Below are 57,746 nucleotides of genomic sequence, written 5' to 3' on the forward strand. Positions count from 1 at the left end.
TGGATCTGTGTGTGTGTGTATTTTTAAAGAATTTGATAAAGTTTAAATGTTTTTATACAGAGATTTTTGTTCATTAAAATCAACCTTCAAAAGAAAAAAAAACGGCAGGTGACTTAGGATACACTGTGTTAAGGTAGAGGGGTTACAGGAACAGCTAAGCCAGCCTGGAGGTGGGCAAGAATCTTCCAGAAGAGATGACATGGGCACTGAGTCCTTTAAAATGAGAGAGGGAGGATGGGGTGGTAGTGGTCTTTTGGTTTTGTTTTGTTTTGTTTTGTTTTTTATTTATTTTATTTCTGGCTGCGTTGGGTCTTCGTTGCTGCACGCGGGCTTTTCTTTGGTTGCGGAGAGAGAGGACTACTCTGTTGCAGTGCACTGGCTTCTCATTGTGGTGGCTCCTCTTGTTGTGGAGCACAGGCTCTAGGCAAACAGGCTTCAGTAGCTGTGGTTCGTGGGCTCAGTAGTTGTGGCTAGTGGGCTCAGTAGTTGTGGCACACGGGCTCAGTAGTTGTGGCTCACAGGCTTAGTTGCTCTGCAGCATGTGGGATCTTCCAGGACCAGGGCTCAAACCCGTGTCCCCTGCATTGGCAGGCAGATTCTTAACCACTGCATCACCAGGGAAGCCCCGGTAGTGGTTATTTTAAGTCATTTGAAGCCCAGTGGGATTGTGAGAAAACCTAATATGTTCTGGGGACTGTCAGCAGTTTGCACAGGGCTGGAGAAATGGGCAGGGACAGACCACGAAGAGCTTTGTCTGCCAGGACACAGAGGCAGACTTTATCCCAAGAGCCTGAGGAGCCCTTGAAAGGTGCTAAGCAAAGAGAAGAGTGAAGTAGTCAGTCTGGGGTCCTTGTGGCCTCAGAGCACCCAGCAGGCAGGGGCATGATTGGGCCCAGGCTCAGGCTGGAGAAAGAGAACAGATGTCAGCCCCTGGGCATCTGCCACAGGAGTCAATGGGCTCGCCAGGAAGCATGAGGGTGTGGGGCAAGGGATGGGGGCAGGATTCTGGGGACAGGAGGGTGACTGAGAAGGAGCAGGTGAGGAGGGAGATAGAAACCCAGACACCAGGCTGCCAAGAGGACACTGGAAGCTCCGGGAGGCTGTGGCCCCAGAGGTGCGTGCTGAGGAGAGGCTAGCCTTGGTGAACTGGCGGGATGGAGGACGGTCACAGCACTGAAGAAGTGGAGGCTGAGGCGGCAGAAAGTTCAACCATGGAGAGAAGACAGGCAGCAAGAGGGTCAGCGAGGCTGGGCACTAGGGTCAGAGGTGGGTCTAGACAGAGCCTGGGGGGATCTCCAGGGCCAAGGGGGATGGTGCAGGCAGACAGGGAATACCCGGGGTCCTGTCTGCACAGGGTGGGCTCTGAGTAGGGCCGCCAAATAAAACGCAAGACGTTCAATTTTGAATTTGAATTTCAGAGAAACAATATATGCAATATTTGGGACATACTTATGCTAAAAAATTACCCATTGTTTACAAACAAAAAAGGAAAAACAAACAAAAAATTACCCATAGTTTCTCTGAAATTCAAATTTAACCAAGTATCCTAGCTCTGGCTTCAGTGAAGACCCCGCCAGATGCCTTGCACATTTACTTGGGTTTGAGTCCCAGCTGGGCATCAGATTCACTGCCCAACCCTGGCTCAGTTCCTGCCCCTGAGCCTCTGTTTCCCTACCTGTGAAATGGTGTTGGAGGGTATGCAGTCCTCTCACCCCACTACTTTTGGCCTCTAGAAAGGATCCAGGAAAAGGTTTACTAAGGCAGCAGCAGACCATTAACTCAAAAACTAATTTGGTTGAAATGATAAATCAGTTGAAATGAATTGGTAATATTAGTGTGCTACAGGGCAATTTTTGCAGACTCTGATGTATCTTTAGGCATTTGGTCCCTCTTTCAGAAGTCATTCAGTTTTCTTATTTTAATTTTGCCTGCAATACACTTCTTTTGCTAGTAAATAGGTTGGAAAAAACCCAGTGCTCATCAACCTCCCCTTTCTTACTCACTACACTAAAAATCTTTTAATGTGATCTAGTGATTGGGGACATTAATGTTCAACCTAACTGAAAATTTAAATGTTTATGAACACATAGCCAAACAAGTCAAGCAGATATAATTGTCCATCATAGGAGTGGAAAGTTTTTAAAAATGGAAAAAAAACTCAGATTCTTTTCTTTTACTTCTTCTATTACCTAAAACAGAAATAAGCGAAAAGAGCATTTTCCCTCCATGACAACAACTACAAAAATTCTGGTAAGTTTCTTTCTAATCCTTTTTTTTATGTATACACATACACACGTTCTCCTCCCCCGCCCCACACTTTGTCAACAATAAGTAGAAGGAAACTTCTATAAAGTTTTGTAAAGTACTTTTTTCACTCAAACATTAACATCTTTTCCATGCCAGTAGGTCCACATCCATGTCATATATGTGGCTGTACAGCACAGAACTGTCTCCAATTTTAAATGTATCCAACTCTTTTCTATTATGAATAGACACAATTGGCTGAAACCCAGTTAGAAATAAAAATGCAAATAGAAATTTAAAAAAATCAGATTAAAGAAAAATGCCCAGATACCCTAAAACTTCTCTGAACTTCCCTCAAATGCCCCCCAAAGTATCAATGTGTAAAAAATGAATCATTTCAACTATTTATTTCCACTAACATGCCATTTGATTAACTTATTTATCATGTAAACTGGCTTTCAGTCAAATTGTTTTCCACTTGGGATTTTCCAGACTTTTTTTTTTTGGAGAACTTTTTTTTGGGCCCCACCATGCAACCTATGGGATCTTAGTTCCCCAGCCAGGGATCGAACCCATGCCCCCTGCAGTGGAAGCATGGAGCCACAGAGTCCACATAAGTCAGGCACTGTGGTATCAATCAGTAAGAAATGAGCAGCTCTGGTTGAAGGAGCGGGGTGGGAGAGCAGTGCCTGTACCTGGACAAACCCTGGTCTCTCTGAAATCACCTGACGTCTTGAAAATTCTCAGGCTGCTCAAAAAAGAAAAGACCCTTAATCCTCACCCAGGTAAGTGTCCCCTTTCAAACTCAAGTAGGGAACCTGAGATTCAGAGCAAGGTAGCAACTTACCCAAGATGACCCAGAACTAGAACATCCAGATCTGCCCAGGAGGCCAGGGACCCAAGCTAGGAGAACTGGGGGCTAGGTGGCTGGGCTGGCGAGGGCTGGGGGCACAGTCAGGACCCAGGATGGTCCTTAACCCTGACATTCTCCAATGACCAGACCCTCCCCCAAGCCCAGGCTCTCATCCTTCCTTCTCAGAGTCATACGTGGGCCTCCAGGGAAGAGTGGACAGAGACTGAGGCAGACAGGGTCAGGAGGCACCACCACTTGCCCAAGGACAAACATCCTATAAATCATGGAACCAGAATTCAAACCCCGTCTGCTCCTCTCTAAAGTCCTCATCGGGCTACCTAATTTGGCATCAGAAACCAGGCATAGAGCTCAGGCCTGTCACTTTCTAGTATGAGCTGGAGCTATCAGGGAAGGCTTCCTAGAGGAGGGGGTCTCATTGACAGAAGAAGTTGGGAGATCACACTGAAGAAATTTGCATGTGTGAGAAGCATTTGTATCTTTGTATATATCTGTATGTGAACATATGTGTGAATGAGTAGGTGTGTGTGTATATGTACGTGTCTATGTCTGGTCTTGAATGTGAAAACCTCTCTGTGGACTCACTGTCTCTCTCTCACACACACACACACAAACACACAGAGTCGTGCACACACGAGCATGCGCCCATTCCTCTGGGTTAATATTTTCCTGCCTGCGTCAGCACGGTGCCCGTCAGCAGGCCACTCACTGCAGAAACGTGCCCTATCTGATCTGGAACAGGGGGCTGAGTGTGGGCAGAGAGCTTATCTCAGCAACCCCAGGCAAGCTACTCTCTCTCCACTGTCCTGCTCAGCCTGAAAAAGGAGGCATGCCCAGAGGGCCTGGCTACCGGGGTGTGATGTGACCACGCCATCGCCCCAATCACACTGGCGGCTCCCCGAGTGGAGCGGTCTCCCTACCTCCTTCCAGGTGGGCAAGGTTGGCTGCTCCCTGAGATACCTTCCCTACCTGTCATCTCTGCCCAAATCTGGAGGCCTCTCCACACATATATATGTTCCATTGAGGACAAAGAGAGAATAGAGACCCCGAGGAAATGCTGACAAGGTGCCCCCCTTCAGCAGGAAAGCAACTCTGAAATGACCGTGCTAGCCTGCAGGAAGGTGGGATTTGACTTACAGCTTTCCAGGAACAGAGTGATTGCCCAGGGGGCTGTTCAGAGGTCTGTGTGGGCAGGGACTTGGGCCCAGGCACCCACAGGCATTGAGCCCAGGAAGGCTTGATGGAACACAGGGACCCAAGGCGAGATGGGGCCTTCCCAGTTCCCGGGTCTCTCCCTGTATCAATGGAGGTTCCTCTCACGCCCAGGCTGGTCCCCTGCAGTACCAGCTGAGCCAGATTGGACTGAGCAGGTAGACACAGTCTCTTCTGCTCTCGGTATACTCAAAGGTCCAGCGTGAGTCAAGCCCAGGTGTCCTGGCTCCTAGCCCGGCCTGAGGATGCCCTAATGCATCTCTGCATGGGAGAGACAAGGATGGAGCGTACAGCGAGGAGGACCACCCCAGCAGTGTTGTTCCCCACAGTGCAGAATTAGCAGCAGTGACTGCAGAAGGGGTGGTTTAATATGACGGTGGTTGACATTGTAATTGGATGGAATTGCAGGAAGGAAATGAGGACATGTTGCTGAGTGAATTTAGAAGAGTCAGCAGAGGTTGGGGGAGAGACCCTCCCGAGACAGAGTACAACTTGTTCAGCTCTGGTGATGGTCTAGGTGCCTCCATTGCCCTGTCCCACACCAAGGAGGGTATCCAGAGAGCTGGTCTTGTCTTCTGGGCTTCCCATCTCGTCTGGCTGGGGGCACTAGATCGACCCTCATCTCCCCCGCCCCACCCTCCGTAACAGGGCCAGAGGCCTTCCTCTGCCTACAGCTCTGAGCTCTCCTCTTGATGTCCCTCAGCCCAAAGACTGGGCATCTTTGGTCATGTTTCCATGGCAGGAGAGACAAGGATGGAGGGCAGGAAGGCTTGACTGATTACAGAGTGAGTGGAGTTGGAAGAAGGGCTGCCTATGTCTGCCTAGGCTGACCCAGAGAGCCTGCCCCGTCTTGGGGACAATGCGCTATGTTTCAGTTCCAAACAAGGATTCCCACCAGCTACGTGGATGTCAGAGGAGCTGAGATGGAGGCGGTGGACTGGACAGAGATGAGTTCCCAGCAGTCAGGCCAGCTCAGATGCCCAAGCCTAACGCCTGGAAGCAGGCTCCATACCCCTTTACAGCATTTTTAAATGAAAATTTCTAACATGCACCAAAGTAGTGTATGAACCTCCACATAACCTTCACCCAATAAAATCATCAACCTTTTGGCACTCTGGTGTCACAGATGTTTTGGGGTTTTTTTCCTTTTATGAAGTATTTTAAAACAAATTCCAGCTATTATGGCATTTCACTCCTGCATTCTTCAGTATTCATCTCTAAAATCTATGAACATTTACTTACATAATGACTATCCCATGCCTAACAAAATGAACAATTCCATGGAATTACCAAGTACTCACATTGTTTCCAAATATCTTAATTTGTTGGTTTGTTCCAGTCAGGATCCAAACACATTGCACTGGGTTAAATGTTTTCTTAAACATGACCCGTTCCCCTTTCTGTTCTGTTCACATTCTGTTCCTGTCACTGTCACTATTGAGTAAATGTGGTTCCATAGGAAGTCATAGTTCTGGGTTTGTGTTTGCTTCCTTGTGGTATCATTTAACTTTTCCTCCATCCCCTGTATTTCTTAGAAGATATAGGAAGTTAGCTCTAATCATGTAATTTTATTTAGGATCAATTTGGGGGGTAGGAATCCTTTGTGGACAGTCCTGTGTGCTTCCTACTGTACTTCATCCAGAGACACATAATGTCTAGTTGCCCCAAGCTTAGTGATGCTGACCCGTCAGTGGGTTCAGAGGGTGGCAGCCTGATCCCACCACTGTCAAGTTCCCCATCAGCCATTCACCTTCTGGTTTCATCCTTTGATTTCTGCCTAAATCAATATCAAAAATCCTTCTACAGTAAAACATTTTAAAGGAGAAGCTCTGAGCAGCAATTTCTTAACCCACAAGTAAACAAGAGTCAGGGCTTCCCTGGTGGCGCAGTGGTTAAGAATCCACCTGCCAATGCAGGGGACACGGGTTCGAGCCCTGGTCTGGGAAGATCCCACATGCCGCGGAGCAAGTAAGCCCGTGCGCTGCAACTACTGAGCCTGCGCTCTAGAGCGCATGAGCCACAAGTACTGAGCCTGTATGCCACAACTACTGAAGCCTGCACACCTACAGCCCGTGCTCCACAACAAGAGAAGCCACCGCAACGAGAAGCCCGCGCACTGCAACGAAGAGTAGCCCCTGCTCGCCACAACTGTAGAAAGCCCGCGTGCAGCAACGAAGACCCAACATCGCCAAAAATAAATAAATTTATTTAAAAAAAAAGAGTCTAATAATGGTGGCATCTCAGGTACTGAGTTAATCAGAGCAAAGAGGGAGTCCAGATCAGGGATGCTTCATGAGAAGAAGAAAGAGTGCGGTGGTAGCAGAAAGGAGCAGTGAAAACCCCAGGAACCTCCTGGCTGGGAGCCTGAGTGTGGGGCTGTTTTGGGGTTTGGCTGTTCAGGGATGGTTCCCCCCATCCAGGTAGTGAGCTGTGGTTCCTAACTCAGACTTTATAGACAGCAGACCTGAGCTTGAATCCAGTTTGGCTTCTTAATTGGTGCTGGGTGCCTTTGAGCAAGATATTCAATTGGGTGTCTTCATCTGTATGATGGAAATACTAATCCTCACCTCGCAGTGTTTTGGGAGAATGAGTTGGTGGGGAGTAAACACTCTGTGGTGGAGAGGACGCCTCTTTTTTTTTTTCTTATTCGTTATCCATTTGATACATATTAGTGTATATATGTCAGTCCAATCTCCCAAGAAGATGCCTCTTCGAGGAAAGAAACCCTGCACCCCGTCCCTTCTGCCCTGATTGACTCTTGCCTGACTCCAGGACCAAAGCTAGAAGTGCTGCGGGGCCTGGGGATGGGGTAGGAAAGGATACCATGCTCATTCCACAGGCAGACAGCAAAACCAAAGCCCACGGACTTCCGCCCAGATCTCAAGATGCTCCAGCCAGCTGGGTGCATCTGGTCTCCAGCGCTTCCCATTACAGCTCGGCCGCTCAGCTCTTGGACTTGACTTCCCGGTTGCCGCCCCCCAACCCAGGGTCTGGGGGCGGGGCTTGCCCCAGGCACCGGACAATCGCCAGCTCAGTCAACAGGCAGTCAGGTCCAGGGGTGACAGGGCCTTGAGCAGGCAGCCTCCTGGGGATGCCCCGGCCTGCACAGGATGTTGTGCAGAGCAGGTGCACAATAAATGTATGTTAAGAGAACTGAGCTCCGCCTGCCCCGAGTGGGAGAGAAATAGGCTGTCAGGGAGGGCAACTAGGCCTATGGGTGGGATGGGGTGAGGGGAAGTCTTGGGCATCCCCAGGAATTCATGACTCGGAGACCCTGAGCCCTGGGGCGAACAGCCGGGAAGGGAGTACAGCCGGGAGGTCCTCACTCCGGCTCTAGTTCCAGGCTGTTCCTTTCCTGCTCCACCTGCAGCCCTGGCCCCCAGTTAGCCTCTCAAATGCTTTCCACAGCAGCTGAGACAACTTAGCCTAGGCTTCAGGGGGGCGGTTGAAGGAGGGGGGATGTTGAATCCCATCCCCCTCCCAATCACACCCTTTTTGCAAGACTCATGAGACAGCGCTAGCGACCGCTGATGGCGGCCTAAGCTGACGCCTTCGGCCAGAGTCCATAGGAGGCACCCCCCAGGAGCCCCCTCCTGCCCCGCCCCATGAGGGACTGGCTGGGCCAGCCTTAGTCCCAGGGTCCTGCTCTTAGGAGGGACGCACGGCTCCATCCAGCTCAACCCACACACCTTCGCTGTGGCCTCCAAGTTTTCTGTTCCACGTCACCTGTGCTGCTTCCTTTCTTGTTTTGTTGACTTTTTGCTGTCTGTTTGCTCTGGCTAAGCCTACAGCCCCAGGATGAGAAGTCTGAACCCAGGGCATTTGAGCCTGAAAGACAGCAAGCTGGGAGTGGGGCGGGAGGGAATGAGAGAGGGAGAGCTGTGTGCTGGTTCTCAACCTCGGTCTGAGGGAATCTGCTGTTCACCCCCCTACAGGCAAGCTGGGTTGGGAGGGGCAAGGATGGGTGGACAGACTTTCCCAGCCTCACTGCAGGCAGGTCTTGGCTTGTAACGTCAAGTTGTTTTGAAGTTCAGCCCCAGAACTCTAAACACCTCATTTCTCCAGGAGGTTTGAACACCCCTTGTAGAGAGGAGGGCAGGTTCTCTGGAAGTTGTTCCCTGCTTTCAACCCCTCGCCCTTCAACCAAACATTCCCCTTGTGAAGCCCCCAGAACCAAGCCTTCCTGACTTTTCAACACCTCCATGAGACTCTGTTACCCAACAGCCTGTGAGGTGGCACCACAGGGATTGCTGCCCCTCCACATTTTACAAAGGGAAACTGGAGCCTCAGAGAGGGTAAAGGGACCTCTCCAAAGTCAATAAAAGAGCTTGGGGTAGAACTCAGGCTTCCTGGCTCCCAGCCCAAGCTCTTTGCCCCACTTCAAGCATCTCTCAGATCATGGAGCACGATGGGAAGGCGGCACCAAGCCCCGGGTGCTGCGTCAGGGGCCAGCACACCCAGACGCGGCTACACACGCACACTGCATGCCAGCACACATACCAGGGGCATAGGCAACCTGGGGACGCCATGCTCTCCCCATATCCCAGCAGACCAGACACCACTCGGACCCTTATGTCCTTCCCACCCACAGAGGGAGTGAGAGGAAGCTCTGGCTGGATGCTCACACTCACTGCTCCTGGCCTGCCTGTGGTCTGTGGAGCATGCCTGCCCTCTCAGGGTTAGGGTGGGGGAGCCATCCTGGCCTGTAGCCAGGGGCTTAAGGGATAAGCTCAGGGAAGCCGCTGCCATCAGCACGGGCTTAGAGTGCCTGGCATTGTCAGCTGGTCCAGCCAAGCCTTCCTTGGGGAGAATGAGCATCATCAGGGAGATTCCTCACCTGCCTCCCACCCAGGCTTCCTTCTCTGATGGCTCACCACGCTCCAAAGCCGCATCCCTCTTTCAGGGAGACACCTGAACCCGTGCACACGTGCCCTCAGAAGAGCTATGTGTTCACCGCCCCCCCAGTCTTCGTGGGACACCCTCCACACCTGTGGCCCACATCTTTGGACATCCCACATGGCCTGTAGGCACAGTGAGACATGAGCACACATCTCAGACTCAGGCACGTAACACAGCGTGTACCCCCATATGGAAGAATACACAGTTCCATTCTACATACACCTGCTGCCCCTACCTGGACCATGGCCACGTGAAGGTGAGGGGTGGGTCACCTGCCAACCCGTGGGACCTGCTGAGCCAGCAGGATGGGAAGCCCTAAGCTGAAGGCTGTGGCCTTGAGGGACCAACACCCCATGTGGGGCCCGCCCTGCCACCAACCCACAGTACCCCAGTAACACTCCACTTCCACCCTTATTATCTCCTGCCCACACCCTCAGCCAGAACTCATGCCAGAAAGGCACCTCTAGTCCTTTCAAATATGTATATATATATATATATATCTGCAGCTGAGCTAGCTGTCTGTCACTGTGTTGCCTCAAGGGCTCCCACCAAACTTCTGCTGTTAAATACAGATGCCCAAGGAGAAAAACCATGAATCCAGCAGGACCCATCCTCTTTCCTCTCCCCATCCAAACCCAAGCCTCCTATCTATGCCTCCTCCATGGAAGCCCTTCCTATTGATGATCATTCACATCTCTTTCTCCTCTTAACTTGCGTACACTTGAGTCAAGAGCCCCACTCTGGGCCCAGACAGGGTCTGTCCCACCTGTATATGCCTGTTCAGGAGGCTGTCCCTGAGACGGGGAGCTCGCTGAGGGCAGAGGGAGAACCAGGTGGCCAGAGTAGCCCAGGTGAGTGTACTGTCCACCAGATGAAGGAAGCTGGTAAAGCTCCTCATACAGCATTATCAGCAAGTCGAGTCTTGCTGGGTCTGAAGAATGTCCTCAAGCTCCTACCATCTGCCAAGCATATCTGTAAACATTGATCCACTTTGTACATGCATTAATATTAAGAAACATCACTCCGGGTCTCGTTATCTTTCACGTCTGAAAATATGTCGTGGTTAAGAGTGTTGCCTCTGAAGCCAGACTCCTGGGTTCACATCCCAACTCTGCCGCTTACTAGTTATTTAATCTCTCTGGGCCTCAGTTTCCTCATCAGTAAAAGGGAGGCAATAACACATATGAAGTGCTTGGGAGAGGGCCTGGCCTAGGGAAAGTGCTGAGTTTGCTGCGACTGTTCTCCCTCCCTCCACTGATCTAGTGCCTCATAAGGTGTCCCTAGCAATCCAGTCTTCGCACAACTTGCCAACATGATCTAAACACAGATCCAGTGGGGTCTCTCCTGTACTCAAAATCCTTTTGTGGCTCCTCATAGCCCTCAGGATGGTATCTGGCTCCTGAGCCCTGCTCACAAGGCCCTTCACACCTGTTCCAGTGCTCCAGCCTCACCATCTCCCCTCTCACTCTGCCCTGAATACCTGGACTCCCCTGGACCCTTTCTGCCTGAACCCTCTGTTCCACGGTGTGCTGGTGAATGCTTAACACCTGGCTTTCTAGAAATAATGTGTACTTCTATATATGTACACAAATTTATCGTAAGTTTTATTGGTACAAAGCTGTGAAATAGCACACAATTTACAAATACTACTAAAATATACAGGGTTCTTTATTGTAAATCCTACAGCATCAATTGCTCTGTAGAATTCTCTCTTCGATTTTTGCCAACCCTTAACATCTGTAGCCAATTTGTGGGTGCAGTTCATCCAAGATCTGACAAAATCAGATCGTGAACAAATGCTTGATTACTATTCAATTCTGCAAAAAGTCATTCACATCATTGACTAACGAGCATAGTCCTGACCTTAATGTTGGCTGATATTTTCATTTACATTAAAGAGTAAGACAAAAGTAAAAGAACAAAGACACGTATTTGAAACATCAGTCATTCACCAAAGATACGTGACCTTTTTTGCTGAATTGGATGCCGGTCTTCAAATATTGGAAGAATGTTTCCTCAAGGTTTTGTGCTATTCACAACGTAATGGCCGTAGACATGACAAACTTTTATGTTTCATCTGTGTTAATGTTTTCTCCATCGCTTTCTTAAGTCTAGACCAGAGGTCAATAAACATTTTTGTTAAGGGTCAAATGGTAAGTATTTTAGGTTTCGTAGGGCATACAGTCCCTGTTCAACTACTCAGCTCTGCCGTGGCCACATGAAAGCAGCCACAGACAGTACGTAAACAAATGCACGAGACTGTGTTCCAATACAACTTCATTTGCGATAGCTGAATTTTGAATTCCCTCCTGTCACAAAATATCTTAACTATTAAATAATATAAAAACCATTATTAGCTCACAGGCTGGATTTGACCTGCAAGCTGTAGTTTGTTAACCCCTGGTCCATGCAATCAACAAAACCATAAATTAAGCCCTGATGTGTAGTGTTAGTTTATTTCAATGATGCAGGGAATGCCCTGGCGGTCCAGTGGTTAGGACTCTGTACTCTCACTACCGAGGGCCCAGGTTCAGTCCCTGGTCGGGGAACTAAGATCCCGCAAGCTGCGTGGTGCGGCCAGGAAAAAAAAAAAATTTTTTTTTTCAATGATGCAAATACTACCACCATGACTGTTTATAAACTACCAACGTAGAGCTAAGCAGCCATACACCGTTAGGTAGTTCCTCCACCCAAAGATTCAGTAGATATAAATAACTTCAAGAGCATAAAATGTAATAACAATTAGGAAGTAATGTTTCATTAATTATTACCTTTGTTTTAAAAATAATGTCTGTGATTATACATTTATACAATTTAATTTTTCATAATGTCTGTGTTTAACAAGTGGTTTGCCAAATTCCTGAAAATGTAACAATTGGCCCTTGTAAGCTTATTGGAGTGGCTTCAGAACCTCTGCCTCTGTCTCTGAACCAGGCTTTCCCCCATGGCCTCCCTGGCAAACTCCCACTGACCCTTCCAGGCTCAAGGGTCTACATTACCTTGGCCCTGACCTCCCCTGGGCTTCTCTGAGCTCCCACAGCCATGTGGCCCTCTCACGTAGCCAGTAAAGGCAAAGCTACCTCACTTATTTTCCTGCCTGTTTTCCCCTGAGGGGGGACTGAGCACAAGGACCAACAATCTTGTTCACCTCTGAATCCCTAGAGCTTAGAAAATACCTGGCAAATAACAGGTGCTGGACAAATATTTATGGAATGAAGCAAGGAAGGGCCGAGGAGTCTTGAGGAAGGACCCTGCAGCAAAGAAACAGGATTAGGGAAGTGGGCTGATGAGAGAGGCTTAATCCAGGAGTTCAGAATGTCTGGGAAGGCAGGGTCAGAATGTTGCCTAGTTGCTGTGGGCACCTTTGGGTGGGGATATCTGGTCAGGCTACTTATATCCTAAAGCATCACTCTGCCCCCAACACGTCCAGGGTTTCCACTCTCCACCTCACTCAGCCCAAATTTCAACGGAGTTTTCTCTTAGCTCCCCAACACTTCAGAAGGAATTTATAAGGGAGACTCCCTGGTCTTTGGTGACCAGATCAGGAAACACTTTGTCTTTGGTAGACGAGGACCAAGGAGATTCTCCCCATTTCACAGAGAAACAACCGCAGTCCAGGGCTGGCAGGTGCCTGAACCAAGGCTTAGATATCCCAGGGCTTCCTCTTCAACTGTGAATCCCCTAAACCCTGGCTCAGAGCTACAGGCTACTTTGTTCCCCGGGTCATCCTATCTCCCTTGCCTTCGAACAAAACAGCTCTCTCCCACTGGGGCTGGGTGGAATGACTTTTCCCCACCCTCCTGGGAAGCAGTCCAAGAAGAGGCACCTCATCTTCCCTGATCCACCATCATCTGCCCCCGCTGCAGTCTCACCTAAATCCTTCCTGCTTTCATGACACCGCCTTTCCTTCCCAGAAAGGAACCTTGGCTCCCACCTTAGAAGTGACCTCACCAAGGGGTAGCTCTCCACCCCCGGCCCTTCCCCAACCCCAGGGCAGAGCCAGGACCTAGCCCAACCCAGCTTGTATCTCTGCATTTCCTGAGGGCCGTAACCAGGCCAGGTCAGCTGACCTGCTGGAACCACCTCTCCCATCTTTGACCTTTGCCTGGGATCCACCCTCGCCTACCCCCTCTCCACGACACATACACACACACCCCATCCTGGGGCCCAGGCTCCACTGTCCACCTGTCCAGACTCGCCTTCTGTCCTGCTGGCTGGCACACCCAACCTAGCTAGTGCCCTGTGGTATAGACTGTCTCACTCAGGTCAGTGAGAGGAGAGGTCACCAAAAGCCCCAGTGTTATGAGTGGGCAAAATGAGGCCCCCAGAGGGCCTTGAGAGTGTGGACCCTGAGAGCCGGCCCAAGGCCTCAGGGTGGGTTAGTGGTAGGGACAAGACTAGATCCAGGGCTGGATCCTATGCACAGTCTCCCATCCCTGCACAGGATGGTCTCCTTGCCATGGACAGCCACTAGCCAGGAGACTCAGAGGGTTCCCCGGAGGAAGCTGGGGGTACCCGAGGAGTCAGAGGCCAGCGTCAATTCTAGCAGAGGACAACCTTGCCCTGCAGAATTTTGAGAAGTTAGATACCTTTGACATCACTCCCAGCTCAGTGCTGAGGGGTAGAAAACAGACCAGCTCACCCAGTAATCAGTGTTCCTTACCAGTGGCATACTACACAGGGGTGGGGTGGGAGCAGTCCTCCCTGGGGACAAGCAATAGGGGGTGCGTGACCTGCAGAGAACTGAAAAACAACTAAAAGTCAGTCTGCTTATTAGCAGCAGCAGCAGCAATTCTAAACAAGGTCAATAATAAAATACTTCTTTCAGAAAGATTGGATCACTCACGTTGCCCCTCACTTAGTACACCACTGTTCCTAACTACACATTCACTCCCAAATTCTTGCCTATCAAATTCACATTATTTCTTAGATCATAAGACGATTTCATCCCCTTTGGAGAATTTATGGATCCTTCAAGGGCATCTTTTTTCTGAATGTCTGCTTCTGAGCATGTTAAGAAGTATTAATCAGTTCCTACAAGGGTACTTGATTCATTAATTACTCATTCATTCATTCATTCACTCATTCAACAGTCTTGGAAGACCTACCAAGTGCTGGATGCCGGACGTGCCATGAAGAATAAGTCATAGGCCCAGCACTGGAGAGCTTACAAGTCCTGTAGGGAAGGTGGTGAGCAAATAAGAAGTCACAATGCAGAGATCAGAGATAAAAAGCACAAGGGCCTGTAGGAGTTGAGAGGAGGGGCACCTAACCAAGCTGGGCAGAGGGGGACACCAGGGAAGTTTTCCTGGAGGAAGGGACATTCACTTTATAATTTTTCTTTTTTCTTGCGGTATGCGGGCCTCTCACTGTTGTGGCCTCTCCCGTTGCGGAGCACAGATTCCGGACGCACAGTCTCAGCGGCCATGGCTCACGGGCCCAGCTGCTCCGCGGCACGTGGGATCTTCCCGGACCGGGACACGAACCCGTGTCCCCTGCATCGGCAGGCGGACTCTCAACCACTGCGCCACCAGGAAGCCTGAATGGTGGCTTTTGAATGGCTCTGTACAATCCTGCAATTAGAACTATGCTGTGATTAAAATTTAAAAAGGAAGATTAGAGTGAGGATTTGTTGCTTTACTGGCTGAGATGGCTGTCCCAGGCACTCTGGCCGCTATGCCAAGATATCCACTCCTTCCACAGCCTCCCATTCCTATACCCAATTCCTAACACTGGGGCTCAGGAAGTGGTCAGACTGACTCCCCATCCTTATAGGCATCAATTAGAAAATCCTACGGGGGAACTTCCCTGGTTATGCAGTGGTTAAGAATCCACCTGCTAATGCAGGGGACATGGGTTCGAGCCCTGGTCCGGGAAGATCCCACATGCCGCGGAGCAACTAAGCCCTTGCTCCACAACTACTGATCCTGTGCTCTAGAGCCCGTGGGCCACAACTACTGAGCCCGTGCACCACAACTACTGAGGCCCACGTGCCACAACTACTGAGGCCCATGTGCCTAGAGCCCATGATCCACAATAAGAGAAGCCACCACAATGAGAAGCCCGTGCACCACAACAAAGAGTAACCGCCGCTTGCCACAACTAGAGAAAGCCCGTGGGCAGCAACGAACACCCAACACAGGCAAAAATAAATAAATAAAATTAAATTTAAGAAGAGAAAGAATAGGGACTACCCCGGTGGTGCAGTGGTTAAGAATCCGCCTGCCAATGCAGGGGACACAGGTTTGATCCCTGGTCGGGGAAGATACCATATGCTGCGGAACAACTGAGCCCGTGCGCCACAACTACTGAAGCCCGCATGCCTAGAGCCCGTGCTCCGCAACAAGAGAAGCCACCACAATGAGAAGCCCGCACACCGCAACAAAGACCCAACACAGCTAATAAATTAATTAATTAATTAAAACAAAACAAAACAAAAAAACAGAAAGAAAGAATATCCTGTGAGAACTTCCCTGGCGGTCCAGTGGTTAAGGCTCTGTGCTTCCAATGCAGGGGGCCTGGGTTTGATCTTTGGTCAGGGAACAAGATCCTGCATGCCGCAACTAAAGATCTCGTGTGCCACAACTAAAACTTGACACAGCCAAATAAATAAATAATAAATAAATAAATATTTGAAAAAAAAAAGAAAAAGAAAGAGAAAATCTTGTGTTTGTTCCTGAGGCACATGGACCTGGTCTGGTATTGTCCATCTAAACCTGACAGGGCACCCAGTTAGGGCCAGGAGCCACTCCCAGGGCAGGGCAATTTCCCTTACGCAGTTATCCTGTAGGAAGTCTAAATGCAAATGGCCAGCTGGCTGGGTTTCTCCACCTCAGACTTGTTTAATGAGAAAGATCACAACCTTCCTTATAGGGAGGATCCTCACTTCTATTTTTGCTACCTACCACCCTTCATGGGCAGACATGCACATTCTTCTCAATATAATGTTTACAGGAGATGAAAGGAGAATGGTCATTGATAAGGCCAGGGAAGAAGCGTACTAGCTCCACCTAACAGACCCAAATGGTACACCTGAAGCGCTTGACAGTACCCACAGCTGAACCAGACTGGGACCCCACTGAGGGAGGAATGCCCTTATCAGAGCACTGCCGTAAGTGCATCTTGGCAGAGCTTCCCTTCAAAAAGTGGTACCAACGCAAAAGAATCTGAACAAAATTCAAGAAATTCAGCAATAACTGGAAAGTTTAGGTCTCGCCTGGGTGGAAGAACTGCCAGATGTCATAGGTATAGGCAGAGAAGGTTCAGGGCTTCCTGGTAAGGCCTCTACCTAGTACTCTTTCAATACTCTGGGAATAAGTGCATGGCCCCAGGGTCCAGACAACATGGTGAAATGAAGCACCCCTGGCCAGAGCAGAGAGCAAAGGTAAAGAGCTTGGCAATTCCAGATACGGAAACCCAGAGGAGGCCAGAGGCTGGAAAGGCAGGAGCAAAGGCTCAGAGGTGGGGCCATGCTGAGAATGTCTACCCCAGAGGGGAAAGCCCATTTCGAGACCTAGGTGAGGGGCTGGAGACAGGAAGATGTTGATGACAGTGATGGGGGTGGCGGAGATGGGCGGTGCTGGTGAACTAACCTGGGAAAGGTGGTGACGGTGCAGAGGACCTAGAGGTGATAGAGACTGGGACAGGTGGTAAGGGCTGTAGTGACTAGGATGACGAGGATGACAGGCACAGGTGGTAACAGTGAAAGTGACAGGGAGACGGGAATGGAACTAGCCAGTGGCAGGGTTGGGTAAAGGCCTTTAATAAAGAAGACAGAGTGGGTTCAGATAGCAACAGCCTTGGGCATGGGGCTGGGGCAGGGATGGTGGCAATCTGGAGGCGGTAACACGGTGATGGAAACTGGGTCGGGTGACAGCATGGTTAAGAAAGTGGCAGTGGTTGTGATGCAGGGATGCTGATGAGGGTGGCAAATGAGTGACAGGATGGGAGATGAGTGATGACAATAAAGGTGACCCGGGGTTGACACGAGATGTGGGAGGTGAAGATGTCTGTGCTGTAGAGACACCCACCCTGCCCCCTCCCCTGGGCCTGTTTCAACATCAGAACTGTTTTCTAGGTTGCAGGTCCCATGACTCAGGACCATCCATCAGCTGCCCCCAGATAAGATCTCTGGGTGCAGCCACAGCCAGAGGGGCTGGCTGGGTGCCTTTCTTGGCTACGTCCAGGCTCATCAAGAAACCTTAGTGTTCCAGAGCCTGTGTTCCGCAACGGGAGAGGCCACAACAGTGAGAGGTCCGCGTACCACAAAAAAAAAGAAAGAAACCTTAGTGTTGCCTCTGCCTCCTCTGTCCTGGGCACACATCCACCCCAATCTGAGGTCCACCAAGAGCCCCTAAACTCCCTCTCCTTGGAGACTACAGCTTCCACAGCTGTCCTAGCCGGGGATTTGTCTATTCCACCAGCTTCTTCCAAAGCTGATTCTTCTAATGCTTTGTCATAACCATTCCCTGGAAGGAGAGAGAAAAAACGTGGGCTTCGAGGGGAGATCTGAATAATCCCATCCATTCATTCGGCAAATATTTACTGAACCCCTTGCATCATATGAGGCGCTAGCTTTTACAATCAGACCTGTTTCCCTGTCTCCATGAAGCTCAGTCTCGGGGACAGACAGGTAAATGGCAGTCACCATGGAGAGAGAGTTCTATTCCCTTAAAGGAGGAGGGCAGACTGCTTTTTAAAACCTGAGGAGAGTGGGTCCCATTAAAGAAAATCTCAGGACCTGTGTTAGTGACCCTTTGCTCAGCTGAATACTTTACCAAAAACGTTTAGAGTATAGTGAGCAATCCAGGGGGAGAAAGTGAGGAGGGAAAGTAAGAAGAGAAAAAAAACCTGTGATGTGGCCAGAGGCTAGGATGCTAAGTAGGATAAAGGGCCAGTGAGAAATCACCACCAGCCTGATTTCCAAGAACAGGAGTGCCTGATACTCAACTTGAACGTGTTAGGTTTGTGCAGAGTAAACTCCCTCCATCTCCCCAAGCCTTCAGCAGTTTGTTACTAACATAAGACCTGCTATAAAAAGGGAATTTCTTTCTCTTTCTTTTTCTTTCTCTCCTCCCTTCCCTCCTTCCTTCCTTCCTCCTTCCCTCCCTCCCTCCTCTGTCCCTCCCTCCTTTCCTTCCTTCCTTCCATCATCTGAATCTAAGACTGTTAGGAACCCCAGAAGAGAATCATAGAACTTCTGTGCTGGAACTTGCTTTGGGTCTCAGAGCAGCCTGGTGCTCTTGACACCCAGGCCTCTCATCATACTCCACTTACTTCCCTGATCATCTGATCTCCTTCCAAGGCAGGGTCTGGCCCCCAGCTGGCTCCTCCCTGCCCGTTAGCTTGGTGATGGATGGGCTCACGGGGCCACTAAACAGGAGACTTAGGAAGCTTCAGTTTCCCAGATACTCCATGACCGGTATCCTACCCGACATGGCCACACCCACTTTCCAGTCTCATCTAGTACTCTAAGCTCCAGCCGCAACTGAATTCCCTCCAGCTTTTCCAGGGAACCTGATCTCCTGCCACCAGGCTTTTGCACAAACTGTTACTGCTACCTGGAGTACCCCATCTGGCTGATTCCTTCTCCTTCTTCAGGTCTCAATGAAGAGGTACAGGGCTGGCTTTATGGACAGGTGACCTGGGCCTTAAAAGGGCCCTACACTTGATTTAATACTGTTGCTGTCTTGAAATTCTAAATAATTTTTGAATAAAGGGCATTTTCATTTTACACTAGGCCCCACAAATTATGTATCCAGTCCTGTAGAAATGTTTTGTTCTGGTAAAATGTCCCAATTCCCAATTTCACCTGTTTGATTGTATTTGTAGTCTCCTCCACTAATTCATCTTTAAGTTCCATGAAGACAGGAACTATTTGGTAGGCTCTGGTTTCCCTTTTCCTAACAGTCCTCATTTCCATTTGGTAATCCATTTTGTTTGGGTGCAGCTGACATCTCTCTTGGGGCCAGAGATGGAACATGTGACTTAAGCTAATCCAATTAATTGGGCCATGCTTGTGACACAGGGCTGGGCATGAAGCCAAGCTGGTCCAATCAGAGTGTGCCTCTGGGTATTTTCTGGAACTGTGGTGACAATGATGTTCCCTCTTCCCTGCTGGACATTAACAAGAAGCATGTAGCCTGGAGTCAGGTGTCTTGGAACCATAAGAGAATCCAGGTTTAGGATGAGGCTGACGCCTCATGGAAGGAGGAGAGGAAAAACAGAATGGAAATGAGTGCTGGATCAAGCCTCACCTGAAGTTTTCCTCTGATTTTTCAGTTTTCTGAGCCAATGAATTACCACTGCTGCCCAAATCAGATCGAGTCAGATTTTTGTGCACCCAGGTGCACCCTATATGATCTTGTATATATCTTGTTCATTATAGTAATCCTGGTATCTACCGCAACCTGGCATGAAAAAGATCCTCAATAAATATTTGATGAAATAATAAGGAAACAAATGAATTAAACCCAAGCCCTCTGGCAGAAAGACCAGAGGTACAAATTTATATATGAGACTTTTCCAGGAGTTTTTCTGCAGAGTTTCTGCTGGTCTTCTTGATCCTGTATACCTTAAGGGACCCCAACAGGTCCCCATCTTTCCTGGCTAGGGCCCAAATCCCTGGGACAGGCCAGAGCTTAGTCACTTTCTGTTCATCCCCAAGCAGCTAGGCCTGCTGTGGCTTCTGTCTTCACTCAAGTGTCACTGGGCTTCGAAGCTTCCCCTGAGACTGGGACCTAGGTCTGGACTGGCACTGCCTGACCTAGTAGCTTCATGTAAGTCACCTGTATTTATTTATTTATTTATTCATTTATTTATTGGCTTAAACAATAAACATTTATTTCTCACAGTTCTGAAGGCTGGGGAATACAAGATTTTTAAAAAATTCTTTTCCATTATGGTTTATCATAAGATACTGAATATGGTTCCCTGTGCTATACAGTAGGATCTTGTTGTTTATCCATCCTATATATAATAGTTTGCATCTGTTAATCCCAAACTCCCACTCCATCCCTTCCCCACCTCCCTCCCCCTTGGAAACCAGAAGCCTGTTCTCTATGTCTGAAGTCACCTGCATCTAAGACTCAGCCTCCTGCTCTGGGGGATGGCAGTGAGGATGGAGAGCCGTTGACTTCAGAGGGTGAGATGGCCCTGACTCTTTGGTTGCCTAGGATTCTAAACTTCTGTGACACAGACAGGCAGCTCTACCAACTGGAAATGGGGAGTTTTAGTCAATTCTGCTGTTCTCTTATTCAGCAAGTATTTGTCAACAGTTACTATGTGCCCTGCCCAGGCACTGGGACTCTCATCCACATTCTCTAAACCTCCTGCTTCCTGACCCCTTGCCCTGAAAATCTGGGTTGTGACCTCAACACCTAAAGGCTTCCCAAGCCCACATCCTGACCCCTGTGATGCCCACCTCTTTACCTCCTGTCTCTGCACTCACCCACACACACACATCAGACTCATTGCACAGATGTGTGGCTTCTGGCGACCTGCAAGGAGGAGTGCCTTCGAGCTGGGTAAGTGTGTATTCAACTGTGAGTGGGTGTGTTGACGTGTACTTAAGCGTGCATGGCTGTAAGAGTATGTGTGAAAAAAAAAAAGAGTATGTGTGTGTGAGGCCATGGAGTGAAGGTGCGTGTCAGAGTTTGAACGTGGAAGTACTGGGTGTACAGGAATGTATCTAAGTGTGTTTGAGCACCAGAGTGTGGGTGTGAGTCACTGTCAGAGTATGAGTGTGCATGTATGAATATAGGTGGGTTGAATGTGAAGTGAGTGTGCCTGGGTGTGTTGGTGAGTGAGTGAGTGAGTGAGCGTGTAAATGCACTTGTGTGAATAGGCACACACACCCCCAGCCCCCAGAATTCCCTGGCAGTCCAGTGGTTAGAACTCCGAGCTTTCACTGCTGAAGGTGCCGGTTCAATCCTTGGTTGGGGAACTAAGAAAAAATGCACAACCCCTCCAGTCCTTCACCAGTTACAGCAGACACACCCTCACATGTATGTGGGCATACTCGCACCTCTTAGGGCCAAAGGTGGCTCAAGCTATAAACCTTCAGTCCAATAAAGGGGAGACTTTGTCCACAGGCCGGGATCAGTTTCCCTTCTCCACCCCTGACTTGGAACTGGGGAGCTGACTTCCCTGGGTAGCTAAAGGCTACCTCTCCTAGGAAGGAGCTCCCTCAGACCAGAGCCTGCAGCCTGCCTCCCCGCTTAAGCCAGTCCCCTCCCTACTCCCCCCATCTCATCTGTTTCCGGCCAGGCCCTGGCAGTGACCCTGAGCAGAGAGGCAAAGGATGAGGGTGGGAAGCAGGATATTCCAGGTACTTCCTTGGCTATGGGGTGGGGGTGGGGTGTCTCCATGGAGATGAGCGGTGGACCATGTCCAGGTGGTTATCAGAATTCCCAGAGTCCTCCCTTCCGTCACCCAGTCAGGCCTCCTTGGCTCTGAGTACAGTGAGGAAGCCTGGCAAAAGTCCATCATTCCTCAAAGGGGCTTCCAGAGAAGAGACAGGAGCTAGAGGTTCCTGGGAGTGGGCCAAGAAGACTTCCCAGAGCAAGGATCAGAGAAGCTGGTTGAGATGACTGCATCTGGTTTAAGCCTTTATCCCCAAAGAGCTCTGGAGACAGAGAAGAGTAACACCCACCCCTTCTCCACACCACATCACATCTGACTTGAAGCTATGACCAAGGCAATCCAGGGAGGTGTCAGATTATTAGTCAGTTTTCAGCCTCTTCATAACCTCACCCCACTGGCAACCTCAGCTGTCCATAAGACCCCCCCATTAGTGACCCCCAGACCTCCTCTCCTTCGGTCATATGCAGGATTGGGTAGGGGCACACAGACCCTCTTTCTCCTCCCAAAGCTACTGGAACTCCCGGTGCATTGGTGAGAGCTGGAAAAGACCCCCGGTGTCATGGTAATTGTCCTGGGAGCTGAAGCAGGATGGCAGTGAGCCCTGAGGAAGGATTTCCTGAGTAGCAAAGAACCAAGGTTTGGAAACACAGACTGGGATTTTTGCTTCCGCCTTCAGCCACCCTGGGATCAACCCTCTCCCTCTAAACCCCTAATGCATCACTGCAACCATTCTCAACCTCTACCAGATCCCCAGAGCCCCACAAAATGGTGGGGTGCCTACCTCTCCATCACTCAGGAACCTGAGTTTTCTGGAGAAGAACCAGGATGGGAAAGGGGCTCTGGTTTCATCTCCCCTGACTCCAGTCTTCCTAGGGAAAGTTGGTTCCACTTGAGTTGGAGGGATTGGGGCTAAACAACCAGGCTGAAGCCCTTTATTTTTTTAATTGAAGTACAGTTGATGTACATTATATAAGTTACAGGTGTACAGTATAGTAATTCACAATTTTTTTTTTAAAGATTTATTTTATTTATTTTTGGCTGAGTTGGGTCTTTGTTGCTGCATGCGGGCTTTCTCTAGTTGCAGCGAGCGGGGGCTACTCTTCGTTGCTGAGCCAGGGCTTCTCATTGCGGTGGCTTCTCTTGCTGCGGAGCACGTGGGCTTCAGCAAGCCCACTGAAGCGTGGGCTTCAGTAGTTGTGGCTCACGGGCTCTATAGCGCAGGCTCAGAAGTTGTGGCGCACGGGCTTAGCTGCTCCGCGGCATGTGGGATCTTCCCGGACAAGGGCTCGAACCCGTGTCCCCTGCATTGGCAGGCGGAGTAATTCACAATTTTTAAAGGTTATACTCCATTTATAGTTACTATAAAATATTGACTATAGGGCTTCCCTGGGGGCGCAGTGGTTGAGAGTCTGCCTGCCGATGCACGGACGCGGGTTCGTGCCCCAGTCCGGGAGGATCCCACATGCCGCGGAGCAGCTGGGCCCGTGAGCCATGGCTGCTGAGCCTGCGCGTCCGGAGCCTGTGCTCCGCAGCGGGAGAGGCCACAACAGTGAGAGGCCCGCGTACTGCAAAATAATAATAATAATATTGGCTATATTCCCTGTGCTCTTTTTGTGTGTGTGTGTGTTTTTTTTTTTTTTTTCTGGCCACACCATGCAGCAGGTGGGATCTTAGTTCCCCGACCAGGGATCAAACCTGTGCCCCCTGCATTGGGAGCGTGAAGTCTTAACTACTGGACCAACAGGGAAGTCCCTCCTTGGTTTGTACAGTATATCCTTGTAGCTTATTTTATATATAGTAGTTTGTACCTCTTAATCCCCTACCCCTATATTACCCCTCCCCCACCTTCCATATCCCATCTGATAACCACCAGTTTGTTCTCTGTATCTATGAGTCAGTTTCTTTTTTGTTATATTCACTAGTTTGTTATATTTTTTAGATTCCACATATAAATGATATCATACAGGCTTTTGCCATCTTTCCAGCCCTCTGTCAGACAGGCGTGGAGACGCTTCTAGAAGTAACATCACGATGGCTGCCCAATGAGAACCCCAAGTTCAGTTCAAACTTGTATTGGTTGGTGATGGTGGTACTGGAAAAACTACATTTGTGAAACGTCATCTGGTGAATTTGAGAAGTATGTAGCTACCTTGGGTGTTGAGGTCCATCGCCTTGTGTTCCATATCAACAGAGGACGTATTAAGTTCAATGTATGGGATACAGCTGGTCAGGAGAAATTTGGTGGACTGAGAGATGGCTATTATATCCAAGCTCAGTGTGCCATTTGATGTAACATTGAGAGTTACTTACAAGAACGTGCCTAACTGGCATAGAGATCTTGTACAAGTGTGTGAGAACATCCCCATCGTGTTGTGTGGCAACAAAGTGGGTATTAAGGACAGAAAGGTTAAGGCACAGTCAATTGTCTTCCACCGAAAGAAGAATCTTCAGTACTATGACATTTCTGCCAAAAGTAACTACAACTTTGAAAAGCCCTTCCTCTGGCTTGCTAGAAAACTGATGGGAGACCCTAACTTGGAGTTCATCTCCATGCCTGCTCTCGCCCCACCAGAGGTGGTCATGGACTCAGCGTTGGCAGCACAGTACAGGCAGGATCTAGAGGTTCCTCAGACAACTGCCCTCCCAGATGAAGAGAAAGTGAAGCTGGACCCCAGCGTCAGAAGTCTAGTTTTATAGGCAACTGTCCTGTGATGTCAGTGGTGCAGCGTGTTTGCCACTTTACTATATAGCTACGCAGAACATGTGCTTAATCTTTGGGATGCTGAAGGAGATGAATGGGCTTCGGAGTGAATGTGGCAGTTAAAAAAAAAAAGCCTTCATTTTTTGGACCTGCTTATTTAGGTGTTTTGGAACACAGTTGTTTCCTCCTTGAGTTTCAAATATAAGACTGCTACAGTCACATCACACACACACACACAAAGTGATGTCATACAGTATTTTTCTGTCTGACTTATTTCACTTAGCATAATACCCTCCAAGTCTATCCATTTTGTTGCAAAGGACAAATTTTCATTCTTTTTTATGGCTGAATAGTATTCCATTGTGTATATATATACATATATGTAGTATACATATAGTATAAGCAGTATTCCATTATATGTATATAATGGAATATTATTCAGCAGATGAATGAATTAAGATTAACAGATGAATGGATAATATATATACCACATCTTAATCCATTCATCTGTTGATGGACATTTAGGTTGTTTCCATATCATTTTCCATATCAATTGTAAACAATGCTACTATGAACATTGGAGTGCATGTATCTTTTAGAATGAGTGTTTTTGGTTTTTTCAGATATATATCCAGGAGTGGTATTTCTGGGTCATATAATAGTTCTATTTTTAGTTTTTTGAGAAACCTCCATACTGTTTCCACAGTGGCTGCACCAATTTATATTCCCACCAACAGTGTATGAGGGTTCCCTTTCGTTTTGGAAAAAACATATTTATTTATTTATTTAGGCTGTGCTGGGCCTCAGTTGCAGCATGCGGGATATTTAGTTGCAGCATGCGAACTCTTAGTTGCAGCATGCACGTGGGATCTAGTTCCCTGACCAGGGATTGAACCCGGCCCGCCCCCTGCATTGGGAGCTCGGAGTCTTAGCCACTGGACCACCAGTCCCAAGGGTTCCCTTTTCTCCACATCCTCACCAATGTTTGTTACTTGTGTTATTTTTGATGATAGCCATTCTGACAGGTATGAGTTGATAGCTCATTGTGGTTTTGATTTGCATTTCCCTGATGATTAGTGATGTTGAGCATCTTTTCACGTGCTGCTTGGCCATCTGCATGTTCTCTTTGGAGAAATGTCTATCCAAGTCTTCTGACCATTTTTTAATCGGGTTGTTTATTTTTTTGATGTTGAGTTTTATGAGCTGTTTATATATGTTGGGTATTAACTCCTTATCAGTCATATCATTTGCAAATATTTTCTCCCATTCAGTAGGTGTCTTTTCGTTTTGTCAGTGGTTTCCTTTGCTGTGCAAAAGCTCTTAAGTTTAATTAGATCCCATTTGCTCATTTTTGTTTTATTTCCTTTGCTTTAGGAGACTGATCCAAAAAAAAATATTGCTACTATTTATGTCAAAGAGTGTTCTGCCTGTATTCCTCTAGGAGTTTTACTGTCTCTGGACTTTTTTTTTTTTGGCTGTGTTGGGTCTTCGTTGCTTCGTTGCTTTGTTGCTGGGCTTTCTCTAGTTGTGGCGAGCGGGGGCTACTCTTCGTTGCGGTGCTCAGGCTTCTCATTGCAGTGGCTCCTCTTATTGTGGAGCATGGGCTCTAGGTGCATGGGCTTCAGTAGTTGTGGCATGTGGGCTCAGTAGTTGTGGCTCGCGGACTTAGCTGCTCTGCGGCATGTGGGATCTTCCCGGATCAGGGCTTGAACCCGTGTCCCCTGCATTGGCAGGTGGATTGTTAGCCACTGTGCCACCAGGGAAGCCCATGGTCTCTGGTCTTACATTTAGGTCTTTAATCCATTTTTAGTTTATTTTTGTATATAGTGTTAGAGAGTGTTCTAATTTCATTAGTTTACATGTAGTTGTCCAGTTTTCCCAGCACCACTTATTGAAGAGACTATCTTTTCTCCATTGTATATTCTTGCGTCCTTTGTCATAGATTAATTGACAAAAAGTGCATGAGTTTATTTCTGGGCTCTCTATTCTGTTCCATCGATCTATGTGTCTGTTTTTGTGCCAGTACCGTAGTGTTCTGATTACTGTAGTATAGTCTGAAAGTCAGGTGGGACGATTCCTCCAGCTCTGTTCTTCTTTCTCAAGATTGTTTTGCCTACTTAGGGTCCATACAAATTTTAAGATTATTTGTTCTGGTTCTGTGAAAAATATCCTCGCTATTTTGATAAGGATTGCATTGAATCTGTAGATGGCCTCAGGTAGTATAGCCATTTTAACAATGTTAATTCTTCCAGTTCAAGAACACAGTATATCTCTCCATCTGTTTGTGCTGTCTGCAATTTCTTTCATCGGTGTCTTATAGTTTTCCAAGTACAGGTCTTTGCCCTCCTTAGGTATGCTTTTTCCTAGGTATCTTATTCTTTTTGATGCGATGGTAAATAGGATTGTTCCCTTAGTTTCTCTTTCTGTTAGTTCATTGTTAGTCTATAGAAATGCAACAGATTTCTGTATATTAATTTTGTATCCTGCAGCTTTACCAAATTCATTGATGAATGAATTGATGAATTCGGTAAAGTTGCAGGTGAAGGAGGCTCCCCACCTGACTTTCTCCTTCCTTTGCACTGCCAGCATTCCCAGGTGCACAACTCAGTGTCCCCACCTCAGGACAGGCTCCCTCCTCCCAATGAGGAGGCCAGTACCTGCACAGACCCTCCTGTGGGGGACCAAGGGCGTCTCTGGCCTCTGGGGTCTCTGTTCAGGGTGGAGTAGTCCCTCCTTTCCCCTTCCCACCCCACCCAATTCTACCCCACCCATGCTTCCCCAAGCCTGGGGGGGCCACACCCAGGCTTTTAGACAAACAAAATCAAGGGGAAAGAGTTAGCAAGAAGGAGGGAGCTCATTACTAGGAATTAAGGAGGAGATATGCCCTGGGGTAAGATGAACGGGACTGGTCACTCAGACCCTCTTAAGTACATGACATGTTGACTTAGAAGTACACATAGAAAGACCCAGACACAAAGAGTCAGGCAGGGACAGAGACACAGAAAGAGACAGAGGCATGGTCAGCCAGGGGCACAGACCCAGAGCCATACCAGACAGACTGAGAGAAAGATAGGTACACCCAGCAGCACTGAGGGGTGCACAGCTGCATGTGCACACACACAAGCAGGCACACAAGGAAACGGAAACCCAGCTCAGGTTTCAGGGAGGTGGATTTCAATGCCAGCAAGTCAGAGCTTTAAGGAACCATGAGCTCCTCCAAAGATGGCTGTGGAGAGGACTAGCTCAGGAAGAAGGGACAGAGATGAGACGTGGGATCTTGATTCTCTCTCAAGTCCACCCTGGCAAACGGATTAAGTTACTTTTCTGAAAGAGATGAAGAGGTTTATTTCTAGAACTTGCTATCAGACAGAACTGCTGGTAGGAGGCATATCTTAGAAGGGAGTGGGGAGGTGGGAAGCTTCGCTCCTGCCCCCAGGGGTCATGCTGCTACTTGGCTTCTGTCACTGGGCGGCCAGGCCTTCCTCTTCCTCACTCCGTCTGACCTTCCATCCAGCGTGTTCCCTAGGCTGCATGCTCCTCTGCTCTCTACACCCATGGTGGCCCCCTCTTGTGTCTCCCTCCTATTCCTCCCAAAACCCTCCTCAAGTTAGGGCACGGCAAGCCATCACCCTGTTCTCCCTCCCCCCTCTCAGGAACTTCAGATTCGTGGAAGGAATCTGAGGCGGAAGAGGATATTAAATTCAATGACCTTTAAAAAACAGCCTTCAGATCTCTCCACCAACCACCATCCCCCCTCCCCTGTTCTGCAGGAAAAAATCATTTTTTTGACATTTATTGACTATTATCTTCCATTACCTCCTCCTCTCAATGTCTCTCAATTCACAGATGAGGAAACTGAGGTTCAGGGAAAGAAAATGACCACCCCAGTATCACACAGCTACAGAGAGGCCAAGCTGGGCTTGGAATCCAGGTCTGACTACTTGTTCACCACTGGGTCAGAAGCCCTCCCACCACCCCCTGGTCAGGGTCAACTGCAGGAGTTGAGAGTAAGAGAAGACAAAGGGCATGGGGCATGCTGGGGAGGATAGCAGAGTGAAGGTACCCAAAGCGGGACAGGTGTGGCTGCAGTGAAACTCTGAAGCACACATTTTCCTCCCTTGGTTTGCCCTTTCTCCCCCCAGGGCCTGAGAAGGGGACACTCCCTCTGGCTCAGGTCCCTTCAACATTCCAGACACGCCTCCTGGGAGCTGGGGACGAGTGGGTGGAGACCTGAGATGGAACTGCCTTCCCCCAGCCCCACCTGCCCAGAGTCCAGGCTGTGCGACCCACCCACTCTGGGCCATGGTCTCCTTATCTGTGAAGTGGCTGGGGAGCAAGAGTTGGCTTATCCTCTAAAAACCACAGTTCTCCTCCAGACCCAGGCATCCCAACGTGGTTAACTCTGCAGGAGAGCTTGGGTTGGGGCCGCCTTCCCTTTTTATTCCCAGTGAAAGCTGAGGAGGATTCGGTAAGGAAGGAGCAGGAGGTGGGAAAGGGCACGTGATCTCCCAGCAGAGCTTCCCAGGCTTCAGTCAGGGCACCAGAGTTAGTCCAATCCCAGATCCCAGCCTTACAGGACACAGGGGTGCCTCAGACTGAAGAACTGAAGCACAGGAGGCACGAATGAATGCAGCTGTGGTCTCTGGGTTCAGACAACTGACTGTAGAGATGGTGAAAGAATGGGTAAGGCAGGGATGACTTCCTGGAGGAGGTGATGGAGAAGATCAAGAGGATTTTAGTGAGTGGGCAATGAGGTCGGAAGGCACAGGAGCACACAAAGTAGTCTGGGGTGGATGGAGCATCGTGAGGGAAGGTGTAGGGACTAGGGCCATGTCCTGGAGGGCCTGACTGCAGGATGGAGAGATTTGAATTGTCGCTGGGTAGCGGTAGAAAGAGGTCTACTTTCAGCGGGGGTTTTCAGAAAGATCCCTCTGGTTGCTGTGTGGACTGACTGGGGCAAACTGGAGTCAGAGAGGCTGCTCAGGGGGCTGTGGCCAAGGTCTAGTTGAAGGTGATAGAGCCCAAACAGCTGCGAGGTGTAGAAGGCAATAACGGGTTCCCGGTCTGATGGGTCTCTTCCAACAACAGGGAGCTCACTATTTCTTGGGTAGCAGTCCTCTCCTTTGGGCAGCTCTGCCTGGGAGAAAGTTCTTCCCTAAGCCAGGCTTCAGCCTGCCTTCCTGGGGTAGTAGGTGGGTGCAGGGGTTGGGAAGATGTGATTCATTGTACTGGGGGATCCCAGGAAGATGGAAACTTGGGGGAGAGTGTGGGACTCCGAGTTCAAGCTGAGCTGAAGGAGCTCTCTGACCTGTCTGTTTGACTGACCCCTGCCCCTAGGGCAGGTTTGAGTATTACCCTGAGGGTGCCCTGGCTATCTGTGGCCAAACTCACCGAAGCTCTTTAGCTGGTGCCATGAAAACAGCAGAGCGAGCAGAGAGATATTTACACAATTGGCATATTTTTTATTATTTTTTTATAAAAGGCAAAAGAGTACATGAGTTGAGGATTAAAGGAGTGAAGGAAAAAAAAAAAGGAATGAAGAGCCTATTAGAGTCTCCCAACCCCATCCCTAAAACTGTAATATTTTTATATATACACACACACACACACAAATATATATATATATATATATATATATATATATATATATATACTTTTTTTTCCTTTTTTTAAAGAGCAAACGTGAAACTTATGACCTGGACTTCACCCCACCCACCTCATGCCTCCATCGTGACAGAAACACATCACTCCGCTCTTACTTATGCATGAATAGCTAGAGCTCCTCATCTGGGCTGTGGTCCCCTCCTCCTAGCCCTACTCATATTCCCACCCTACCTCCCCCAAAGCCTATAGAAGCCCCCTATGTAGAAAAAACAGCAGACATACACATACTAAGAAACACATGTACCTGGACCCTCCTCCACACGGAGCCCCTGAAACATGCAGATCCCTGGTGCTTTCCTCACTCATAGACAGACACAACACCCTCCCTCCCTCCGGGCCTCCCCCACACGCCCACAGATAGAATCCTTTCCACTTGGTCCTTTGCCCTGAATATCTGGAAAACCACACACACGCACACGCACACATCTGCTGCCCATTCTCTCTCTTTGAGAGACAAAGGACTAGATTGGCCCTACTCCCTGTGCCACCAGCTTACAGGCAGTGGCCAGCGGTCCTATTGGATCCTATTTCCTTCAGGATGGAAAATCCTGAAAGGGGCTTTCTAGAGGGGCGGTGGTAGACAAGGAGCTTCTTAGCCTGGGAGGGGTGTCGTGAAGAGGGCTTCTAGGAAGCAGCCCCTGCACAGTCAAAGGATGCTCATGAGAGGGGTTGAGGGGGAGGCCCCTGCCCATTCACATCTGCCCCTTGTGCTTCACGTGGGACAGCTTCACATTCTCCTCATCGGTGGAGGGTGGAGGTGGTTCCAGGTGCCAGCCGATCATGAGCTGATACACGAGGACACCCGCGATGGAACCCAGGAGTGGGGAGATGACGGGCACCCACCACCAGTGGCGGCCGGTCCTGGGGGCAGACAGATGTGGTCAGGGACGCGTGGGGCAGGGCAGAGGGGAGACGGGCTGGCGCACGCTGGCGGGGACTGCACTCACGTGAAGACTTCCGGGCCCCAGCCGGCAATGGCTGTGAAAAGGCGAGGGCCGAAGTCCCGGGCGGGGTTGACGGCGTAGCCAGAGTTGAAGCCCATGGACGTGCCGATGACCAGGACCACCAGGCCCACAGTAAAGGCCTCCAGGCCAGGCGGGACAGGGTTATTGTAGGGGTCCACAATGGCCAGCACACACACGATGAGGGAGGCTGTGCCAATGAACTGGGGAGTGGGGAGAACAGGGTGAGAAGAGCCCCCGTCCACCTTCTGGCCCCTCCTTCCACCTTCCAGCCTCCCTCCACTCTCAGAGTCTTGGCATCTCCCGTGCTCTGCTCTCCAGAGCAGTGGTACTAAGACTTTTGCTGGTTAACTTTGCAGATTCCTAGGAATCTGCTCTAGACGAGGAGTCCTGTCCCCCAGCCAGCCCATGAGCAACCCAAGGCAGCCTGGTCCTCCTCCCCGAGTTCCCCTCACTCACCCCCAACCCGTACCTGGTCGAAGAAGCCATTGACCATGTCCAAATGTCCAGAGGGGTAGGTGGCAAAGATGCCGGCTGTGCCATTGGGGCCCGAAACTATAAGCTCGTTGTTGGCGAAGCCCCAGATTGCATCTGGTCACAGATTAGATATCAAGTGGGTGAGGGCAGAGGCCTGAGCCCCATCTCCCCTCTCAGGCTAGGCCCACCCTCCCAGGGGTCACAGGTGAGTGTGATCGCTGCTTTATTACCCTGGAGTCGGGGGTGGGAAGGTGGAGGGGTGGAGGGCCTGACTCCATTGTTACCCGACTCATTTCTTTCCCCTCATGACCCCCACCTGGGGCCTGCGCGTGAATGAGTCATAAGCCCGGGGCCTGGGCAGGCCCCAGCCATCTGTCATCGAAAGGCCTGGTGCCAGCAGGTCCCAAGCAGAGGGAGGGGGTAGTGGAGGAAGGCAGGGTAGGAAGCCTCACCATAATACAGCCCAAAAACGATCCCGGCACCCAGGAAGGCTCCCAGAGTCTGAGCCATGGCGTAGATGGGCAGCTTGATCCAGGGCTCACGCGCCAGCAAGCACATAGCAAAGGTCACGGCAGGGTTCATGTGGGCCCCTGGGCAGAGGGGAGATGGAACCTATTAGCCCCTGCCTGCCACAGTGGGGAGGCCAGGATTCCCCCGCCCCATACTCCCCCTCTCTGGCCTGGTGAGCAGGGATGCAGAGAAGGGTTTCTTGTACAGAATGGTGTGTTGGACTATGTAACAGACCAACTCGACTAATCTCTGATTCCAAGGTCAGAGTCAAAATTTCCAAGTATCAAGTTCCTTCACCACTCTTCTTTTCCAAGGACCCAAAGCTAAGCCCTGGCTATGCCCTGTTCTGAGATGACTTCCACTCCCACCCTATTCTCCAGAGGGACACCTTGTGGGAATGCTGTGGAGGGGTGATGGCTGAGGGTGGGGTGAGGCCTTACCAGAGACCTGGCCAGCGATAAGGATGCCTAGGGTGACGGCGAAGCCAAAGGCCAGGTTGATGGTGAGGAAACCACCGTGGGTGCCCCGGCTGAGCACGACCTGGGCCACAGAGCCACAGCCAAACAGCTGTGTCAGGAAACAGAACAAAGCAGGGAGGGTGAGGACCAGTGAGTCTCACTCCAGAGGGCAGGGATGAAGCCAACAACCTCCCCCTGCCTTCATGGGGAGGACGGGAGGGCGAGAAGCCCTTTCCTGGAATCGAACCCCTCCTCCTCCTGCTGCAGTTATAACCCGTAGAAGAAGCAGACATGGCCTCTTAGCCCCAATGTCCCAAGTCTACTAATAACAGGGTCCTATGGAAGGGACTGGAAGCAAAGTTTGCAACCTCGAGCCCAGAAGATGGCTGAACCATCTCCACTGATTTTTCTTGACTCTCAGTAGGAGTGGGTGGAAGGGGACACTCTCACCTGAGCAGTTCCTCCTCCAGCCCTTCAGGCCTGGCCCATAGGGGTGGGAAGGCTCTCACTCATCCCCTACCTGCAATTGCCTCCCTCTCTGCCCCAAAGAAGAGCTGAGGGGGAGAGGGCACAAAGAAAGGGAGGAGGCCAGAAGTTCTCCTGAATCTGGGGTGTCAGAGCTCCTGCCTCTCCCTGCTCTCCCTCTCAGGATCTTCAGCCTCCTTGACCTGTTCCTGACCCAGAGCCTCCTCTCTCCACTTGCCCTGCCCTCCCTGCCCTCAGAGGTCCAGGTTCCCCACTCAGATTTGGAGGTCCCAAAGACAGCGATCTGTCTAGTCTCACTAGCCATAGTCCAGGACCCCCAGAGCAGTGGAAGTGGGGAGATTAGTACTAAGCTTTCTGCTGGAAATTGGGGGGGGGGGTGGTGCATATTCAAGAGGACTAAAATCCCTGATGTCCTGCAAGTACAGAATGTGCTATTTGTCCGTACCCCTTGTTCAAATGTAAAAATGTTTCTGTACTAGCTCCTCTGCAAAGAGCCATTGCCCTGAGCCCCCAAAGTGTCCCCTGAAGCTGCTCCAGCCCTGCCCCAGCTCTCCTCTCCCACCTCTCCATAACTAAAGTCTTTATGCCTATCCAGCAGAAATTTTTCAAAACCTGTGCTAAGGGCCCTCGTCACTTCTAAAGGGTCAGTGTCCTGCTGTACTGGGTGGTTAAGCATTTTGATTATCATCCTTCACGAAGACCAAGAGATAGTGGGGAAGCCAGCAGCCGTGATGCAGGGCAAAGGTGTGCAGGCAAGTGAGAGCAAAGGTCAGAGAGTGTAAGTATGTATGTGTGTTGGAACAGGCACGTGAGGGTCTGGGGCACCCTGCCCAGCTTGGCCGGCCCTGGCCTCAGCTCCTTGCCTGCCTGAGGCCGAAACCTGGCTCCATCCCAGGGGGCCTTGGAGGGAGAAGCTGTCAGAGCCAGTTCCACCACCTTGAGACTCTTCTTCCTCTTCCTCCGGGCTCACTCTCCCTCTCCTCACCTTACTAGGAGCCTCAGAGAAAGGGGCTTCCCTCGCCCGAAAGCCAGCCTTGCTTCTGCCACTGCAGGCTCTCGGTCCCCAACCCACAGAGGTATGCAGGTAAGCCTTCACCGACCACTTGGGCGTCTCCCGGGCCTAGCCTCTCCTCTCCAGGCACTGACACAAAATGCCCCTCAGCCACCTGAGCCTGAACGCCTTCACAGACATAACACCCTCCTTCTGTGGTCAGGGAGAAGCCAAATGATCCTGGGGCTCAGCGGGAGGCCTGACTGCTCCTTTGGGGGAAGGCAAACTGAGACTAGGGAGGAGATAGGAAGACCCCTCTGTGAAGGGAAGACAACTTGCTCTGTCCTGGCTGCTCTCAAACAGGGGGCTGGACTAAAAATCAGACAGGGACGGGGGGACACACGGCTCGGGGGCAGGAGGAAAACAAGCGTCTGCCCCTATTCCCTTCTTGGCACTTGGCACTGGGAGAGAAGAGAGGCAGATGACTGGGAGGTCTACTAGTCTGCGGAGGGGGTATGGATAAAGTGCCCCACCTGGCTTCCCCCCTTCTTGTTCCTGGAAGCCAGAGGTGAGTCCAGCTTTCCTCTCCCTATAGAATCTGCTCCACCACCACCACCCATTTAGGGTGGGCCATCCAGCCCTACTTGCCCCTAGTTAATCTTGCTAGTTCACAGGGGGCCGCCTGGTCTACGTCACCTAGGGTTGGAAGTGGGACACGGAGTACCCCATCCCCTGCAACAGAGCAAATGAACCCAGACGTAACCCAGAGGGAAACAGGTGTAACCACAAGAGTGGCCGAAAATCTGCGAGTAACTGGGACAGGAAATGGAGCCCATAACTGGTGTGTCTGTCAGACCCAAAAGTGCAGAGTCACCCAGGAACAACCCAGACCCAAACTGGCATAACCAGGGCATAACTGGGACTGGGGAGTAACCCAGGCAGGGAAGCGTCCCCCTCAGAGAACCTGTACAGTAACTCAGGCCCCGGGAAGTAAGTCAGAGTGCTTCTGCATGGAAGCTGACAGCATCTGTCTGGGAGTTGCTCAGCACTAGGGGAGGAAGTTTAGTGACACCGCGTCCTTTGTGCCTGGGGCACAGCTGCCTTCCACAGACTCCTCTCTTCAGGATCCTCCCTCCTTCCCGCTTGCTGTTTGCTGTGTAGCCCCCGCCCTCTGCCCCCACCTGTGGCAAACTGTCCTTATGGCAGGGCAACTTTTGGACTTTCTTCTGAGGCTTAATTATTCATTAGGGGCCAGGCATCCAAGACCCAAATAACCCAAGAGGGACCCATTTGCCACTGCCTCCACTGCCTCCCAGGGCTGGGACTCTAGGAACCTGGGGAGCTGTGGAAGCCAGAAAGGGCTGGAGGTCCCAGACTGCAGAGGTGACTGCTGTCCCCAGCCTGTGGGCTGGGTCACTGGTGAGAGGGTAAAGGATCAGAGCTGTCACTGGGGCTTAACAGCTGTCATCCTGGCAAGAGTCGAAACTGTCAGTCACTGAGGGGGTTAACGCTATGGGCGAAGAGTGCTCCGGAAGGGGTCAAGTTGGGGGCGAGGGATCAGAGCTGGGAGAGGGGTCAAGGCTGTCTTAAAAAACACAGACCCTCCGGTGAACAGAGGGACTGGGGAGTGTGGGGCTGGAGAGAGGCTTCTCCCGCCACTCACCACGAGGATGAGGGTCCCCAGGCACTCAGCCAGCGCCTGGCGAAGCAGCTGGTAGCGGATGTGGAGCATCTCCCCGCAGCGGGACACCAGCTCCTTCTGTCGACCCATGGCTGGGGCAGGCGGCGGTGCTGTCGGGCGGGCGGGCGGGCGGGCGGCGGACGCAGCAGCAGTGGCCGTCAGCGCCGAGTGGCGCCCTTTATAGGAGCCAGAGGCAGCGCCCCGCCCGCCGGGACCGCCGCCTGCCGAGCCGGGTGCCGGCCTCAGGAGTGGGCGGCCACCCCGCACTGCTCGCCTAGGGAGGCTGGAGGGGACGCTGGGTTGGGGGGACGCTGATAAGGAAGGTAGGGGTGTGTGGTGTGAGGAGGCTTTAGGGCTGGTGTTGGCCCGGGGAGGAGGTGTGTGGGGGCTGAGACCAGACTGCGGGATTGTGGAGTCTGAGAGCCGATGGTGGGGTGTAGGCACGTGCAGGACGGGGGCTCAGGGGGGAAAAGGAGCCGCCAAAAACACCTCCTTGGGCCACTCTCAGTGAGCCTCGCTGCCATCCTCACCACGGTGGAGGGGAGAGGAGACATGTCAGAAAGGAAAGGAACTCTGCTTAATTCACTGTGGTGTCCCACGTGGGAGGGAAACCCAAAAGGGAGGGGATATATGTATGAGTATGGCTGATTCATTTTGCTGTGCAGTAGAAGCTAACACAGCATTGTAAAGCAACTGTACTCCAGTAAAAATCAGCGAATACAAAAAGAATTTTTTTTTTTTTTTTTTTTTTAAAGAGAGAAAGGAAAGGAACTAGCCCCAGCTCTACACGATGGCTGGACCTGGCGTGTCCTCAGTCAGGGGCCTGGAGGGAGGAGGCTGTGGGCCCCAAGGGAGAAGAGACCCTCTCAGAGTCCAGACCCAGGTGGACTCAGGAACACAGGTGCTGAGTTCCAGCCAGAGTACACCGGCCTTTGCTTCTTGCACAGTTAGTACATGTCACATGTTGCATGTCTTGACCTGCTCCGTTCTCAGCTATGTCCACACATGACATCTGTCCTATGTGCCTGATCACACTTTCTGGGCATTTTTTTTTTTTTTTTTTTTGGCGGTACGTGGGCCTCTCACTGCTGTGGCCTCTCCCGCCGCGGAGCACAGGCTCCGGACGCGCAGGCTCAGCGGCCATGGTTCACGGGCCCAGCCGCTCCGCGGCATGTGGGATCTTCCCGGACCGGGGCACGAACCCGCGTCCCCTGCATCGGCAGGTGGACTCTCAACCACTGCGCCACCAGGGAAGCCCGCCTTTCTGGGCATTTTTCATGGCTTTGCTCATGCCTGTTGAACATGGCTGGGTTAACAGAGCTGTCACACGTGTACCTGCGTGCATCTTGCACATGGCTCCAGAGGCTGAGCTGCAGTTGTCCTGACATGCCATAGGCCACATGCTTGCCAGCAAGGTGAGTTCCAGCTGGTTTGTTTTTTGGTTTTTAATATTTATTTATTTGGCTGCACACTCAGATCTAGTTCCCTGACCAGGGATCAAACCCCGGTCCCCCTGCATTGGGAGGGCAGAGTCTTAACCCCTGGACCACCGGGGAAGTCCCGAGTTCCAGCTGCTTTTTTTTTTTTTTTATAAATTTATTTATTTATATTTCTTTTTGGCTACATTGGGTCTTCGTTGCTGCGTGCAGGCTTTCTCTAATTGTGGTGAGCGGGGGCTACTCTTCCTTGTGGTGTCCGGGTTTCTCATTGCGGTGGCTTCTCTTGTTGCAGAGCACGGGCTCTAGGCACGCGGGCTTCAGTAGTTGTGGCGCACAGGCTTAGTTGCTCCGCAGCATGTGGGATCTTCCCAGACCAGGGCTCGAACCCGTGTGCCCTGCATTGGCAGGTGGATTCTTAACCCCTGCGCCACCAGGGAAGTCCCTCCAGCTGCTTTTAACCCTCGCCTCTCCCACTCTGGCTGATCCCTGGCCAGGGGCAAGTCTGTCCCTTTAAGAGATTAAGCTGGCTGAACTGAGGGTGTGTCAGTCCCATCTCAGGGGAGGCATGGGGCAACCCTCTTCCCTATGCTGCATCTGATAATTGGGAAACGGAGGTCTGGTAGCCTGGGCCTTACTCCCACAGGACTGGGAGCAAATGCCCTCACCCCAGTCTCTAAAGGCAGCTTTGCCAGGGAAGAGCACATTTTCCAAAGGGACTTAATCCAGGTGGGCTAAGGGCCCAGGGGACTTGTCCCTTGAGGAACGTCTGTCAAAAATGAGGGCTCCAGAGGCGACTCATGCCCAAATAGATAGGGTTTGGCAACACACATAGATAGATTCACAGGTGCACGTGCAGGTGTGCAGCACACACACTACCCCCAAGGCTGGCAGCCATACTTGCCTATAGACCCTGAGCTTTGTTCACATGCCCATGAGAGCCTAGCCATAGGCTCACATACATATGTAATCCCCACACAAGAGGTCCCCCATGACCCTTGGCCCAGGAAGAAGCACCGTACCCCCTGAACCCCATGGGCTGGGAGGGCCCAGAGTGAATCAGGGAGCCATTACTGAGTGCCTGTCGGACGCCCCACTGCTCATCTGTGACTCAGGACAAAACCCTAGACGCCTGGTGCCGGAGCCCAGACTGTGGGAAGGGGGGAAAGCTCCCCACAAGGCTTCACTCTCTTCTCCCCACTCCCCGGTATGCTTCTCAGCCCCTCACAGCCCCAGGTGGGGCTGCACAGGGCAGGAAGTGGCAAAGTGGTTCCTCAACACTGAAAGAAAGTAGGGAGCCCCAGCCCACAGAACCCCATCCTCACTCCTGCCGGTCCTGGGCCTGCCAGCAGCCGAGCCTGGCCTGGAAACCGGAGAAAAACAGGGGCAGCTCCACCATCAGCAGGCAGAGCACACACCTCCCCCCGGCCCCATATACACATGTGTTTGCACTCAGTTCACATAGGTGTTCACATGGGCTGCACCCTGAGGGAGCAGGTCACACACATAACTGTGGATCTGTGTGTCTTGCGAGTAGCATCTATTTACACATGTGCACTTACATGTGCTCACACATGGGCACATGCGTGTACATGCTCACCTATAATCCTGGGGCTGCAGCTCACCATAGAGCATCTTTGCAACTTCCCACTTCCCCAGTGGGTGCAGCGCCATGCTGAGGCACATGGCTTGGCAAGTGGAACGAGAGCCAGTTCCCAATGCCCCCTCACTCCAAATCAAGGTCCAACCTTCAAGACCATGACCCCATATACTCCCACCAAAATGGTTCTTATCTGTAACTAGGGTGTACACACATGTTCATACATGTACACACCATGCATATTGGGATGGTTTAGGGTTGGAGCTGAGGAGGTATGGGTAGGGCTTCATGCTTCTTAGTGGGCCTGAGAGGACCCTGCCTGGAGGAGGGGGAAGGATGCAATGCTTTCCAAGGGTCCCTTATTCCTGTCAGCCCGCCTCGGGTCATCTAGGAATAAGAGGGGTCAGGGCCCGAGGATGCTTGTCCAGAAGCGCTGGGCTGGCTGGCCAGAGTCTGGGGGGCTGAAGCAGGACCTCATTGCACACCTGGATGCAGGTGTTGGGGTGAGGGGGCTCATTCTCATTGTAGTCAGTGTGAATGGCACCCCCAGGAGCAAAAGATAGAAGGAAGCTCAGCTTCACAGGAAGAGCCTGAGCTTGGTGAGGCAGGCCCTGACCCTGAGTCACGCGGCTTACCCAGAGCCATCTGGGCTCCCTCCTGTGCTTAGGGAAGGAAAGCCTGAGTACGGGCTGGAAGCCAGCCTGCCTGCCTGGGAGCTCCAGGACGAGGCACATGTCGAGGCCCTATCTCCTCCCAACACATCTTGAGCAAGGTCTGTGTCTCACCTGTGCAGGAGGGCTGAGGGCAGGAGGGCTGTGCCCAGGAAGGCGACTGACAGCCGATCCACCCCATGGGACGCCGTGACTCCTTGAGGTCAGAAGCTGGGGGAGTGGGTTCCCAGACAAGGGAAGGGCTGAAGACTCAAGTGCCAGCCTGTTGGACCAGAGGGACTGGCTGGGGCCCTGTAAGGGGTAGGGGTGACACACCCTTCATTTCCTGTCCCCCAAACTCTTTTTGCCTGTATGAGAGCAGCTTGAACCAGCATAGGAGGAGACATGGGCCTTGCTGTCAGCAAGTGGAGTGGAGAAGAGGGTAGACATAGAAAACAAGTCATACTACAGTCCCCCGGCCTCCCTGAACCCCTAACCTCTTCCCGAGCATTGGAGTGGGATGGGGGAGGGGCTGACCAAAACAGACATACATACATTTTTCAAGTTTAGAAAGTACTTCCTGGGGCTTCCCTGGTGGCACAGTGGTTAAGAATCCGCCTGCCAATTCAGGGGACATGGGTTCGAGCCCTGGTCCGGGAAGATCCCACATGCCGCGGAGCAGCTAAGCCTGTGCACCACAACTACTGAGCCTGCACTCTAGAGTCTGCAAGCCATAGCTACTGAGCCCGTGCTCCACAACTACTGAAGCCTGCGTGCCTAGAGCCTGTGCTCCGTAGCAAGAGAAGCCACCGCAATGAGAAGGAGCCTGCGCACCACAACAAAGAGTAGCCCCCACTCGCTGCAAGTGGAAAAAGCCCATGCACAGCAACAAAGACCCAAGGCAGCCAAAAGAAAATAATAAATTTATATAAAAAATAAGTAAATAAAATAAAAATAAATAAATTTTTTTTTTAAAAAGTACTTCCTCCCATTTGTGAAACAACCCCCAGAAGTGGGTGTATACTTTACCCTTTCACAGATGATAAAACTAACAGTTGGAGAGAAGTCACTTGCCGTTAAGTGCTTTTTTTTTTAATAAATTTATTTATTTTAGTTATTTATTATTTTTGGCTGCATTGGGTCTTTGCTGCTGTGCGCGGGCCTTCTCTAGTTGCGCGAGCGGGGCTACTCTTCGTTACAGTACGTGGGCTTCTCACTGCAGTGGCTTCTCTTTTTGTGGAGCACGGGCTCTAGGCGCGCAGATTTCCGTAGCTGTGGCGCACAGGCTTCAGTAGTTATGGTGCACGGGCTTAGTTGCTCCGTGACATGTGGGATGTTCCCAGACCAGGGCTCGAACCCATGTCCCCTGCATTGGCAGGTGGATTCTTAACCACTGCGCCACCAGGGAAGCCCCCCCATTAAGTGTTGAGCTGGATTCAAACGCCATGCGGATATGGAGGAGACGTGAAGAGGGCAGGGAGGCCAGGGAGCCACAGGTCCCTCCATGCTTCAGCACCCTGTCTAGAGGGTGCCCCACTCTTAGGCCACTGCTGGATGCTATTCCTATTTCTGGGCCTTGAGAGTCGGGGGCTGGCTCTGGACAGGAACGGGGAGTGGAGGGCAGAGATGAATCACCCTCTTATGAGCGTCCCCAGACTTGGGAGTGGGCAAGCAGTTCCTCCTGCTGCACCAACAGTCACCCACTGTCTCCAGGCAGACGAGATGGAGGAGAGCCTGTGAACACAAACCACACCCCGGGGCACCTCCGGCCAGATGTCCAGATGGAACTTGAGAAAATCTACCTTTTGACCCATATCCTGGGGACTCTGTGTTCACCTTCTGGTGTCACCCTGAGCTGCCCTCGGCACCCTTTGAGGACAGCAGAGGGTTACAGAGAGGAGGCAGAGGAATGGGACGGGAGGCCTAGGCCCTGTGCTGAGGAAGAGCCCAGAGCCACAGGGGCTGGGCTGATGGGGGCAGAGCCCTCCTGTAGACCCAGAAGCTCAGCTCCAAGCCTCGCTTGGCCACTGACCAGTCAGGTGGCCGAGCCAGCTCCCTTTCCCAGCCCCTCAGTTTCAGTTTCCTCATCAGTCACCTGCAGGTTTCAGGTGGAGTCCCCCCCAACACACACACACCCAGGGCCACTGTAAGAATCAGACAAGATTACGGATGTTTCAGGCTTTGAAAACTGTATTACAGTCAACGTAGAAGGAAAGGTTCATTCCAGAAGCTGCCTCGTTAGAGTCACGTTTCCTCCTGTATGAATGTCGTGCGTATCCATGTGCATTCTTGGCTCTGTGTATGCGTGTACCCATGGAGGTCTGTGTGTACATGTGGGTGACCCTGGGGTTCTGTGTGCATATCTGTGTGTATCCCTGTCTGGGCTTGGCTGTGGGTCTGGGTTCAGTATTTACAAAAGCCAGAGATAGGAGGTGGGGAATCCGTTGAGGAGTCTGGAGACAAAGTGACCTGGTACAACATGATGAGAGGGTTTGGATTTGGGATTTAGGAGGCAGAATGGGCAGGGCAGGTCGGCAAGAAGCTGAGGTTGAAGGTAGGCAGAATTGCGTAGACAGGAACCTGAATCTGGGTGGGGCCCAGGACAACTGCTCTCTGAGAGGCCTGCAGTCTGAAGGTGGCCGTAGGAGGACAGGTGGTGGAAGGCTCTGCATCTGGTGTTCCAGAAAGGTGATGGGTATGTATGAGCCCCAATATACTCTCCCCTCATCCAAGCCCAGTCTGGGTGCTAATTACAGGGCAGCCACCCACTGCTGGCCCTAAGGGAGAGAAGTCTCAGGGGAAGGATCAAGAGGAGAGGACAGCCCGCAGCAGGAGATTCTGCAGTCAGACTTCAGGAATGACTTCCTGAGCGTCTCTAGACCTTGGGGCAGTGGAGAGGGAGACTGGGGAAAGGCCAGGATATCATATCTATCTTTTTCATCCAAACTATTTGGTCATCAGGTGGAACAGGAGCTGGGTCTCAATGCCCCTCAATGACCCCTCAGTCAGGGTCCAACCTTGGCCTCGGCAGTCTCTAGGAGACCGCAGCTCTGTTCTGTGGAGGTTTCTAGTCTGGGAGAACAGAGGAGAGCTCCCAGACAGGGAAACAGAGACATAGGCTTGCGGTAGACCAGAATGCTCATGCTCCCACCCGCTACCCCTATCCTTGACCTTGCTCCGCTGGGTCTAATAACAGCTTCATTCTGCTGCCTTGCGCAGAAGGGAAGGGGCAAGACTGGCAGTCAGCCCAGGACAGGGGAGGAGCCCGGCTTTTCACTCCTCCCCGCCTCACTGGAGAGATCCAGAGCTCCGGCCTCTCTACTCTTTTATTCCTCATCACCCAACCCCTTAGCCCCAGGAAAGCCCAGGCTCAGAAGCAAGGCCTGCAGCCAGGATACATAGATTCTCTGTAACTCCCTGTGTGACCCTAGACAAGTTCCAACACCTCTCTGGGCCTGTTGCAAACCAGAAAAATTATCCTCTCCATCCCTCTTCCAGAAACTGAAGTGGGAGAGGGAAGTGAGTCTCCCTCTGGGTTTGGAACACTCTTGTCCCCCTTAGTTCCCCAGGGCAGCCCAAGATGCCACCTTCTCTCTGAAGCAGAGAGATGGGCAGGCTGGCCTTTCCTGAGGAAGGTGGGGGTGACTCACGTGCCCCAGGCTTCTCCTCCCCTTTATCTTTATCGCTCACCTAGATTAATCTGTGACTCGCAAAGCGAGTACCAGATGTTGAGGGGGTCAGGTGCATATTTATTGGGGTGGAAGTGGTGGGCCTCAGACTAGCCCAATCTGACTTACTAGGTCAGGGATGCAGCAGCCCTCAGGATTTCACTGAATGTAACCTGCTGCAAGGACCCCTGGGCTTTGGGGTCTTGCTTTTTTTCTCCAAAGTAAGGAGCTGGGCAGAGGAAAACAGGGTCTTCAGCTAAAAGGATTCTGGTTTAGAGGAGGTTGTCAGATAGCACAGCCCGAAGAGAGGACCCTTTGAGAATTCACTGAATGTGACTACATAGAGAGGCTTGGGAGGTCTGACAGAACTGGGGAAACTGAAGCCCCAAGAAGGGGAAGCCTTTATTTATAGCCATTTAGATTTACAGGAAGGAATCCAGAGTTCCTGCCTCCTGAGAGCTTTTCCTCCTGACTTGCTCTTTAAAAACAGAGCAGATTTTGCCTTTTACAGCAACCCAGAGCTGGAGGCTAAAACCTGCACAAGCACACTAGTACATACAGATGTGCACACACCCGAGTCCAACACACACAGAGCAGACAGATCACACCATACATCACACACAGCCTCCCGCCCCATCCATGTCTACCTGCAAACGCAGAGGCCCACAGGGGCAGACGCACGTGTGGCGGCGCTGTAACACACATCCCCCTGCACACCCTCGCTCCAGCAGGAGTTCCTCCTAGGCTCCTGTCCTCTTCCCCTGAGGTTCCAGCTCCTCATGTCCCCTCTCCCCCAAGGTCATGTTAGACCACACCAGCCTCCTCACCTACTTCCCAGAGAAAATCCAAGGAAAACAGGTTGGAGCAAGCATTGAAATTGGAGCCTGGACTTCGTGCTCCCCTCACCCCGCACCCCAAGCTGGAGCAGGGAGTGCAGAAAGCATGGCGGATGTACCTCCTTGGGCTTCTGAGTCATCTGCCCTCTTCCCTTGCCACACTTGGCACCTGACAAAGCCATTATCATGGCTTCTTTTTTCTTTTTTTTTTTTGGCCGCACTGCATGGCTTGAGGGATCTTAGCTCCCTGACCAGGGATCAGACCCATGCTCCTTGCAGTGGAAGCACAGAGTCCTAAGCACTGGACTGCCAGGGAAGTCCCTATCATGCCCATTTTAAAGATGGGGAGATTGAGCCCAGCAAGGGGAAGTGACTTGCCCAGGACCACATGGGGAGGTAGCAGGGCCAAGGCTCATTTCCCCTGATTGGGACTGGTATCTGCACTTCTTGGAGCCACGAGCTTACCTGGAGGCAGATCCCACGCGTTGCCTGCACTGGAGTTGTGAAGGAAGCTACGAGCCTGAAGCTGACCCTGGGATGAAACGGGATGGTTTGAAACCAGCCTGTACCCCCTGCCCCTCCCCAGAGTCCACGGAGGGACTGCCACATGTGAGGGACTAAGAAAAAGGAAAGCTGAGAAGCCAGGGACGACCACAGGGCTGGGACTGCATCTCTTGTATCTCACTGAAAATACAGCCTGGCACACTGAGATTTGGAGTACATGAATGAATGGCACAGGGAGAGAGATGGACACAGACCTCAGTTCACACAGCCAATCAGTGTATTCCCTATACTAATTTCAACCCCAGGCCAAGCTGTCCCATGACAGTGACAGGCAGGGACTGGCATAGGTTCACAAAGACTAACAGAATTGGGACAAAATTGGAAACCAGAGTTCCCATGTGTGGCTAAGCATCTTGAGGATGAAGCCAGATAGCCAGACCTCCAAGTCCCTCTACAAACAAGCCCCCACCTGCAGCTGAACTTGACCTCATTCAGAAAATGATAATGAGGAAAAGCAGGTACTTCATAGGGCTGGTATATAATCAATTTCCTTATGTAAGATATGGAAAATAACAAAGGGTATCTTATTAGGCAGGCACTCAATAAACCTTTTTTTTTTTTTTGGCTGCATTGCATGGCTTGAGTGATTTTAGTTCCTCAACCAGGGATTGAACCTGGGCCCTCAGCTGTGAGAGTGTGGAATCCTAACCATTGGACTGCCAAGCAATTCCCAACATCAACTTTTTAATTCTCAGGCCTTTCACCATCAAAACCCTACCCATTCTAGGCAGAGATCACAAATCATGATTCTCTTTTCCTTGAAGTCTTCTGGTGGCCTGCCCTGTCCTCCATCTGCCTGGGCCAGGTGCCCCTTCTGCACACACCTGTATCCTACTTGGGCAGAGCACTGTACTAGGTGCCATGAAATCTGTTCAAATATGTTTCCTGCCCTCAAAGAGCTGACATGTAGGAGACAAGGTCAAAACCATGCAGAAAAGGCAGACAAGCCAATAACATAGGGAAATTAGATGATTTAATTTTAAATCACCGTTTAAAACAAGGGAGTTCACGCCACTGTACGTGACTGCAAAGAGAAATGAACAGGCAGTAATTGCTCTAATGTTTCAGAGGAGAGAAAGCGCACCTTAGGCTGAGGGCGAGGAAGCGCTTAAGGAGGAGTCACTGTTTGAGCTGAGTCTGGAAAAAGCCAGGATTAGGGAGAGGCTGCTGCAAAGGGGGTGTGGAGCAGACTGAAAGGAATCAGCACCCCCTCCCCCAGGGCACTGGGAGCTCCTGGAGAGCAGGTCTTGGGTCCCACTCACCTCTGCACCACCACTGCAGGAGCACAGAGCCTGAGGGGGTCAGACACCAGAGGCCAGGGCAGCAATCAGTGCTTTCTGCATCTCTCCTGGATGGGGGACCACCAGTCCCCCTCACCCCTTCACCCACCCAGCCCCTTCCTGTCCTCTGTGCTTTTCCATGTCCCCACCCCGGGATGCAGTGGAACCAACCCAGGAGGGCATTGTGCCCCTTCAATGCGGTGTATTCATCCCACGTAGCCCCCTCTCCACTGCTCAGTGCTGGTGCTCTGTGACTCTCAGGCAGTGCCACACCTTCTCTGAGCCCCATTTAAAAGGCCTGACGATGCACCGAAGGGCATACTGAGGTTGAGGCACACATCCTGGCAGAGGGGTGGGGACAGAGCCTCAGCCCTGGGCACACAGCCTCTTCTCCGGGCTTCTGGGAGCAGCCTGGGAAGGAAAAAATAAAAAAGGCCCAGGCCAGGCTGACAAGTAGATGGATCTCCTGGGTTCATTCAGGGGACTCCACAGGACACCATGGCCCCTGCCCCAATGCTGGGGCATCAGACAGAAAATTGGGACAGGGCTTTGTTGGGGATGATTCAGCATGCTCGGGCCAGCAAGCCCTCCTTGGACGGTCCACATGCAGCAAGGGTGGTCACGGCATTGACATCTTGCTCCAGAGGTCTGCAGTCCTGTTGTCCATCTACAGCTTGCTCCTGGGCTGGAGGTCACACGGTCCACCTCTCACTTCGGGCCTCCACAGCCTGGACTAGGCCTTCGCCCAGGATGGCAAAGTCCTCCAGGATGGCTTCTGCATTGGGCACCATCACCAGCTCCCCACCTTGAGACACCACCATGCGCCCCTTTGTGTTGGAGGCCTGAGAGAATCAGAGAAATGTAGATGGAGGTGTCACGAGAGGCACACGCAGAGACACCAAAACACACGTTTCACACCTGCCACCGGGTCACTAGTGGAACCACACACAGACACACATGCCCATGTGGAACACATGTACACACTCAGGAACAGACAACTGTCCCCAGCCAGCTCACCTTTAACGGCTGGGGCTGGAAGCTGGTGGGCTTCCAGAGGACACCGATCACCTTTCCGCCATGCTGGTCATAGAAGAAAAGGGCCAGGTCCCCAAAGGCCTCCTAGGAAAGGGCAGGACAGAGACAAGATTACAGGTGGACACCTGAGAGCCACCCCCACGGCCCCAGCTCCACCTGGATGTCCCCTCCCCAGGGTCAGTCAGCCCTTGAGGACCTACCCTGAGCTGCGCCAGGTAGAGCTGAGGAGGATCGTAGCCCAGCACGGGCATCAAGGAGGAAGGCCCCGGCTCACTAAGCAGGCCCCGGCAGAAGGAGGCAGCTGGCGAGTCCACAGCCTGGCGGTGCCGGGGGATGTGGCGGGGAGACAGGTGGATCAGCACGTCGTACATGTCCAACGGTGGCCGGAACACTGTCTGAGGAGGGGTAGTGCCCACTTGGGAGCTGGGAACTGGACCACAAACCCCTCCACATGCCCACTCTGGCTCCCCCCTTCCCTTTTGTCTGACCCGCCCACTATGGGCCCAAATGCTCATTTGAAGGCAGGAACAACAAGACCCAGTTGGTGGCAGCTTGGGTCCCCAGGAGGAGAGCAGGGTAGAAGTGTGAAGCCAGGGCCCCGATTCTCTTTCAGGCTCCCCCACTGCCAGGCGCCGTGGGCAGCTGCAACGCCTTCTCTGGATTCAGTCTCACCAGACAGGGGCCCCTAGAGCTCCAGACTTCCATGGTTCAAAGGCAGAGTCCCCAGAGCCCCTGGAGTCAGTCTGGGCCTGGGGCTTACCCTGATGTCCCCAGGACCCTGGGGATCCATTAGCTGCTTCTCTAGGACAGGCAAGGCCTCGGCTGCCAGGACCATGAGCTGGTGTAGGATCTGGGGGACACATACGTCAGAAAGGTCACACCTGACCACAGGTCTCTCATAGCTCAGGCTGGGCCTGCTTTTTCCTTGGGGGAGAAAACCACACATTTGGGAGCAGGAATGAAATTAAACCTGGGGCGAGGGTCCATCCTGTGTCCATACAGAGCTTTTGCGATCCTGGGGGGTAATGATGACCATGACGGGAAGTTTTGTCCGGGTTGCCAGGAAGACACTGCGGATCTCCACCTGCTCCTCCGCTGCGGAGGAGAGGGGGTCTTGGGTCAGCCTACTCCTCCCCCCAGACACCCTCTACTGCCCTGGGTCCTCCTACTGTACACTTAGCAGCTGCCCATCACAGGGATTTTCCAACATCCCCCAAATGGCAAAAGCGATGAAAGGGACACCGCATCTGCCTCAACTGGGCAGGGTGTTAAACTCCCAGCCTGGGACCAGAAGCAGAATTTTCCGCTGCCTGGCACCCTAGTCTGCTTTCTGGGCCTGCACAAGCTGAGGCCTGCCCCTGGCCCCTTCCTACCCTGGGCTCCCACACACCTGGGGAATTAGAAAGCTGATACCTTCCTCTCTGCTGGGACCAGAAGCTCCTCATATTACAACCAGAAATCATCACTCACCACCCCCCCCCGCCACCGACCCCGGACCCAAGAGGTCTGGGCATGTATTCTAGCCTGAACCGTTCCCTGCTCCCCACCGTAAGACTTCTCACCTGGTGTTCAGAGCCCCTCTTCCTCTCTCCTCTTCCCTTCACAGCCCCCCAGGTAGCCTGCTTACCATCCCCAGTCCGCTGTGTTTCTGATCATCACGTGGGCAAACCATATCTCTACAGTCTTGGAGCTCCCTAAAGGCTTGATTTGGTCCTCTTCCTCCTTAATAATTCCCTACCCCCAGGCAGTCAGGGTCAGGAATGGATATCCGGGATAGGGGAGGCAGAGAGAAAACCTAACAGACTGACAGGGAAAACCCTTGCCTGCCCTATTGTACAATCCACAAAGGGTAGTTCTTGCACTAGTCCGACCCTGATCCTACCACTTACCAGTGAGCTCATTATTGAGGTTGACAATTAGGGGGTTGTTCTTCCAATCAAAGGTTGATATCAGGAAAAGGAACCGAAGGAAGCCCACCTGGGGGGAGCTGAGAGGAAGGGGTAAGCAAAGCATCTGGGCCAGTCACACATGCCCAGGCCCCCCGCGGCCCAGAGAGCCTAGGCCCCCCTGGTGTGGATTGCAGGGGTTAGAACCCCTTCTGTCCCTTGGTTCAGCCACCTCTCCCATGTGGACTGAAGCACGGGGGATGAAAGCTGGCCCCAGTGGAACTTCCTGGCTAGGGGAAAGGTGGAGGGAATCACCTGGGAGGGGTGAAGGGCTCAGGGTGCAGGAAAAGGGCAGCAGCCACCAGGTCCAGGCTCTCATCCGTGAGCTCCTCACCTAGGAGCTGGGCGCGCACCCACCGCTTGGCCAGCCGAGCCACACCCGAGAAGGCTGGGTGCTGCTGCTGGAGTCTGCAGGGAGAGGAGGGTAGTGACCATGACAGTGAGGCCCTCAGGGCCCAAGAACAGTGTTTCAGCCCTGCTGCTGCTACTTACTCAACTTTACCCAACACTAGTTTCTGTGCTAATGCATTACACATATCATCTCACATCTTCCTAATTAGTACCCCAAGAGGTTGGTCCTAGCATGATTCCCATTTTACAGGTGAGAAAAATAAGGTTGAGGGGAGGGGGAATCCTGCCCAAGGGACACAGCCAGTGAAGTGGCAGGGCCAGGGTTCTGGCACTTGCCTGACTCCAGAACTCATCTCTCCAACCGGCCTTCCAGCGAGACAGATGGCCAGGAGAGCAGAATGGGGCCAGGAAAGGGTCTACGGACATAAGAGCCTGTGGGGGTGGCCATACCCATGCAAGGTGCTGGTGAGCAGGGGCAACTGCCTAGTGTCCCTCTCAAGGCGGAGGGAGGCGGGAGTGTCCCTCAAGGAGATGATCCCCTCGGGGCTCCGCATCTCCCTCAGGATCTGGGGCTCCCGCTGATAGGCCACACGAATCCGGAACACAAACCCATCCTGTTGGAAGAGGGGATGGCATGGGAGGCGGGCCACCCTGACACCCCTGTCCCCTCCCTCCCTGGGTATCCCTGCCCTGCACCAGCCGAACCTTGAGGACATCGGTGTGCGTGGCTGTGGCGCGGCACTGCAGCCCATGCTGCTGCGTCAGCAGCTCTGCCAGGCGCAGCTGGAAGGCAGCCCGGACCCTCCGTATGGCCTCAGCATCCTGCGGCCACTGCCCACTGCCCTCCAGGTGACATACCACTGTGGAGAAGAGTGAGAGGCCTCAGCCTGCGGCCTGGGGTGAGAACAGTCCCTCTCACCCCCTCGCAAGAGCTCCCTCACCAGTCATGGGCTCCACGTAGGCTGGACAGGGCTTGTCAGGCCGGGGCAACAGTGAGGCCCGCTCTTGCAGCTGTTCATAGAAGGAGTAGGCTGGCCGGACTGCGGTTGGTGGGAACACCTATGGAAGAAGGGGGGCTGAGGAAGAGGCCTGGGACTGGGAGGGAGTGCCCAGAGTCAAGAAGCTGGAAGGGAGAATACCGGGTGAGTGGAGCAGAGGTGGGTGTCACGAAGCAGAAAGAGCTCCCTGCCCCTTGCGCCTCACCTCAGTGTAGCGCAGCACTGGGTGAGCTCCCTGCACGGCAGACACGGTCAGCGGCAGACCTTCCAGTCCCCACAGCAAGCGACTGAGGTCATCATAGCAACGCACCGCAGCTGCCAGGGCCTCCTCACCTGTGCTGGAGGTCTGAGAGGGAAAAGAAAGACAGGAGGGCACGACCTTTCAGAAGAGCCCCACCACCTGGGATACAGCCATGGCTCAGGCTGCTGCTGCAGAGCCAGGGAGTCCCCTGCTGGACGCTCTGGGAAGTGCAGCCTGGCTAAGATGGGGCTCTCCACCCCCATCCCCACCCCCAAATCCAGCCACACAGGCTGCTTACTCTACAGTCCCTAGCCTTAACCCAAGCCCTGAAGCAGGGCCCTTACCTCTTTCAGGCTTTGAATCAGTGCATCCAGGAGGCCCCCCGTATAGTGGACACAGGTATCTGGGATGTCAGCATGGCTGGAAAAGGGGCACAGGCACAGTGTGGGCACTGGGGGCCATGCCGAGAGCTACTGGATGTGGGCTGCTCACCCCAAAATCTTGGGCCAGACCCTCCTAAAAGGCTCCCCAGCCCATGGCTGCCTCCTGGCATTCAGATGCTAACACTCACAGCGTTAAGAGATGAGTGACCACCTGGTGGGGAATAAGGCGCTTCTGGGCCATAGAGGCTGCCTCCCAGACCACAGCTTCCCGAATGGCTCCATCCTGGAAACGCCGAAGCTCGGAGCGAGATCCCCAGAACTGGCGGAAGTCAGCAGCCTGGGAAGAGGAAAGGGGTAGTGGTAGAGATCAACAAAGAAGGGCTCTGTCAGAAATCTCCCAACAGGGGACTTCCCTGGTGGTCCAGCGATAAAGAATCCGCCGTACAAGGCAGGGGATGTGGGTTCAGTCCCTGGTCGGGGAAATAAGATGCCACATGCCGCGGGGCAACTAAGCCCGCGTGCCACAACTACAGAGCTCACGTACCTCAACGAGAGAGCCTGCGTGCCGCAAACTACAGAGCCCATGCACCCTGGAGCCTGAACGCCACAACTAGGGAGAAAAATCCCACACGCCACAACTAGAGAGAAGCCCGTGAACCACAATGAAAGATCCTGCATGCCTCAACAAAGATCCCGCGTGCCGCAACTAAGAACCAATGCGGCCAAAAATAAACTAACTAAATAGATAATAAATAAATCTTGCAAAAAAGAGAAAAAAGAAAGAAGTCTCCTGACAGGCCTCAATCCAGGTGGCATGAGGACAGTCCACTCCACTCCTTCCAATGCAAGACAGGACCAAATCACCCCTCAGACTCCAGGGCTCCTCACCTCAGGCTGGTCAGCCTCTGGACCCAGCTCAAGAACACTGGTCAGCCCCTCAGGCCGGAGGAGCAATCCCAGGGTCAGGATCCCGGAGTCTCTGTGTTTCGGTGGATCCTGGCTGATGTCCCACTGTAGGATGTAGAAAGGCTGAGCTCAATCCAAGCATCCCACAGCTTGGTCTGGAAACCCACTTTCTAGTGAGAGGGATGGTGTGTCTTTTGTATCTCTTGGGACCCTGGGTCCACCCGCCTCGGTCCCACAAACTCCCCAACCAACACCATCTCACCTCTGAGACTGGGGGCCGAGAGTGGGCCAGCAGGTGCAGCCGGGACCCCAGGCCCTGCTCCAGAAGGGTGGTTAGTGGGCCCAAAGCAGCTGAGACATAGTCCCCACCATGATCCTGCAGCTCTGGCCACAGCTTTAGTCGGTGACACGCTGCCTGCAGGCGACTCAGTGGACGGAGACTGGGGGGGCAGAGAGGGACAATGAGGGGGAATCAGGTACTGCTGGTCCCAAGTATCACCACCCCCACCCCCAGGATGATCTATCTGAGCACTTGCCTGAGGACCTTTGCCCCATCACTAGCCCCAGGGATACAGGACTCACTGGCATATCCTGGCACCCCGAAACTTACTGCAGTATGTGGTCAAAAGCCCGGACCATAGGTTTGGGAGTCATCAACAGCAGCTGGAACCCATCGTCAGCTTTGCTGTCCAGCAACACCATAGACAGCCGTGCCTCGTGCTGCACCTGGGGCCACAGAGTAAGGAGGGAACTCCTGCGTGAGACCACCAGCACTGCACCCCTCCCCTTACGGAACACAGGGCCCAGACCCAGAGACGTGCCTGACCAAAGGTCTCTGGAGAGGAGTTTCTGGGGTTCTGGTGCTGGCAGAAGGGACAGGGTCTGGGCTGGGACATCTGGGGAAGCCAGGAGTGGGCGACACCTGTACCTGGTGGCAAGTGGAGGCAGTGACATCAGCACAGAGGTTGAGACGGCCTGAGGAGTCCAGGAAGACAACAGGGAAGGCCTGGTGGAAGTCAGCCAGGGCCGGCTGGGAGGGGGAGAGAGAAGCCAGTCAGGGCTGGGCCTTAACTTCAGGATGCCTTGCCCAGACTCAGCACTGCCCTACTCACCAGGGAGGGATCTGAGCTGAAGCACAAACTGATCCCGTTGACCGTCAGATCTGTACTGGCTGAAATGAGCCAGAGAAGGTGGGTGTGTCAGAAGGTATCCCCCTCCCTAGGGACCCAGCCCTCGTGACACCCACCCTCCGGACAGGTGGCTGCAACTGCCTGCCTCTGGGATTCGGTTTGCTCCTCTGTCTGAGGACCAGAGACCGAATGATCCCTGATGGGTATGAGTGGGGCCCTTGGCCTTTCCGAGTCCAGCCGCCTCACCCAGAAACTGCAAGGTGCTTCTCAGGACCTGGTAGCCGCTCATGGTGGTATGGATCTTGTGTGTAGACACCAGGAAGGCAACCAGCATGGAGACAAGGAACCCACTGAATCCTCCCAGGCCCTGAGGGGGAGACGGAGGGAAAGGCCGGAGCTCAGAGCCAACCCACCACTCAGTGAGGCAGGGAAGCTGGGCCAGTCCCCATTCACCTTGTCCAGTTCCCGCTGCCGCAGCCAGACCTTCAGAAGTGCCACACCATCCTTCAGCCCCGAGGCTGAGCCCAGCACGGTTGATAGCAGCTGCGCATGGGACTCAAGGGCTGTGTCCTGCAGGACCCATGTGTTATAGTGGGGGGTGGGGGGCTCTGGGCTACCTGTGGGAGGAAAGGGGAAGTCGTGAGAGGAGAAGTCCCCGCAAGACCCTTCCCTCCAACTCCACCTTGATACTCACCATCCCCTGAAGGACTCTGCCCTTGGTACCAGGCAGTCCGCACATTGTTCTTGGACGGCAGCAGGCGGCACGGGCGGAAGAAGTCAGGTGGAGGGCATGGATGCAGACGGACAGTGACCAGACGCTCATCCTTCCCTGGGGGTAGATGGGAGATGCTGAGACCCTGCAGCCCCCTGGAGTCGGAGGAGCCCCTGTACCACCCACACCGCCCCCGCTCCCCATTTGAGGGCCTTACACCTTTCCCCTCCAACTTGAGGCCCAAGCTTCTCACCGTGGACTTGAGGCCCTAGTTCCTCCCCCACTGGATTTGTCACCCCATGCGGTGCCCTCCACCCAGTATATGCCTCCCACCATGCGGCCGCAGCAGCAGCGAGGGTTTCAGGTGGCAGCCATTGGTGTAGGAAAAGCGAACACTGCCAAAGAGTGGGTCTTGGGACAGGTGGTGAGCCAAGTGGGCCAGGTAGAGGGCACGCTTGCGGAAGTAGCGCTGGTTCAGCCCATCCTTGTCCTGTAGGATCTCCTGGAGGGGGTCAGGAGAAGAGAGAGATGGCCAGTCACTTAAGTCCTTGTTGTTGGAGAACTTGGGGGCTGAGATGAAGCCAAGGTCAAAGCTTGGCAACCCCATCTGCTGGCCTGGATGCTTAAGCCACGGCTAGCAATACCACAACTCAGATGAGGAAGACAAAGTTCCAAATGGCAAATCTAAGCTCCCTCAGGACAACTGCAGTGGTCTGTTCTTTGGATTTAGAATTCAGATTTCAATGCCCCGGCAAGCGAGAGGTGGGAAAAAGAGAGGGATCGAGGGATTTGTAGGTGGTGAAATGGCAGACCTCTCCCTTCCCCAGACTCTGAACCTCACCCTGGGCATGGTCAATGCCACATCCACATTGATGTCCGGCCGGATGCAGGTGCCCAGAAGGTAACTGCCCACAACAGTGACCTGGGCTGGGGGCAGGAAGCGGAAACAGCCCTTCACAGTATAGGGCACTTGGTGGAGGGGGACTCGAACCCCATCACGGAGCCATGCCTGGTTGGTCAGCTGTGGGGACAGAGACAGTGACACGTATTAATTTGACTGCCTTCCTAACATGTCCCCTTGATGTCTAGTAGACATCTCAAATTCAACATGTCAAAATGTTTGAAACCAAACTTCTGATCTTCCTGTAAACATGTCTTCCCCATTAAGACAACTCCATACTAGCTGCTCAAGCTAAAAACATTTAAATCATCTTGACTCATCTCTGTTAAGAACACCCATTTCACTTTCAAAAGGTATCCAGACACTGACCACTTCTCTACTCTACCCTAGTCCGAGCCATTTTCAGTGGATCATTGTACAATAGGTTTCTAACTAGTCTCCTTGATTTCACCTTTGTCCCCCTCCATTCTACTTTTTTTTTTTTTTTTTTGTGGTACGCGGGCCTCTCACTGTTGTGGTCTCTCCCGTTGCAGAGCACAGGCTCTGGACGCGCAGGCTCAGCGGCCGTGGCTCACGGCCCAGCCGCTCCGCGGCATGTGGGATCTTCCCAGACCGGCATGTGGGATCTTCCCGGACCGGGGCACGAACCCGTGCCCCTGCATCGGCAGGCGGACTCTCAACCACTGCGCTACCAGGGAAGCCCCCTCCATTCTACTTTTAACGCAAAAATCTGGGTGAACTTTTTAATACTGAAGTTCGATCACAAACAAAATGCCTGCAGTTATTCCCCATCTTATCCAGAGCAACAGCCAAAGTCCTTGTTTTGGTGCACAAGGCCCTGCATGATATGCCCCCCTCCTCCATAACCTTTCTGAACTTACCTCCTTCTATCTTCCCCTCATTCTTTCCAAGGAATGTACCAGACCTATTCTTTTTTTTAAATTTTTTAGTTTAACTTTATTTTTTTATACAGCAGTTTCTTTTTAGTTATCCATCTTATATATATTAGTGTATATATGTCAATCCCAATCTCCCAACTCATCATACCAGACCTATTCTTGCCTTTGAACCTTTGTGTTGGCTATTTTCCCTTCCTGGAATCCCTTCCCTTCCCTTCCCTTCCTTAGATATCTATATACCTGACTCACTTCCTTCACACAAATGTCACTTCAATAAGGCCTACCTCAACCACGCTACTTAAAGTTGCCAAACCCTCTCACCCTCTGATATTCCCATAATCCCCTTACCTTGTTCTTCTTCCTTTTTCCATAGTACTTACCACCATCTAACACTGCCATACAGTTTACTTGTCATGTTCATTATCTATCGTCCATAAGTCTAATACTAGAACATAGGCTGCTTTGTTCACTGATGTACCCTAAGAACACAACTACTGCAAGGCACCTAAGTGTTCGCTAAATGAATGAACACATAATTGACTGCACTCCTAGCTGAGACTCCTGTCAGTGAGAATGAGCTCCCTAGCACCCCATCCCCTTCAGAGAATAACAAGGCCCCTAAGGACCTCTTCTGGGCTTTCCAGTTCCCTCCACTACCTGCCTTACCTCTGTCTCAGGGGTTGAGGGCACCCTCATGATCCGCTGGTTGACCTTCTGTAGGAAAGCATCAATCCGCTCTTTCTTCTTCTCTGACAGCCTCACTTCCTTCAGTAGCTCCTCTACCTGTAAGAAGTGGCAGGGGTGAGTAGTACCTCAGCCTCAGTGTCTCAGGCCCACCTCTCTAACCCAATTCCCAACCACCCAATGGTACCTGTAAACGAAGCAAGCTGGAATGGAACAGACTCTCAGTCTCCCGAAGGCGATTCAGCTCCTCATTGGTAGGCTCCTTGTACAGTTCTGCCCGGCTGAGCTTCACGGGCTGCAGGAGGCCCTCCACTGGAGAACCAGAACGCTTCTTTGAGGATTCCTTCTTCCCCTCCTTGCCTATGCCTTCCAGAGCTGACGCCATCACCTGTGGCCAATGAGAGGGAGAACCCAGGGTGACATCACAGATATCTAGCGTCCACTGCCTGACGTGCCACCATGACAGGATGTGGGTAAAGGCTTTACCTGCTCCTGGGCTCTCTTGAATAGGAGTCAGATTGTGTAAAACTCAGAATAACTTTTACTTAAAAGAACATTACTGAGCTCTATGCTGAAATCTCCCTGAGTTGAGGGTTCCCCATCTACCTGACAGCACAAGTTGCTAGGGGTAGTAGCTGACTGGGCCATGCACCAAGCAATGCCTCAGGTCCTTGTAAGTACCAGGAGCTTCCTCTTCTGCTGGGTTAATCCTGGGACTTTGCAAATGCCATCTCCACTCTTGCTCTATCCAAATCCTGCCAGGTTACACACACACACACACACACACACCCTGCCCCAGCAAGCCCTGACTATAAACTATATAAGTACACATTAAGTGCTCAATGATGGAAGAGCCTACTGACTCTGAAGGACACACTCAGTGAAATCATCCAATCCTCACAATAATCCTAGCAGAAAACGGACACCCGAACGAAGCCCAGTGAGCTAGAGGTTCCAGTTGGTATGCCTAAACTGTGAGCAGGCTTCGAACCCTGGGCTGCAGGATCCCAAACCTTCTCCCCTACAGCCCTGGGCCCCGCCCCCCTCCACGATCCCACACCCTGGAGAGCCTTACTGTAGCGCTCCAGGAGCGCCACCACGTGGAGAGCACAAAACTAGACACAGGAGGAAAGAAGATCCCGTCCAACCTCCAGGAGGACTTCGTCAAGAAAAAGACCCAAGCCGCAGAAGGGGGTGGGGTTTTTTTCAGTTTCAAGGTGTAGAGCTAGCAAACAGAGAGAAGCTCAATTGTCTTTACTATTTCCATCCGGATAATGCCAAGTTCCATCTCCCTTAGCAAGCTCTGATTGTCTCGGTACCCTGGGCTGGAAGCATCAGGGGAAATGGGGCTCTTCCAGAAGGGACCGTTCTCGTGCCCTCGCTAGAGAACTATTAGGTTCTGCCATCTCCGACACGTTGCGCATTCCTTCCTCCCAGATGGCTCACCCACCTCCGGCTCCCCGGCAGTTCCGCGATGCTGCGCTCCCTTATGTGAGGGGCCCATCCCTCCCGTACTGCTCCCGCACTTCGGGTTTAAAGTCCACTTGCTCTGCACAACTTCTTCCCACGTTGACAGAAATGCCCAAACCGCGGCAGATATGCAGCCCAGAGCGGCAGCTTTGCTGCGGAGAGCGGAAGCTAGCCTCGTGGCACAGGACTCCACCCAGTTCAAGAGCCATAGGGTGAGTGCCCGACGAGTCGCTTGTCATTGGTTTCTGTCACTCTCCGGGGCCGCCCATTATGGGGGAGGGGCCAAATAGGGTTTTCCGATTTACGGCCTCCTTGCGACGCCAGGCCTGAAGCATGCTCGTAACTTGGCGGTCGCTTCCTTTTCCTCACTTCCTCCGTTTGGGTCGAAAGGGAAAGGGCGGGGCTAGATTGGGCCCTCTGGGGAGGGTTTGCTTACTTAACGCCAGTGAGTCCTTTTCTTTTCTCATCTTATCAATTAACCAATCTTGTCAGTTCCACTTCCAAAGTATATCTTGAGTTTATTCACTGTACTCTGTA

The 57,746-nt window shown here is 52.1% G+C and overlaps 2 protein-coding genes and 1 pseudogene across 5 annotated transcripts; 1 reads left to right on the forward strand and 2 right to left on the reverse strand.

Moving 5' to 3' along the window:
• Positions 1-1,154: 1,154 nt before the first annotated feature.
• LOC309963819 (GTP-binding nuclear protein Ran-like) lies at positions 1,155-24,286 on the forward strand (annotated as a pseudogene). The gene is made up of 2 exons: positions 1,155-1,266; positions 23,637-24,286. The product of its transcript is annotated as a GTP-binding nuclear protein Ran-like (transcript).
• Positions 24,287-30,646: 6,360 nt separating this feature from the next.
• Positions 30,647-35,609, reverse strand: AQP3 (aquaporin 3 (Gill blood group); the record flags this gene model as incomplete). 2 transcript variants are annotated; one of them, XM_082842670.1, is made up of 6 exons in its annotated part: positions 30,647-30,815; positions 30,902-31,119; positions 31,389-31,507; positions 31,846-31,983; positions 32,344-32,470; positions 35,502-35,609. In XM_082842670.1, the coding sequence occupies 6 exons, from the start codon at positions 35,607-35,609 to the stop codon at positions 30,647-30,649; spliced, it is 879 nt and encodes a 292-aa protein (XP_082698796.1). The 2 variants fall into 2 exon arrangements, with proteins under 2 accessions (XP_082698796.1, XP_082698797.1); XM_082842671.1 differs by lacking the exon at positions 30,902-31,119 and having other exon boundaries at positions 30,693-30,815.
• A 10,136-nt stretch (positions 35,610-45,745) lies between these two features.
• On the reverse strand, positions 45,746-57,315 carry NOL6 (nucleolar protein 6). Of its 2 annotated transcripts, none has more exons than XM_082842057.1 (26): positions 57,190-57,315; positions 55,927-56,127; positions 55,722-55,838; positions 54,097-54,276; positions 53,589-53,757; positions 53,238-53,372; positions 52,997-53,151; positions 52,790-52,910; positions 52,526-52,584; positions 52,342-52,443; positions 52,024-52,139; positions 51,676-51,853; positions 51,396-51,518; positions 50,696-50,844; positions 50,469-50,544; positions 50,089-50,229; positions 49,827-49,944; positions 49,591-49,745; positions 49,336-49,499; positions 48,790-48,942; positions 48,478-48,575; positions 47,559-47,683; positions 47,349-47,438; positions 46,789-46,983; positions 46,571-46,672; positions 45,746-46,395 (listed from the first exon to the last, which is right to left on the reverse strand). In XM_082842057.1, the coding sequence occupies exons 1-26, from the start codon at positions 57,241-57,243 to the stop codon at positions 46,246-46,248; spliced, it is 3,426 nt and encodes a 1,141-aa protein (XP_082698183.1). In that variant the 5' UTR covers positions 57,244-57,315; the 3' UTR covers positions 45,746-46,245. The 2 variants fall into 2 exon arrangements, with proteins under 2 accessions (XP_082698183.1, XP_082698182.1); XM_082842056.1 differs by having other exon boundaries at positions 52,997-53,156; positions 53,234-53,372.
• Between the last annotated feature and the right edge of the window lie 431 nt (positions 57,316-57,746).

The sequence above is a fragment of the Leucopleurus acutus genome (genome assembly GCF_964270905.1).
Source record: "Leucopleurus acutus genome assembly, chromosome: 7".
NCBI lineage: Eukaryota > Metazoa > Chordata > Mammalia > Artiodactyla > Delphinidae > Leucopleurus > Leucopleurus acutus.

What these genes read in the sequence shown, in the direction of transcription:
- NOL6 (XM_082842056.1), bottom strand. Translation starts at nt 57,243, where the DNA reads ATGGGCCCCTCACATAAGGGAGCGCAGCATCGCGGAACTGCCGGGGAG. An exon ending in CCTCAACCCCTGAGACAGAG is followed by an intron (nt 54,277 to 55,721) that starts GTAAGGCAGGTA and finishes CTGTCCCCACAG; the next exon opens with CTGACCAACCAGGCATGGCT. An exon ending in AGGGTCCTGGGGACATCAGG is followed by an intron (nt 46,984 to 47,348) that starts GTAAGCCCCAGG and finishes ACCCCTCCTCAG; the next exon opens with ACAGTGTTCCGGCCACCGTT.